Genomic DNA, 70719 nt, shown 5'->3' with positions numbered 1-70719 from the left:
AACACATAGAAATACAAACATAGAATAACAACATAGAATGCCCACGCCAACTCACGCCCTGACCAACTAAAATAAAGACATAAAAAGGAACTAAGGTCAGAACGTGACAGGGGTCTGTTTGTGTTTGTGAACAGAACCCCAGGACCAGCTTGCTTAGGGGACTCTTCTCCAGGCTCATCTCTCTGTAGTTGATGGCTTTGTTATGGAAGGTTATTGACCAAATACTTATTTTCCACCATAATTTGCAAATAAATTAATTAAAAATCCTACAATGTGATTTTCTGGATTTTTTTTCTCATTTTGTCTGTCATAGTTGAAGTGTACCTATGATGAAAATTACAGGCCTCTCTCATCTTTTTAAGTGGGAGAACTTGCACAATTGGTGGCTGAATAAATACTTTTTTGCCCCACTGTATGTAGAAGAGGGTGGGGCTCAAGCTGCATCCCTGTCTCACCCCACGGCTATCACGCCCTGATCTGTTTCACCTGTCCTTGTACTTGTCTCCACCCCCTCCAGGTGTCACTCCAGAACCCACTGGATTCTCCAATTACAGTGAATTAACTACAGGACAACCGAAAAAGGCCTGTTGTGTTGATGGTATCCTAAATAAAATAAAATATACAGACCACAATTTCCAATTGGCTATACTTAAACTCTTTAACATCATCCTTAGCTCTGGAATCTTCCCAATATTTGGAACCAAGGACTGATCATCTCAATCCACAAAAGTGGATACAATTTTGACCAATAACTACCGTGTGATATGGTCTACAGCGACCTTGGGAAAATCTTCTTCATTATCATTAACAGCAGACACGTACATTTCTTTAGTGAAAACAATGTACTGAGCAAATGTGAATTTGGCTTTTTACCAAATTACTGTACGACAGTCCACATATTCACCCTGCACACCCTGATTGACAAACAAACAAATCAAAACCAAAGCAAATTCTTCTCATGCTTTATAAATTTCAAAAAAGCCTTTGACTCAATTTGGCATGAGGGTCTGCTATACACATTGGTGGAAAGTGGTGTTGGGGGAAAAACAAATGACATAAAATCCATGTACACAAACAACACGTGTGCGGTTAAAATTGGCAAAAACACACACATTTCTTTCCACAGGGCCGTTATCAGGAATCAAGGTAAGACCCAAGTGCCGACTGTGTGAAGCAACAATGTTTATTGTAACAACAGGGGCAGGCAAACGACAGGTCAAGGCAGGCAGGGGTCGATAATCCAGAGTGGGAGCAAAGATACAGGACGGCAGGCAGGGTCAGGGTCAGGCAGAGTTCAGTAATCCAGAGTAGGAGCAAAGGTACAGGACGGCAGGCAGGGTCAGGGTCAGGCAGAGTTCAGTAATCCAGAGTAGGAGCAAAGGTACAGGACGGCAGACAGGGTCAGGGTCAGGCAGAGTTCAGTAATCCAGAGTAGGAGCAAAGGTACAGGACGGCAGGCAGGGTCAGGGTCAGGCAGAGTTCAGTAATCCAGAGTAGGAGCAAAGGTACAGGGCGGCAGGCAGGGTCAGGGTCAGGCAGAGTTCAGTAATCCAGAGTAGGAGCAAAGGTACAGGACGGCAGGCAGGGTCAGGGTCAGGCAGAGTAGGAGCAAAGGTACAGGACGGCAGGCAGGGTCAGGGTCAGGCAGAGTTCAGTAATCCAGAGTAGGAGCAAAGGTACAGGACGGCAGGCAGGGTCAGGGTCAGGCAGAGTTCAGTAATCCAGAGTAGGAGCAAAGGTACAGGACGGCAGGCAGGGTCAGGGTCAGGCAGAGTGGTCAGGCGGGTGGGGTCAGGACAGGCAAGGGTCAAAAACCAGGAGGGCGAGGAAAAGAGGCTGGGAAATAACAGGAGCTGACAGGACAAATGCTGGTAAACCTGACAAACAAGGAGAACTGAACCAGACAGACAGAAAACACAGGTATAAATACACAGAGGATTCAATCCAGTGGGTTCTGGTAGTCTTTCAGAGTTGATTCTAAGATTTGTATTTGATCATTAATATGTTTTTGCTGTTTGTTCTTTGATATAGGGCCAAAAAGATTGGAGAAGTGGTTTATCCATACATCTCCGTTTTGGATAGATAAGTCTTCGTGTTGGTCACGCCCTGACCTTAGAGAGAAGTCTTATTTCTCTATTCGGTTAGGTCAGGGTGTGATGTGGGATGGGCATTCTATGTTTTGTGTTCTATGTTTCTTTATTTCTATGTTTTGGCCGGGTATGGTTCTCAATCAGGGAGGGGGGTTGTTTGTCTCACACTGGCCTGTCTCTCTCTCTCTCTCTCTCTCACACACACACACACACACTGCACAGGAGGTCAGGAGTCACATGACGTAAGATGATGTCCCCATGGCCCAAAGCCAGCATGTGACTGAGCTTTGGCTACTTCCCTGTCATTAACAATGAAAATAATGTGTGAGTTGAGATAAATAAAAGAGATGATTTGGACAGCAAAATGTACATGATATTGTTATGAGACGCAGTGATAATTTATGAGATGGAACTGTTAAGCAGGCATAGTGTGCCTATAAAGGCCAATACAGCACGGCTAAGAACGCTGCCTGTCCAATCAGCATCGAGGATCCTAACAATCAGTTTTATAACAAGCGATTGCTAACAGTCAGTCACCACACACAGTTTAGCGTGTCACAGCACTTCAGAAACATTACATGTGTATGCATCTGCAAATGTGCATTTGCTTAGAAGTTCATTATTGGTCAGTGTAGCCAAGATATTTGAATTGCTAGAGCACTGGAGGTAGTGCTCCTGCCCTGCAACTGTGTGTCTGATTTCAGGAAGTAGTTGTTTTTGTGAACAGAGACGGAAGAGGAAGCGAGACATTCACTAAGCAGACCAGACCCAGCTGCCATTGCATTGGTGCCTATGGGAGAGCCACCCCATTAAGCAGACCGGAACTGCTTTTTATTCAATAGTAAACGGTCTGAGTGGGACATCTTAATTTATCCACAATCTTTGGCTGTACTGCTCCAACAGCTTTTTCTTATTTTTCAGGCCAATCCATCAGCACCATCATCCCAGACACACTGTACCCCTCCAATTCATATACCGCCCCAACAGATCCACAGATGACGCAATCTTTATTGCACTCTACACTGCCCTCTCCCACCTGGACAAGAGTTTGAGTTTATTTTATTTTTACAGGGACAGTGCACATTAATCAACGTTTCAGTAAACGTGCCGGTTTTAGCCAGCCGGCAATCATTGAGCAGTGAGCACATGCAGAGCAACATAGGACAAACAAGACATAGCATACAGACAGAACAACATAGGACAAGCAAGACGTAGCATACAGATAGAACAAAAAGCAACAAGACAAGTTGAAGAACTATGTGAGAATGCTGTTCATTGACTTCAGCTCAGCATTCAACACCATAGTGCCCTCCAAGCTCATCACTAAGCTAAGGACACTGGGACTGAACACCTCCCTCTGCAACAAGATTGTGGACTTCCTGACGGGCCACCCTCCAGATGGTGAGGGAAGGCAACAACAGATTCCGCAGGCTGACCCTCAACACGGGGGCCCCTCAAGGGTGTGTGCTTAGTCCCATACTGTACTCCCTGATCACACACGACTGCGTGGCCATGCACGACTCCAACACTATCATTAAGTTTGCTGATGTCACAATGGTGGTAGGCCTGATCAGAGACAACGATGATACAGCCTTCAGGGAGGATGTCAGAGACCTGGCAGTGTGGTGCCAGAACAACAACCTCTCCCTCAACGTCAGCACGACAAAGGAGCTGATCGTGGACTACAGGAAACAGAGTGCCAGGCACGCATCCATTCATAATAATAATAAATAATAATATATGCCATTTAGCAGACGCTTTTATCCAAAGCGACTTACAGTCATATCAACGGTGATGTAGTAGAGCAGGTCGAGAGCGTCAAATTCCTCAGTGTCTACATCACTAAGGATCTATCATGGTCCACACACACCAACACAGTCGTGAAGATGGCACAACAATACCTCTTCCCCCTCAGGAGACTGAAAATATTTGGCATGGTCCCTCAAATCCTCAAACGGTTCTACAGATGCATCATTGAGAGCATTTTGACTAGCTGCATCACAACTTGGCATGGGAATTGCTCAGCATCCGACCGCAAGGCACTACAGAGGGTAGTGTGTATGGCCAAGTACATCACTGGGGTCGAGCTCTCTGTCAACCTGGACCTCTATACCAGGCGGCGTCAGTGGAACGCCGTAAAAATGGTCAAAGACTCCAGCCACCCAAGTCATTAGACTGTTCTCTGTGCTACCTCACGTCAAGCAGTACCGATACACGTCTGGAACCAACAGGACCCTGAACATATTCTACACCCAAGCCATAAGACTGTTAAATAGTTAGTTAAATAATTAACCAAATAACTGCCTAGACTATCTGCATCGACCCTCATTGCAACTTTCTTGACTCATCACATATGCTGCTGCTACTGTTTATCATCTATCCTGTTTTCTAATCATTTTATTCCTAGTTATAAGTACAGTCGTGGCCAAAAGTTTTGAGAATGACACAAATATGAATTTTCACAAAGTTTGTTGCTTCAATGTCTTCAGATTATATTTGTCAGATGTTACTATGGAATACTGAAGTATAATTACAAGCATTTCATAAGTGTCAAAGGCTTTTATTGACAATTACATGAAGTTGATGCAAAGAGTCAATATTTGTAGTGTTGACCCCTCTTTTTCAAGACCTCTGCAATCTGCCCTGGCATGAAATCAATTAACTTCTGGGCCACATCCTGACTGATGACAGCACATTCTTGCATAATCAACACTTGGAGTTTGTCAGAATTTGTGGGGTTTTGTTTGCCCACCCGGCTCTTGAGGATTGACTACAAGTTCTCAATGGGATTAAGGTCCGGGGAGTTTCCTGGCCATGGACCCAAAATATTGATGTTTTGTTCCCCGAGCCACTTACTTATCACTTTTGCCATATGGCAAGGTGCTCCATCATGCTGGAAAAGGCATTGGTCGTCACCAAACTGTTCCTGGATGGTTGGGAGAAGTTGCTCTCAGAGGACGTGTTGGTACCATTCTTTATTCATGACTGTGTTCTTAGGCAAAATTGTGAGTGAGCCCACTGCCTTGGCTGAGAAGCAACCCCACACATGAATGGTCTCAGGATGCTTTACTGTTGGCATGAAACAGGACTGATGGTAGCGCTCACCTTGTCTTCTCCGGACAAGCATTTTTCCGGATGCCCCAAACAATTGGAAAGGGGATTCATCAGAGAAAATTACTTTACCCCAGTCCTCAGCAGTCCAATCCCTGTACCTTTGCAGAATATCAGTCTGTCCCTGATGTTTTTCCTGGAGAGAAGTGGCTTCTTTGCTGCCCTTCTTGACACCAGGCCATCCTCCAAAAGTCTTTGCCTCACCGTGCATGCAGATGCACTCACATCTGCTTGCTGCCATTCATGAACAAGCTCTGTACTGGTGGTGCCCCAATCCTGCAGCTGAATCAACATTAGGAGACGGTCCTGGCGCTTGATGGACTTTCTTGGGCACCCTGGAGCCTTCTTCACAACAATTGAACCGCTCTCCTTGCAGTTCTTGATGATCCGATAAATGGTTGATTTAGGTGCAATCTTACTGGTAGCAATATCCTTGCCTGCGAAGCCCTTTTTGTGCAAAGCAATGATGACGGCACGTGTTTCCTTGCAGGTAACCATGGTTGACAGAGGAAGAACAATGATTCCAAGCACCACCCTCCTTTTGAAGCTTCCAGTCTGTTATTTGAACTCAATCAGCATGACAGAGTGATCTCCAGCCTTGTCCTCGTCAACACTCACACCTATGTTAACGAGAGAATCACTGACATGATGTCAGCTGGTCCTTTTGTGGCAGGGCTGAAATGCAGTGGAAATGTTTTTGGGGGGATTCAGTTCATTTGTATGGCAAAGAGGGACTTTGCAATTAATTGCAATTCATCTGATCACTCTTCATACCATTCTGGAGTATATGCAAATTGCCATCATTGAAACTGAGGCAGCAGACTTTGTGAAAATTAATATTTGTGTCATTCTCAAAACCTTTGGCCACGACTGTACATATCTACCTCAATCACCTTGTACCCCTGCACATAGACTCAGTACTGGTACCCCGTGTATATAACCATGTTACCATTACTCATTGTGTATTTATTGTAACTTTTATTATTACGTTTTATAACTTTTCTAAAATTTCAAATTTGGCCCGCGGGGTAATTATATTTGGCCCGCGAGACAATACCAAATTACTACTAGAGCTGGCCCGCCGGTATTATACAGCGCATTCACCACTAATACTACGAATCCCATAATGCTCTGCTGTTTTCGCGCGCCAATCAGGACAGGACCCAGAAACGCTCTCTCCTCTGTGACAGTAGTCATAGCAACATAGACGCTACAACTGTCAGCGAGCTAACCCTTCCCAAAAATGGCGAAAAGAAAGGCAGAATACAGGAGCTTTCTGGACAAGTGGGAGGCAGAATATCTGTTTACATATGTAAAAGACAAACCTGTTTGTCTTGTTTGTGGAGTCAACGTGGCTGTAAGTAAGGAGTACAACATTAGACGACACTATGAAACGAAACACCATGACAAATACAAGGACCTGGACATGACTCAAAGGAGCCAGAAAGTAGAGGAGATGAAAAGAAGTTTGGTTTCACAACAGAATATGTTTAAAAAAGCCACATCACAAAGCGAGGCTGCTGTAAAGGCTAGTTATATAGTGGCAGCAGAGATCGCAAAATCAGCCCGGCCCTTTAATGAGGGAGAGTTCATGAAAAAGTGCATGATGAAGGTTTGTGACCTCGTATGCCCAGAGAAAAAACAAGCATTTTCAAACGTGAGCCTGAGCAGGAACACAGTAGCTGATCGCACATGTGATCTTGCCACCAATCTGTATGACCAGCTGATGGAAAAGGGAAAAGATTTTGTTGCGTTCTCCCTCACTGTGGATGAGAGCTGCGGTGCATCTGATACTGCTCAGCTGTCAGTCTTCATCCGTGGAGTGGACTCAAATCTGTGTGTTACGGAGGAGCTATTAGGATTCAAATCAATGCATGGCACAACCACAGGAAAGGAAATCTTTGAGGAGGTTTCCAAATGTGTAACTGAAATAAAGCTGCCGTGGGATAAACTCGTTGGATTAACGACAGATGGTGCTGTCATGTTTTGTCATATATTGTCTTGTCCTTGTGCTTTCCCTTCTGTTCGTTTCCCCCTGCTGGTCTTATTAGGTTCGTTCCCTCTTTCTATCCCTCTCTCTCCCCCTCCCTCTCTCTCTCTCTCTCTCTATCGTTCCGTTCCTGCTCCCAGCTGTTCCTCATTCTCCTAACTCACTCATTTACTCTTTTCACACCTGTCCCCTATTTTGCCCTCTGATTAGAGCCCCTATTTCTCCTCTTGTTTTCCGCTTCTGTCCTTGTCGGATCCTTGTATGATGTTCGCTGTTCTGTGTCCTTGTCTCGCCCTGTCGTGTTTTATCTTCTTCAGATGCTGCATATGAGCAGGTGTCTTAGTCTGCTACGGTCGGTGCCTTCCCGAAGCAACCTGCAGTCTATGGTCGAGTCTCCAGTCAGTCCTCGCAACTACGAGTGGATTTCAGTTTTTCCTGTTTTGTTTTCTCCTTGATATATCCAGGATTATTACTTTTGTCATATACTGGAATAAAGACTCTGTTTTCGTTAAGTCACTTTTGGGTCCTCATTCACCAGCATAACAGGTGCGCCAGCAATGTGCGGTAAAAAGAGTGGACTGGTGGGCATGGTTCGGGAGAAGATGCGGGAAGAGAACTGTGCAGGTGAGCTAACTGTTTACCACGGCATCATACATCAGTAAGCACTGTGTGCCAAAGCCCTAAAGATGGAACATGTTATGACCACAGTAACACAGGTAGTTAACTTTATAAGAGCCAAAGGTCTAAATCACCGCCAGTTTAAATCTTTTCTGGAGGAGTGTGGTTCGGGATACGCAGACGTGCCGTATCACACAGAGGTGAGATGGCTAAGCAGAGGAAAAGTACTGAACAGATGTTTCGAGCTGCGTGAGGAAATATGTCAATTCCTGGAAACCAAAGGGAAGGATACAGCAGAGCTCCGGGAGCAAAAGTTCCTGTGTGAGCTGGCCTTTCTCTGTGACATCTCGAGCCATCTCGATGCGCTGAACCTGCAGCTTCAGGGGCGGGGGCGCATCATCACAGACCTGTACGCTGCAGTGAGGGCCTTCAAAACTAAACTGTGCCTGTGGGAGAATCAGATGCTGCAAGGAAACCCTTGCCATTTTCCCTGCTGCCAATCCATACAAGCGCAGATCTCTACCGCCGTGTTCCCATGCGCACAGTTTGCTGAAAAACTCAGTGTTCTCGCCGCTGAGTTTAGCCGGCGATTTGCCGACTTCGATGCCCAGAAATGCAAGTTTGAACTGCTTAGTAATCCCTTCGCAGTTGATGTGGAATGCAACAACCAACATCCAAATGGAGCTGATTGAACTCCAGTGCAACGACACGCTGAAGTCAAAGTATGATGCTGTGGGCGCCGCACAGTTTCCACAGTTCATCCCTGACACAATGCCTCAGCTCCGCACCCAAGCTGCTCAGATGCTCTCCATGTTCGGCAGCACTTATCTATGCGAGCAACTTTTCTCCTCGATGAAGATGACCAAAACAACTCACAGGAGACGTCTGACTGATGAACATCTTCGCTCGATACTGAGGATTTCTTCAGCTCAGAGCTTGAGCCCAGACATTGATGAACTAGCATCCAAGAAGAGATGCCAGGTATCTGGCTTGGGCACATCAGATTGGACCAGTGTGCAATAATTAACGTTTTCTTTATGCACTTTTTCTTGCTACAAGGCATGGTCTTGAATGGTTGATTGATTTATTATCATTTTATTTTTAAAATTATTAGCCAGTGGAAAACGTTTATTTTGGTATTTAAATCAGAAGGCTGCAAATAGAAAAGAGGCATACAATTTTTATTTAAATTTGATTTATTTCATAAATGAATGCCGTTGATGTGTTTTTTCATTTGAAATTCGATTTTGCATGTCTCCACTATTAAATGATATATTGTATGGTAATAAGCGATGCTTGTTCCATATTCAATGTTAAAGCAAAACTTGTTTGGGTCCATATTAAAAGGTTAATTTGTTCAATTTTGGCCCGTGACTTTGTTCAGGTTTTACATTTTGGCCCACTGGGTATTTGAGTTTGACACCCCTGCTATAGGTGAAAGACTTCTGTCTTTTGGAAACCAACTAAACCAACTCTCAACATAGAAACAGATCTTAGTTTGACCCTGTTTCTGACAGCAGGACAATAATCATGCAGCAACAGGAAATGTGAATTCATGTGGATTATAATTCATGTACATTCATGTACATTTTTGTTGATAAATGTTTTGATAGGGGAAATCAAGTCTGACATTTAAAAGTGGAAATTGCTAACTTTACTAGCCTTTTTAAACCTTGAATACACTACAATTAGCATATCCTGCTGCACATTCAAATGTTCTGCTGATAACAGTGATCAAATTAAGATAGCAGATCTGTATGTGTCCATTACAATATGTTTACACACATCTGTTTCACACTAAATGATCAGCAGTCTGCTCCTGTGAGGTTGTAGTGTGTGAGGCCAGGCAGGAGTCAAGCTTCATTCTGTCCTGTGATGTTTTAGCATTTTCAGACCACTCCTACATTCACAGCTAAAAATGGTTTTCTGTTTGTATTTCATTTGCTTTTACTCTGTGTAATTCAACATGATCTTGGCCTACTTACTGCTCTTCAAATAATACTTTCACAACATTTTATTATCAAACATCTTAACCAAATTCAACAAAAACATTTGTACAGAGAGGTGTGTTTACTGAGTTCTTAGCTGCCTGGCTTTTGCTGTAGCAGTGTCCTCCAGAAGTGAACTCCTCTTCTGAACATGTCTGAGAACAACAACACAGCAGTTCACATTTACATACTAAAGCAGCCTGCAGGGATCAAAAAACGATGTATCATTTGATCGATCTACGAACGTTGGCCAGGCTGTCCCACAGGTCCTGGTTGCGAGCGTTGCTGTTGTAGCTGTACCTGCGAAGGTAACGCATGATTCCAATCTGGAACACTTGGTCAGTCAGGTAGTGTCTTAGCATGTGCAGGACACATGCCCCCTGGTGGAACAAACAACACAGTACATCAACACTGGGGGCCTGATCCAATACTTTAGACATGAATCCTTACTCCCTCATTTGAAGTAAAGACAGGGTTGATGAAAGCTATGAAATAGAAAACGTGTGCTTGTGTGTATGCGTGTTTTTCTACCTTATTGTAGGATACTGTGTCGAACATTTCTTTAATCTGTGTAGGGCTTTCAGCTACACTGGAGATGGGGCGGGAGGAGTTTAGAGAGTCTCGACCAATCGCAACGAAGCAGGTGTCCAGAAGATAGTCCTCCTAAGAGATTAAAAAAAGGCACAATTTCAACAAGAATTTCCCTCAGGGACATGTCTAGATCATTTGGAACATTCATATTATGAACTCGGGCCATGGATGTGTAAAACAAGTGAGTAACAGGATCATACCACTGAGTTAGGGGTATGTGGTGTCCACTGAGATGTACTCCATGTATGTGGCCAAGCCCTCGTTCAGCCAGATGTCATTCCACCACTTCATGGTCACCAGGTTCCCAAACCACAGACAGACAGACAGACAGACAGACAGACAGACAGACAGACAGACAGACAGACAGACAGACAGACAGACAGACAGACAGACAGACAGACAGACAGACAGGCAGGCAGGCAGGCAGGCAGGCAGGCAGGCAGGCAGGCAGGCAGGCAGGCAGGCAGGCAGGCAGGCAGGCAGGAGGACAGACAATGAGAGATGTCAAGAGAAGAGAGGAGTTCCATTTGTCTTCCAGTGCAGATAAACTTCCTGAAGAATTCAGAGGTTCATGGCATCACTTTAAAATCTCTCTTCATGTCATTGTAGTCATATCATATAAAATCAAAATCATTGCCATGACTGGCTACTTCCTGTTCTACACTGTGAACTTAACCTGTCTGACTCTTACCTGGTGGGCGAGCTCATGGGCGATCACCTTGGTAACCCAGAGCCTATCGGAGGCTGAGGAGGTGGTGGGGTCGTAGAGCAGGCTCGTGTCTCTGAAGGTGATCAGACCCCAGTTCTCCATTGCTCCGGCCTGAAAGTCTGGGATAGCCACCAGGTCTGGAGGGGGAGGCAGGCAGTAACTTTACAATGATTGTCTTGTTTAAGCAACTGGGTTGTTCTTGAATTACATTTAATATACCTCACACACACACACACACACATATACAGTGGGGCAAAAAAGTATTTAGTCAGCCACCAATTGTGCAAGTTCTCCCACTTAATGAGAGATGAGAGAGGCCTATAATTTTCATCATAGGTACACTGCAACTATGACAGACAAAATTAGAAAAAAATCCAGAAAATCACATTGTAGGATTTTTTATTAATTTATTTGCAAATTATGGTGGAAAACAAGTATTTGGTCACCTACAAACAAGCACGATTTCTGGCTCTCACAGACCTGTAACTTCTTCTTTAAGAGGCTCCTCTGTCCTCCACTCGTATTAATGGCACCTGTTTGAACTTGTTATCAGTATAAAAGACACCTGTCCACAACCTCAAACAGAAACACTCCAAACTCCACTATGGCCAAGACCAAAGAGCTATCAAAGGACACAAGAAACAAAATTGTAGACCTGCACCAGGCTGGGAAGACTGAATCTGCAATAGGTAAGCAGCTTGGTTTGAAGAAATCAACTGTGGGAGCAATTATTAGGAAATGGAAGACATACAAGACCACTGATAATCTCCCTCGATCTGGGGCTCCACGCAAGATCTCACCCCGTGGGGTCAAAATGATCACAAGAACGGTGAGCAAAAATCCCAGAACCACACGGGGGGACCTAGTGAATGACCTGCAGAGAGCTGGGACCAAAGTAACAAAGCCTACCATCAGTAACACACTACCCCGCCAGAGACTCAAATCCTGCAGTGCCAGACGTGTCCCCCTGCTTAAGCCAGTACATGTCCAGGCCCATCTGAAGTTTGCTAGAGAGCATTTGGATGATCCAGAAGAAGATTGGGAGAATGTCATATAGCCAGATGAAACCAAAATATAACTTTTTGGTAAAAACTCAACTCGTCTTGTTTGGAGGGTAAAGAATGCTGAGTTGCTTCCAAAGAACAGCATACCTACTGTGAAGCATGGGGGTGGAAGCATCATGCTTTGGGTCTGTTTTTCTACAAAGGGACCAGAACGACTGATCCGTGTAAAGGAAAGAATGAATGGGGCCATGTATCGTGAGATTTTGAGTGAAAACCTCCTTCCATCAGCAAGGGCATTGAAGATGAAACGTGGCTGACTCTTTCAGCATGACAATGATCCCAAACACACCGCCCGGGCAACGAAGGAGTGGCTTCGTAAGAAGCATTTCAAGGTCCTGGAGTGGCCTAGTCAGTCTCCAGATCTCAACCCCATAGAAAACCATAGAAAATCTTTGGAGGGAGTTGAAAGTCTGTGTTGCCCAGCAACAGCCCCAAAACATCACTGCTCTAGAGGAGATATGCATGGAGGAATGGGCCAAAATACCAGCAACAGTGTGTGAAAACCTTGTGAAGACTTACAGAAAACGTCTGACCTCTGTCATTGCCAACAAAGGGTATATAACAAAGTATTGAGAAACTTTTGTTATTGACCAAATACTTATTTTCCACCATAATTTGCAAATAAATTCATTAAAAATCCTACAATGTGATACAGGCCTCTCTCATCTTTTTAAGTGGGAGAACTTGCACAATTGGTGGCTGACTAAATACCCTTTTGCCCCACTGTATACACACACGCACACAAGTACACACATTCCGTACCGCGTCTCTCCGGTGCTGGTTCTGTAGGTGCTCCTGTAGAAGCCATAGAAGCCCTCTCCTAGCTCCGCCCCAAACTCCAGTAACAGGAAGTACTTCTGCCCACCAGTGAGCACTCTGGGAGAGAATATGGCAACCTGCTCATAGGTAGGGTTGTGGAGAACAGGGAGAACCTGAGGACACACACGTAGTCGTTAGACAGAGTTGTCAGAAGTGGGAATGTTGTTAGAAACTGGGCATGATAGTTTAGTGCTGAGGGAGTAGTTTACCTGGTCTGACAGGTGAGCAAGGTTCTGGTTCAGCACAGTTGCCGTAGTGATACGAAGCCCCTTGCTCTGCAGCACCACCCAGTTGGTATTGTTCTGAACCTGGAGCTCTATCATGACGGTACCGATGTAGCTGAGTATGGTGAGGTTAGGGTGGAGCAGGAGATGGTAGTGGAGCGGAACAATGTCCTCCGGAAGACGGAGGTGGCTCCAAGGGAATGAGAGGCTTCCCGAATTCAAGGGAGGCTGCTCCTCAGTGGGGTTAGGGGGCGCAGAGGCATGGGTTGGACTAGAGGAAGTCTGGGTCACACCAGCCTGAGACAGGAGGGCCAGAACCAAGAACCTGACCCAGAACATTATGGTGGAAAGGTTGTTGGCTGACTACTGTAAAGATAAGGATACTAAAGATCACTCGAGTGCAGTAAATGGTACACTGGCATTCCGTTTGATTTCAGAATGTAGATATCTGTCAATCATTAGACTTCAGGAGGAGTGTAGTCTAAGCTTACAGCAACAGGCCAGTAGAATTGACTTGAAATGTTCAGCAGCTCTTTCTCGAACCTGAAGACAGAAGAAGAAGCTATGTTATTGTTATTAAAAACAGCAACAGTTAATCTCATCTAGGATCTCACACAGTGAGGTGTTAATATGTTGTATTGATTCTGTCTGATTTTATAAATCCAAGAAGCTGAACAACTCACATTTTGGTCGGGTCGGTAAAGGTTATGATACACACGCTTACAGCCCAGACGGCAAGCCCAGTGTGTTACATGTCAAAAAATAACATAGTGAGTTGAAGAGATAGTTGGTTGAAGAGTTACACTATAGCTGTCCAGGGTTCAAAGTAGGATAGACACACAAATGCACACTCAACGATGGGCAAAAATGACAAAATACAATTACAAAATTAAAGCACAAAATACCATAAAGATGAATGTATCAAAATAAACGACAAAATAAAAGTACATTTTTAATGTATTTTATTCAAATACATGTATTTTGTATTTTAAAATACAGAAATACATTTGCAAGTAGCCGGCCTAAACAGCAACAACATTCTCAGTGAAGGTTACAGAAACGTTTTCTTGCTGTGACTGTGATATGTTGTTGTTTATCTACCTTAGTTAAATGCACTGACTGTAAATAGTAAGTCACTCTGGAATGGCCAAAATGTAAATGTATATGTGAAAATGAACATACCAAAATGAACTGCAAAATACACTAGGTATTAATTATTGGCTTTGTTCGGGGCGGAGCTCAGTCAAATAATACTCAGCATGCTTTGCAATTGTTCATTTTTAAATATATGTACATTTATAGTTAGTTCATTTATAGCGGATGCTCTCATCACACCATAGTGCCATCAGACTTCTGATACCAATGTAGGGTGAAAGGGGGCCACCAAATGGTGAACATAAATTGCATTTTGAAAATACAAAATACAGCTCTCGAAAGTATCTTGTAACAAAATACATTGGAGTGTAGTTCAGCCCAGTGTTATAAGAATTACAAAATTCTTAAAAGTAATTGAAATATATATTTCAAATACATGTAACAGAAATACTGCCCATCTCTGTGCACACTCACTCCACACACAGAATCATGCCCTGCAAAACAGCAAAATAACTTTTAACATTGGTAAGTTCAGCACTACCACGATAGAGCAGTAATCATGTTTCCCTAGCACCCCAGCTGTTTCCTGAGTTGGGGGAGGTCTAAATGAAGGTTAATTCCACGTTTGTATTTGTTTACCTCATGTTAGCTTCATCATCATTGCCTTGCTCTTTGTCTCTGCTTTCATTTTCTCTTTCATGCTCCTGCCCCCATATTCTATCCCGAGTACAGAAGCTGTGTGTGTGTGTGTGTGTGTGTGTGTGTGTGTGTGTGTGTGTGTGTGTGTGTGTGTGTGTGTGTGTGTGTGTGTGTGTGTGTGTGTGTGTGTGTGTGTGTGTGTGTGTGTGTGTGTGTGTGTGTGTGTGTGTGTGTGTGTGTGTGTGTGTGTGTGTGTGTGTGTGTACATGTGAATGTGTGCAAATATACAAGGGCTTTGAGCATTCTCTCCAGTGGCAAACTGTTATTGGGGGAGGGATATTTAAAAAATAGGATAGTAAAACAAGGAACATTTGGACAAGTGGGGACATTTTGCCGGTCCCCACAAAGAAAAAGGCTATTTTAGGTTTAGGGTTACAATTAGGGTTAGGGATTATGTTTAGGAGTTAGGTTTAGGTTAGGGTTAGGGATTATGTGTAGGAGTTAGGTTAGGGATTATGTTTAGGAGTTAGGTTTAGGTTAGGGATTATGTTTAGGAGTTAGGTTTAGGTTAGGGAAATATGATTTTGAATGGGAATCCCAGCAAGGATAGTAAAACAAACTTGTGTGTGTATTTCTTCGTATTTTTCAGGCTGATGTTAGGACTGTTTAGACAGACAGACAGACAGACAGACAGACAGACAGACAGACAGACAGACAGACAGACAGACAGACAGACAGACAGACAGACAGACAGACAGACAGACAGACAGACAGACAGACAGACAGACAGACAGACAGACAGACAGACACACACACACACACACACACACACACACACACACACACACACACACACACACACACACACACACACACACACACACACACACACACACACACACACACACACACACACACACACACACTACCATTCAAAAGTTTGGGGTGACTTGTTTTGGATAGAAGAGATACAGTGTAGACATTGTTAATGTTGTAAATGACTATTGTAGCTGGAAACGGCAGATTTTTTATGGAATATCTACATAGGCGTACAGAGGCCCATTATCAACACCCATCACTCCTGTGTTCCAATGGCACATTGTGACGATGTGCGCTGAGAGTCGGGAAGCAAGTTCAGGGAGTGAGTGTTTTAATAAATAAACACAACATAAAACAAGAAACACAAACAAAGCACAGACATAACACTGGAACAGAAACAACAACGCCCGGGGAAGGAACCAAAGGGGGTGACATATACAGTGGGGCCAAAAGGTATTTAGTCAGCCACCAATTGTGCAAGTTCTCCAACTTAAAAAGATGAGAGGCCTGTAATTATTTTCCACCGTAATTTGCAAATAAATTCATAAAAAATCATACAATGTGATTTTCTGGAAAAAAATTCTTCTCATTTTGTCTGTCATAGTTGAAGTGTACATATGATGAAAATTACAGGCCTCTCTCATCTTTTTAAGTGGGAGAACTTGCCCAATTGGTGGCGGACTAAAAACCTTTTTGCCCTGTGCCCGCATTTAGCCTGTCAGCAGGGGAAACCAGGTGGTTAATCCACATGGCCTGCACAAGAACTCACACTACATACTGGAGACTAACATACTATATCCAACCCCACCATCGCTCATGTATACACACTGCAAGAAAACATACTTTCCATGTATCTCATCCACAGTGATAAACTAGCCTCCTGACAGTACCATGGGGTTCATGAAGTGATGCTCTTTTGTTCCAGAACACCAGGCTTCTGTAGAGCATGAGATGTGTGTTTGTGTGTGTGTGTGCAGGTGTACTCTGGGGATGATTGATATGATCAGCCTCTTACCTCAGATCTAACAGCCCAGAGCTCCAGGTGTCCTCTGTGGTTACCTGTTTACTACTGCTCTACTACTGGTAGACTACTGGCCTACTCACACAGTTGAAGACACAACCAGCGAACTCCCTGTTGTACACTACATTAAGATCCTATGGACCTCGGAACTATAGACACTTCATCAGACACACTACTTGATACAGTTAAAACGACACTGTGAAAGAGCAGAGGTGAAATGGTCGCTCTCCTTCTCTCGTTGTCTTCTCTCAATCTCCCTCTCAATCTGTGGGGAGATTCCGTGGCGGGTGAGATCACATGACTATGGTCTGATAATCCCCCCCCATGCACTGCTGTAAAAGGTCTCCACCCTGTAGAACGCTACTGACAAACAGAAGAACACGCTCACTCACTCAAACACTCTCCCAACTCATGCACTCTCTCACACACTTTCACACGCATGCATAACGGCTCCATAGAGCAGGATGCTCATCAGTAACATAGACATACAACAGACATGAAAGAACGACATAGGATTCTCCTCCGCCTCACTATTCTCTACCTTTGGATTGGTGAGTAAAAACTGACTAACTAAAAAACTGCCTGACTACCTAACTAACTAATAGTCTTTAACCATTTACTGCAGTGGGCTAAATTGGGGTCACGCAGAGTGATTCTTGTTAGTCTTGAACAAATCTACTTTGAAACAATACACCTCACACACATGGTTATGGGCTTTAAAAAAGATGATACCTGTACCATGTCAGATATAGAGTTGTAATGTATTACATTTTGAGGTTGCATCCCAATTTTACACTTTATATACATCACAGAAGACTGAAATATATCGAAACTGTTTGACAAAGAAACACTGGATTTTCGGCATTTAAAGAGAAATATGAAATTATGAAAAATATGAATAATATTCCATCCATGAGGCCACTAGGTCATTTGCCAGCACACCTTTTGCTGCTCTCAAGAGTGATCTTTAGTATCCTCATGCATAATCAACTACTGTTTTTTGTTCTCAATAACTTAAATGATGTATATATATTGAGTAACAAACTACAGGAATGACTGGTAGAGCCTGAGACCATTAGAGACTGTGTTACAGCTCACTCTCACTCTCTTCATCCTTCTCTTTTTATCATGCCCATACCCACAGTGACTTACAGTTGTTTTCTCCTCTCCTTCTCCCCCTCCACCCGACCACAGTCCTAGTACATGGTGATGTGTTGGCCTCCCTGGCCCCACCAGTGCACCTGGCAGGTGAGAGGGTGGGCTGGACGCTGCTGGTGTGTGTCATCACTGACCTGGGGAGGGGTCATTTGGAGGTCACCTGGAGGTCACCTGGAGATGGTAGGCACATCAGCACACACGCTAGACTAGATGTTACATTTGAGAAATTCTTGCTGTTTTTGCCCTTTCCAGTATGACAGTCTGGAGAATTGACACCTCTGTTCTCTCTGACATGGTAATCTAGTGAGTCCTGCCAGTGCTCCCTACAGTGTGGCCGGGGAAGAACAGGACAGTGGCCGCAGCGCCGTGGCCATAGTAACCGTGGCGACCAGCGAATGGGCATCATTCAGCTGCTTTGTCAGTCACCGCCGCCACGCCAGAGTCATTAGGACACACCATGCCACCTTCACAGGTAAGGTGTGTGTGTGTGTGTGTGTGTGTGTGTGTGTGTGTGTGTGTGTGTGTGTGTGTGTGTGTGTGTGTGTGTGTGTGTGTGTGTGTGTGTGTGTGTGTGTGTGTGTGTGTGTGTGTGTGTGTGTGTGTGTGTGTGTGTGTGTGTGTGTGTGTTTTCTTTCAAATAACCTGGTATACAATACTCTAGTTCTGTTGAAAGAGTGCGATGGTGAACAACTTTTTTCTACAGATGAAGACGAAGAAAGTTGCTATGAACATAACAACAGTGTGTTTCAAGGTACGTGTAAGCATTGTCAATAACTAAACTGCCATTGAGGAAGTGAGTTTAGTTAGAACATTCATTTGAAACCAACACACATTTATTACAGCTGTGTTCCTCTCTCTCTGCAGCCAATGGCTTATGGACTGATCATGTGACTCTACAGGCCTTGAGGCTTCTCCTCCTAAAGACCACCATCTTTAATGCTCTGATCACAGCATGTGCTGTTAGAAAGTGGTGAGACCGTAACCCTGACCTCCAACCCTGACCTCTAACCCCTGATCTCCAACCTTTACCTCTAACCCCTGATCTCAAATGACCTGATATTTTAGTTCTGGGTTAACCAGGATTGACTTTTTTAAATTTAAAACTCTTTGACCCTTTGGGAGCATAGTGTGTCCACCATGACTCAACCGAGATTACTTGACCCTTAAATCTGCTCTTGACTCCTAACTCTAACCCCTGACTATTGATTATCAGACATCACGATTTACAGTTAAAGTCAGAAGATTACATACAATTAGTTTGGTGTTATTAAAACTAGTTTTTCAACCACTCCACAAATTTCTTGTTAACAAGCTATAGTTTTGGCAAGTCGGTTAGGACATCTACTTTGTGCATGACACAAGTCATTTTTTCCAACAATTGTTTACAGACAGATTATTTCACTGTATCACAGTAGGTCAGAAGTTTACATTCACTAAGTTGACTGTGCCTTTAAACATCTTGGAAAATTCCAGAAAATGATGTCATGGCTTTACAAGCTGATAGGCTAATTGACATAATTTGAGTCAATTGGAGCTGTACCTGTGGATGTATTTCAAGGCCTACCTTCAAACTCAGTGCCTCTTTGCTTGACTTCATGGGAAAATGAAAAGAAATCAGCCAAGACCTCAGAAACATTTTGTAGACCTCCACAAGTCTGGTTCATCCTTGGGAGCAATTTCCAAACGCCTGAAGGTACCACGTTCATCTGTACAAACAATAGTATGCAAGTATAAACACTATGGGACCACGCAGCCGTCATACCACTCAGGAAGGAGACCCATTCTCCTAGAGATGAATGTACTTTGGTGTGAAAAGTGCAAATCAATCCCAGAAGAACAGCAAGGGACCTTGTGAAGATGCTGGAGGAAACAGATAAAACAAGTCCCATATCGACATAACCTGAAAGGCCGCTCAGCAAGGAAGAAGCCACTGCTCAAAAACCTCCATAAAAAAGCCAGACTACGGTTTCCAACTGCACATGGGGACAAAGATCGTACTTTTTGGAGAAATGTCCTCTGGCCTGATGAAACAAAAATAGAACTGTTTGGGCATAATGACCATTGTTATGTTTGGAGGAAAAAGGGGGAGGCTTGCAAGCCAAAGAACACCATCCCAACCGGGAAGCATCATGTTGTGGGGGTGCTTTGCTGCAGGAGGGACTGGTGCACTTCACAAAATAGATGACATCATGAGGGAGGAATGATGTGGATATATTGAAGCAAAATCTCAAGACATCAGGCAGGACGTTTGGTCGCAAATGGGTCTTCCAAATGGACAATGACCCGTGGCAAAATGGCTTATATATTGGAGTGGACATCACAAAGCCCTGACCTCAATCCTATAGAACATTTGAGGGCAGAACTGAAAAAGCGTGTGTGAGCAAGGAGACCTACAGACCTGACTCAGTTACACCAGCTCTGTCAGGAGGAATGGGACAAAATTCACCCAATTTATTGTGGGAAGCTTGTAGAAGTTTACCCAAAACGTTTAACCCAAGTTAATCAATTTAAAGGCAATGCTACCAAATACGAATTGAGTGTATGTAAACTTCTGACTCACTGGGAATGTGATGAAAGAAATAAAAGCTTAAATAAAATCACTACTATTATTCTGATATTTCACATTCTTAAAATAAAGTGGTGATCCTAAATGTATTTGGCAAAGGTGTATATAAACTTCTGACTTCAACTGTATAACATTAACTGTTGGCTGTAATAGTAACGTTAGTATTTCCCTTTTTCAGATGGCCAGGAGTAGATGAAAAGAGATGACTTCTATATGGTCTTCATAGAGGAGAGCGAGACCATGGTCCACAGAAAGGATGACTTCTCACGTCTACCATGATGACCACCACAGAGGACATTGCCCAGTAATGTCTAGGCTCTGCAGAGGGCATCTCCTGGAGTAGCTGTCATGTGTGTGTTCATGAGTTTGGGCATGCTTCTCAGGAACATGGAGGTTGCAGGTGTCCCTGTGAATGTTAGGGTGACAGTTATTGTGTGTCTGTCTTTGTGTGTGTGCGTGTGTGTGTCTCTGTGTGTGTGTATGTGTGTGTCTCTCTGTGTGTGTGTATGTGTGTGTGTATGTGTGTGTCTCTGTGTGTGTGTGTATGTGTGTGTCTCTGTATGTGTGTATGTGTGTGTCTCTGTATGTGTGTATGTGTGTGTCTCTGTGTGTGTGTGTCTCTGTATGTGTGTGTCTCTGTATGTGTGTGTCTCTGTGTGTGTGTGTGTCTCTGTATGTGTGTGTCTCTGTATGTGTGTGTCTGTGTCTGTGTGTCTGTGTGTGTGTGTGTGTGTCTCTGTGTGTGTCTCTGTGTGTGTGTGGTGTGTGGTGTGTGTGTGTGTGTGTGTGTCTCTGTGTGTGTGTGTGTGTGGTGTGTGGTGTGTGTGTGTGTCTCTGTGTGTGTGTGTCTCTCTCTGTGTGTGTGTGTGAAAACAAACCTGTAGTATCTGATCACCTCAGACACACAGAGGCTTCCACTCTGACATAATTCTCTGTCAGTTAGAAACACTAAGACCAGAGACAATGTGAAATAACATAAGATATGTAAATAAAATGTAAATAAGTTTGAGAACAAAATGATTTGGTCTGATTGATTTCCCTTTTGCCATTGTTTACAACAACAACACATAATCTGAAAAACAATGGGTCTCTTTTTCATTTATTGTTTTTTAACTAAAACACTTGTTCACATGACATTTTTCCCCCAAGTTCTCTTTAGTGCATCCATTAAGAGTAAAACACTGACATAGCAACGAAGCGCCACTAGGTGGCAGTACAATCCCATCTGAAACAGCCAGAATATGAAGCGTACCTTCCTCTAACAGACACTATGTTTATAAATAAGTTACATATTTCAACATTGAGCAGTCACTCTTCACCACGGACACAACTTAATAATTCACAATTCCAGAGGCAGACTGAGCATTCATTTACCATCAGATACGGCTTTGTAATTGTACATGAGCGCAATAGGCATGTATAGTATATCCCATCAGACACTGCATTGTAGATTTATCTGTAAGTGAGTGACGTCGTCTCGGCCTGTAGGAGTCCCAGTGCTCCATCTACAGCCTGTAGGCAACACTATTACTGTAGGGAATTGTGTTCCGACCTCTATTCCAGCGCAGCTAGAACTTACTTGTCTTTGAAAGCAAACTGAACACTCATAAAAAGAGAAAACCACGACATAGAAAAGCTGAGAGTCAAAGCTGTTTGGTAAATGGATTGTTGCCACCAGCTGAAATTTGTGGAAGTAAAAATAAACGTAGTCAGAGCATGTTAGTCATTACACCAGTGTGAACAAACAGGGAATATGTTCATAAAAAGAGTTGCTGAGGGTGACTGACTTTTCAGTCCTCAGACGACAAGTCAGGTAAACACACGCAAACACACACACACACACACACAGTATTTGCAGAAATACTGTAAAATGTAAATAACCAAACATTAAATGGTGATGGTGTGTGAAACTGTTCTTAACATCTACTATGGTACCATACAGAATACATTCAACAGAAAAATGTATTTACAATAGAACAGAGGATAAATCAACTCAACTGCCTTTGGAATGTCGGCTTTAAAACAGAGGTCCCATCTCACTGTGTTAGTGAGCTGGTTAATTGTCTCAAATGGCTCCCTATTCTCTATATAATGCACTACATTTGGCCAGAGCCCTATGTTTCCCTGTGTCCCTCTGGTGAAATGTGCATATTGAGGAAATCAGGAGTCATTTGAGATTTGCACTGTGAGTGAAGAAAATGGCAGATGAAATCCACAGCTTGGGCTGTTGGTGGTGGGGGGTGTCATGTAGTGGGAAAGGTTGAGGGGTGGGGTAGAGAGGGGAGAGGGGAAAGGTTGGGGAAGTGTCATGTAGGGGGAAAGATTGAGGGGGTAGGGTAGAGAGGGTAGAGGGGAAAGGTTGAGGGGGTGGGGTAGAGAGGAAAGGTTGAGGGGGTGGGGTAGAGAGAGGGGTGGGAAGTGTCATGTAGGGGGAAAGATTGAGGGGGTGGGGTAGAGAGGATAGAGGGGGGTTGGGGTAGAGAGGGAGAGAGGGGGTGGGGTAGAGAGGGGAAAAGTTGAGGGGTGGGGGTGGGGTAGAGAGGGTAGAGGGGAGGTGGAGTAGAGAGGGGTGGGGTAGAGAGGAGAGGGGGGGGGTAGAGAGGAAAAGTTGAGGGAGTGAGGTAGAGAGGGTAGAGGGGGTGGGGTAGAGAGGGGAGAGGGAAAAGGTTGAGGGGGTGGGGTAGAGAGGGTAGAGGGGAAAGGTTGAGGGGGTGGGGTGGAGAGGGGAGAGGGGAGAGGGGAAAGGTTGAGGGGGTGGGATAGAGAGGGAAAGGTTGAGGGGTGGGGTAGAGAATGGAGAGGGGAAAGGTTGAGGGGGTGGGGTAGAGAGGGAGAGGGGAAAGGTTGAGGGGTGGGGTAGAGAGGGTAGAGGAGAAAGGTAGAGGGGGTGGGGTGGAGAGGAGAGGGGAAAGATTGAGGGGTGGGGTGGAGGAGGGGAGAGGGGAAAGGTTGAGGGGTGGGATAGAGAGGGGAAAGGTTGGGGGTGGGGTAGAGAAGGGAGAGGGGAAAGGTTGAGGGGGTGGGGTAGAGAAGGGAGAGGGGAAAGGTTGAGGGGTGGGGTAGAGAGGGTAGAGGAGAAAGGTTGAGGGGTGGGGTAGAGAGGGTAGAGGGGGGTGGGGTAGAGAGGGTAGAGGGGGTGGGGTAGAGAGGGGGGTGGGGTAGAGAGGGGAGAGGGGAAAGGTTGAGGGGGTGGGGTAGAGAGGGGAGGGGAAAGGTTGAGGGGGTGGGGTAGAGAGGGTAGAGGGGAAAGGTTGAGGGGGTGGGGTGGAGAGGAGAGGGAGAGGGGAAAGGTTGAGGGGGTGGGATAGAGAGAGGAAAGGTTGAGGGGTGGGGTAGAGAAGGGAGAGGGAAAGGTTGAGGGGGTGGGGTAGAGAAGGGAGAGGGGAAAGGTTGAAGGGGTGGGGTAGAGAGGGTAGAGGGGAAAGGTTGAAGGGGTGGGGTAGAGAGGGTAGAGGGGGCGTGGGGTAGAGAGGGGGTGGGGTAGAGAGAGGGTGGGAAGTGTCATGTAGGGGGAAAGGTTGAGGGGGTGGGGTAGAGAGGATAGAGGGGGGTTGGGGTAGAGAGGGAAGAGGGGGTGGGGTAGAGAGGGGAAAGGTTGAGGGGGTGGGGTGGAGAGGGGGAACACTGGTGTGGATTTAGCAACAAAAAATAAATAAAGTGCTTTGGTTAAATCAACTTCCTGTCTGAGGTATAAAAAAACTATCACAACAAAATCAAGCCAAAATAACAACAAAAACTCGACGCCATTCAGAGTTCCTGGATACAATACTCACACACACTATTTACAGTCTGGGGTGTGTTTATACAATATACACACAAGTTGGGAGTGTTTATTGGGGTCTTTATGTGTTATCCTCACATATAGATAGGTCATAATCTCCACAAGGCTTGCCCACATATAGATAGGCCATAATCTCCACAAGGCTTGCTCACATATAGATAGGTCATAATCTCCACAAGGCTTGCTCACATATAGATAGGTCATAATCTCCACAAGGTTTGCTAGATCCCACATAGCAAAGTTGGGAATAGTACAAGACTGTCATGGAATCTGTTCAGAATCCACCTGTGGGCTCGGACCTGTGGGCTCGGACCTGTGGGCTCGGAGCTCATTTGTGGTAGTAATATGCCTCAGGGTGTTCAGTCAAGAAGAAGAAAAGGGTAAATCTCCAGAGGGGCTCTGGTTAGAAGTTTCTCCTAGACACAGATCTAGGATCAGCTTAGGTAACCCTCCCCAATCATAACCATTAGAGCGAAAAACACAATACTGAACTTAGATCTGCATCAAGAGGGAACTTTATCCTACAGCTCAGCTAGGAGCTCTATATTAACACACACATACACAAACACACACACACACACAAATACACAAACACACACTCACGCTATACCAGTGCCATACCCGAGCGCACAGAGCGTAAGCAGTAGGAACCATGTGATAGGCTGAGAGGTGTGGGCTGAGCTGGGTGGGTAGATCGTCCAGCGCTCGCGGTGGGGGTGGAGACTCTCCATGTCCTTCAGGGCGCTGAACGCCGTTGCCGTGAAGTTAGCGTCCCCGGTGGTCAGGAGGTCAAACACACACGAGTGGAAATAAATATCCTGCACCTCAAGCTGCTCCCTGCAGCGTGCCCGCGCACCCTCCATACTGAATCCATGGGGGGTGCTGTAGGGACCCGTGTGGGAGTGTGTGTGTGAGGACTGGTCCTGGCCATGTGGCTGTTGGAGCTGTAAGCCCAGGGCAGGATGTGGTAGAGGGAGAGGCAGGGGCAGGTGACCCCCCCGGTCGATGCGTTCCGAGGTGGGACATCCATTCAGGCAGAGCTGCAGGTCCTGCGTAGCGTCGTAGGCATGGGCCATCTCCTCCGGGATGCGCACCGCCAGGGTCAGGTAGCGGCCCAGCTGCCGTATGATAACTGTCACGCCGATGTACCTGGCATGCAGCTCCACGTGGCGACCGGGGCTATGCTCCGAGATCCACAGCGCTTGTACCTTCCCGGTATTTCCGTTAAGGTTGTGGTCAGGGGCCCCACTGCTCACGGTACCGTCTACGAAGGCAGTGGGCAGGTCATCTGTTACTGCCTGGTAAACACGCTGGTCTGTACACTCCTCAAAGGGCTTGAATATGACGGTGATCTATGGACACACAAACGTCATAAAGTGACCAGGCACACAATAACTTTGATCTTTGTATGAAACAGGTTAAAACAGGTTTGCCAGACACTTTATAATATCTTATGAAGTTTATCTTGCAATCCAAACACAGCAAGGATACTGGCCTCCCAACTTGTTTAATTCTAACCCCTCATTCTAGGCAGCAAAGAGAACACTGACTGCACACTGACATTCAATACTAATGTGGAAGAAAAAGGATGTGAACCCTTTGGAATTACCTGGACTTTTGCATAAATTGGTCATCAAATTTGATCTGATCTTCATCTATGTCACAACAATAGACAAGTGCTTTAACTAATAACACACTAATTATTGTATTTTTCTTGTCTATATTGAATACATAATTTAAACATTCACAGTGTAGGTGGGAAAAGTATGTGAACCCCGAGGCTAATGACTTCTCCAAAAGCTCATTGGAGTCAGGAGTCAGTCAGCTAACCTGGAGTCCAATCAATGAGACGAGATTGGAGATGTTGGTTAGAGCTGCCCTGCCCTATAAAAAAACTCACAAAATTTGAGTTTGCTATTCACAAAAAGCACTGCCTGATGTGAACCATGCCTCAAACAAAAGAGATCTCAGAAGACCTAAGATTAAGAATTGTTGACTTGCATAATGTAACGGCTCTCTTCTATCTCCTCCTCTGATGAAGAGGTAGAACAAGGATCGGACCAAAATGCAGCGTGATGATGATTCATGATATTTTAATGAAGGAAAAACTTACATACAGAAACTACAAAAATAACTAAATGAAATAACGAAAACCGAAACAGCCCTATCTGGTGCAAACACAAAGACAGGAACAATCACCCACAAAACACTCACAGAATATGGCTGCCTAAATATGGTTCCCAATCAGAGACAACGATACTCACCTGACTCTGATTGAGAACCGCCTCAGGCAGCCATAGACTACGTAGCCACCCCACAAAACCCGAAGACAAAAAACACACCACAATAACCCATGTCACACCCTGGCCTGACCAAATAAATAAAGAAAACACAAAATACTAAGACCAACGCGTGACACATAAAGCTGGAAAGGGTTACACAAGTATCTCTAAAAGCCTTGATGTTCATCAGTCCACGGTAAGATAAATGGTCTATAAATGGAGAAAGTTCAGCACTGTTGCTACTCTCTCTAGGAGTGGCCATCCTGCAAAGATGACTGCAAGATCACAGCACAGAATGCTCAATGAGGTTAAGAAGAATGCTAGAGTGTCAGCTAAAGATTTACAGAAATCTCTGGAACATGTTAACATCTCTGTTGATGAGTCTACGATACGTAAAACACTAAACAAGAATGGTGTTCATGGGAGGACACCACGGAAGAAGCCACTGCTGTCAAAAACAAAACATTGCTGCGTGTCTGAAGTTTGAAAAAGTGCACCTGGATGTTCCACAGTGCTATTGGACACATATTCTCTGGACAGATGAAACTACAGTTGAGTTGGTTGGAAGGAACACACAACACTATGTGTGGAGATAAAAAGGCACAGCACACCAACATCAACCTCATCCCCACTGTAAAGTAGGGTGGAGGGAGCATCATGCTTTAGGGCTGCTTCAGGGCCTGGACAGCTTGCTCTCATCCACGGAAAAATTAATTCCCAAGTTTATCAAGACATTTTGCAAGAGAATGTTAGGCTGTCCGCCAATTGATGACCAATTTATGCAAAAATACAGGTATATCCAAAGGGTTCACATACTTTTTCTTGCCACTGTACACTGTGTACAAACATTAAGGACACCTGCTCTTTCAATGACGTAGACTGACCAGGTGAATCCAGGTGAAAGCTATGATCCCTTATTGATGTCACTTGTTAAATCCACTTCAATCAATGTAGATGAAAGGGAGGAGACAGATTAAAGAAGCATTTTAAACCTTTAGATAATTGAGACCTGGATTGTATATGTGTGTCATTAAGAGGGTGAATGGGGCAAGACAAAATATTTAACTGCCTTTGAACAGGGTATGGTAGTAGGTGCCAGGTGCACCGGTTTGTGTCAAGAACTGCAACACTGCTGGGTTTTTCACGCTCAACAGTTTCCGTGTGGAGGTGATAGAGGAAAATATAGTTTAGATGATCAATTATGTATTCGTTAATGATTAGAAACCATTTATTCTAATACTATTATGTTATGATATGAAAAGTAAAAGTTATTGGTTAAGCTGTTACTGAAAATGTATGCAGAACTAATTTGATTGTCTGCGCCTCTTGGGAAGGTCAAGGGGGAGAAAAAGCTTTTCAGACAAGATAAGAATGTTTGGGTTTTGTTCCATTGGTGAGAGAAATCTGTATCTTTTAGACAGGTTGTAATGTCTGGTTTATGAGGGGAGTAGAAAGCATCTCCGGACCTAAACAAAAAAACAACGGGGCTATCGTGGGAAACTGATGATGTCATTTTGAGGTTATAACCTGTGGAAATCTGTGTATGAGTTAGTACTCTCTGGAATTAAACGCTCTTTAACCTGGCTTTTAAGACTGGTCTCGATCTACTTCATGCATAATTAATGAACTTACAACTCATTAAATGAATTAGAAATGAGTGCTAATTGGTTTTGGCAATTAAAACATTAAAGGAATTTAGAATTCCTCTATCAGGAGGCCAACATGGGCCAGCATCCCTGTAGAATGCTTTCTACACCTTGTAGAGTCCCTACCCCGACGAATTGAGGCTATTCTGAGGGCAAAAAGGGGGTGTGCAACTTAATATTAGGAAGGTGTCCTTAATGTTTTGAACACTCCTTGTAAAATACTACAATATTCCCCAACTTTCGGCCTGCGAGACGAATTTGGACTGAGGGTGATTTTATTTGGCCCCCAAGTTCTCAGCAAAAAATATAGAACATATACAGTACCATTCCAAAGTTTAGACACACCGACTCATTCAAGGGTTTTTCTTTATTTTGACTATTTTATACACTGTAGAATAACAGTGAAGACATCAGAACTAGTAACCAAAAAGTGTAAAACAAATATATTTTATATTTGATATTCCTCAAAGTAACCACCCTTTGCATTGATGACAGCTTTGCAGACTGTTGACATTCTCTGAAATCATATTTGTCAGATGGCTCAGTCCAACTCTATTTTACACAAACACACACATGCGTGAGCACACGCAAACTCATTTAAAAATATATATATTTTACCTTTATTTAACTAGGCAAGTTAGTTTAAGAACACATTCTTATTTCCATTGACAGCCTAGGAACAGTGGGTTAACTGCCTTGTTCAGGGGCAGAACAACACATTTTTACCTGGTCAGCTCAGGGATTCATTCTTGCAACCTTTCGGTTACTAGTCCAACGCTCCAACCACTAGGCCACCTGTCGCTACACTCATGCCATTAACTCTCCACAGAATACATTTTAGCGATGACCAAATGACATTTGAACCAGTCGTGATTAGCAGACACAGCTAAGCAAACACACCCAGGATGAGGGATGGCAGACGCAGTGGCATGGTGGTTTTTATTTTTTAAGGGGTGGATCAGCTTAATATTGTGGATAGAATGTTGCTTCCATCAATGTAATTGTCTGCATCATTTCCAATCCCCCATATATTTTTTTGGGTAAATATATATATCCATATACATACACGCATGCATATATACATATACACATATACACATACCTATATAGACATACATATGTTTTTCTTTTTTAAATATACCTTTATTATTCCCTGAAAAATCCTACCACTCTTCTCCCAATTGGAGTAAATCAATAAACACTTTAAGCTTCTACCTTCAGTTTATATATCTTATACACATTTTACAGACACAATCTATTTTACAAGTTATATTTTGTTTGTTTTTAGTCCTTCCTCTATTTCTGATGTCCATCCAGTTTGATTTCTATTTGTAACTGTGCCATTTCACAAAAGTTCTGAACCTGTATACATTTTACAGACTCTGTATGTTTTCATTGGTTATCTTGTTATTAAGTCCCACCCTTCAGCTCCATTCAACCTCTCCCATCTGTCTCTCAACATCATCCAGTCCCACCCTTCAGCTCCATTCAACCATCTCCCATCTGTCTCTCAACATCATCCAGTCCCACCCTTCAGCTCCATTCAACCCTTCTCCCATCTGTCTCTCAACATCATCCAGTCCCACCCTTCAGCTCCATTCAACCCCTCCCATCTGTCTCTCAACATCATCCAGTCCCACCCTTCAGCTCCATTCAACCCCTCCCATCTGTCTCTCAACATCATCCAGTCCCACCCTTCAGCTCCATTCAACCCCTCCCATCTGTCTCTCAACATCATCCAGTCCCACCCTTCAGCTCCATTCAACCCCTCCCATCTGTCTCTCAACATCATCCAGTCCCACCCTTCAGCTCCATTCAACCCCTCCCATCTGTCTCTCAACATCATCCAGTCCCACCCTTCAGCTCCATTCAACCCCTCCCATCTGTCTCTCAACATCATCCAGTCCCACCCTTCAGCTCCATTCAACCCCAGTCCCACCCTCCCATCTGTCTCTCAACATCATCCAGTCCCAGTCCTCCATTCAACCCTCCCATCTGTCTTCATCCAGTCCCACCCTTCAGCTCCATTCAACCCCTCCCATCTGCTCCATTCAACCCCTCCCATCTGTCTCTCAACATCATCCAGTCCCACCCTTCAGCTCCATTCAACCCTCCCATCTGTCTCTCATCTGTCTCCATTCAACACCATCCAGTCCCTTCAGCTCCATTCAACCCCTCCATCTGTCTCAGCTCAAACATCATCCAGTCCCACCCTTCAGCTCCATTCAACCCCTCCCATCTGTCACTCAACATCATTCAACCCATCTGTCCCACACCATCCAGTCCCTTCAGCTCCATTCAACCCCTCCCATCTGTCTCTCAACACCATCCAGTCCCTTCAGCTCCATTCAACCCCTCCCATCTGTCTCTCAACATCATCCAGTCCCACCCTTCAGCTCCATTCAACCCCTCCCATCTGTCACTCAACACCATCCAGTCCCTTCAGCTCCATTCAACCCCTCCCATCTGTCTCTCAACACCATCCAGTCCCTTCAGCTCCATTCAACCCCTCCCATCTGTCTCTCAACATCATCCAGTCCCACCCTTCAGCTCCATTCAACCCCTCCCATCTGTCTCTCAACACCATCCCATCTGTCACTCAACATCATCCAGTCCCACCCTTCAGCTCCATTCAACCCCTCCCATCTGTCTCTCAACACCATCCAGTCCCTTCAGCTCCATTCAACCCCTCCCATCTGTCACTCAACATCATCCAGTCCCACCCTTCAGCTCCATTCAACCCCTCCCATCTGTCTCTCAACATCATCCATTTTGGATTTCTATTTGCCATATTTTTTTCAACTGTGCAGTGATCCTTTCTATTCTCATAGCTCCTACAGATTGTAAATTAAAAATATATTTTTTTGCTAAAATATTAATTAGATTACTGATTGATTAACTATGGCATTTCAAATCACCCAGTATTGCTATCTGCAGCGTTAGTTCTAGGCAAATGTTGCAATTCTTCAGCCATTCCTGGACCTGTGACCCAAAACGAGCTACAAATGCGACATTACCAATATAAATGATCTAATGACTCTGCCTCCTCACAGCAAAATCTGCAGAGCTGGGAAGGTTGTATCCCCCATAAATATAACATTCTATTGGTTGCAAGAATTTTGTGTCGTAATTTAAATTGAAAAAGTTTTGAATCCGGCGTTGTTTTGCGTATCAATTCATAAACCATGTGCCATGGAATGGGTACATCGAACATCTCTTCCCAACTATGTAACAATTTATATGTTTTTTGGTCCTTACATGAAATTAGTATATGTTTTTATTTATTAGACTTTTCTTCAATCATTTATGTTCTTTAATACAGGGCTCCTTTAATACAAGTTCCTTACGTTTTCCCCTTCTATATGGCCTCTTCCATTTTTGTGGTAATGCTGCAATTAGTTGGTTGTAATGTTGGGTAGAGCAGACATTTCCATATGTCTGTTAGCTGCTTGTGTGACATAATTCCACCAGTCCTATTTATCATATCATTCACTAAAATTATACCTTTTTTAAAAATGTATTTGAAAAATATGTTTTTTCAATTAGTATATTTGAGTTTAACCACAATATTTGTTGTATTATTTGTTCTGTCTTTTCAGGTGGATTAAACTGAAATTGCAACCAACTCTCTCAGGCTTGTTTAAAAAATAACTATATTTTGGAGATGATTTCCTTTTCAAACAACCGAAAGTGAGCAGTTATCTGAACAAAGGGAAAAGGCCATTCTTGAACATAGGATGAGACATTCCTACCAATTTACTAGAGAACCAATTTGGATTTAAGTGGCATGGTGTTAGCCAGGTCCTTCTATCTAGGCCAAAGCCACACAGTCATAGGGTTAGCATTAGCATGAATGACTGCTTTGTCCAGTTGTCAGAGATGAGGTCTGGGCAGCCATTAGGCCTGTTGCAGGCACAGTCACACATCAATGGGTGTGTGTGTGTCTGTGTGCTAATAATTCTGACTAATAGCGAGCCCTGACACAGGGTCAGAGCAGCAGCAGTATAACTATCACCTGGATGGGCGGGGGGGACTGCATGGCCGCTTGGCCACCACAGAGATGCCTTTGTGAGGCACAAAACGGATTTACTGACATCTAAAAACACTCTCAGCCTGTTTGTGTGTGTGTGTGTGTGTGTGTGTGTGTGTGTGTGTGTGTGTGTGTGTGTGTGTGTGTGTGTGTGTGTGTGTGTGTGTGTGTGTGTGTGTGTGTGTGTGTGTGTGTGTGTGTGTGTGTGTGTGTGTGTGCGTGTGTGTGCGTGTGCGTGTGCGTGTGTGTGTGTGCGTATTTTGTCATTTAAGGTATGGTGCCCTTCACTCTCGACAGTAACCTGCTTCAGGCCATATGTGTGTGAAAGTTCTTGAGCCCACTGCAGACACACACATATATACACAGTGGTTTCTTTCACGCGCCGCCCATTCCAGGGTATTAGGGGTCATGCTATAAGCAGCTATTAGTTAAGTTGGGATTCCAACACCACGTTAGTCACGTGTTGGTCACAAGACTCAACTGTTTGCTCTGCTCTCCTCGCACCTGTGAGTGAGACTGTGTGTGTGTGTGTTTTCTGCCTCAATGAGAACAGCTCTGGCTTCAGCTGCAGAGCTCTTCATACCAAACAGCTTGTTTATTCTGTACGCCAAACTCAACCTCTTTTCTTCTGTCCCAGCCTTCACTGTATCCTACATCCTCACAACACTGCTGCTTCAGTGGAGAGCTGGGTCAGAACATCCATCTATCAGAGGTCTTACAGAGGGAATCCCTCCGTCCTCTAGAGCAGGGTCTGTTCTGTGAGTTTCATACCTTTACTCTACTACAAGATGGAACATGCTCCACATAATACTTTTAGTACATGTATTTTTGTTTTATATTAAAACAAAACAATCTTCCTGTATCTATAAGTGTATTGCTGTCTACTTTGTTGGACGGTCACCCTTTCTGAAGTATGTAGGAAGGAGTTTTTATATATACATACAGTAATGATCTCCCCTCACCTTATTGGTCGCTGTGGCGCTGGATCCCGTTACCACTGGAACGTTGGTCACCTGCACAGACAAGTAGTCGTTGTCAATAAGCGGCCACGCCCCCTCCACCTTGCAGGTCTGGAAGCTGTCCTTAAACGTCCGCAGGTGGGGGTCCCCGAACAGCCCGCAGAACAGGTACCCTGGCAGCGTGTGAGTGTGTGTGTGAGGGTGTGTGTGAGCATGCTGGGTGCGGCTGTGGTAGTTGCAGGGCTCTGATTGCATCTCGGGGTGTGTGGAGGAGGTGGGCCCGTCACGGGAGCAGTTTCTCTGGGTCATGAGGTCTGAGATGCCCAGGACAGCAGAGTGGAAGACCAGGTTGCCCCTGCAGGACTTGGCTGTCCTCTGGGTGCAGGCGCTGTAGGACCTCAGAGCCTTACAGAACTCTACGTCAAAGCCATCCAGCGCTGGGGTCAGGTGAGACGTCAGGGACACAAAGTCTGTGGTGCACTTCTGGATACGACACTGAGGGGTGGCCACCTGGCAATGACCTGGAGAAACACACACACACTAACTTTCAGTACTATAGTACAACTACAAGAGTATTACAGTTCTATTATGACAGCACTAATACAATACCAGAGCCCTGGCAGGGTAGCAATACCATATCTATGGAGGAGGCTTTGATCTCTATGGCACAAATAAACACACACAACACTACTGGCCTGTTCAGATTAGACCAATAAAGCAGAGAAAGAACAGGCTACAGTGTGTGTGTGTGTGTGTGTGTGTGTGTGTGTGTGTGTGTGTGTGTGTGTGTGTGTGTGTGTGTGTGTGTGTGTGTGTGTGTGTGTGTGTGTGTGTGTGTGTGTGTGTGTGTGTGTGTGTGTGTGTGTGTGTGTGTGTGTGTGTGTGTGTGTGTGTGTGTACAGAAACACCACTTTATGACTTTTATAAACCAGAACAAAGAGCAGCGCTGAGAGACTGACACAGAGACTTGCAGACCTTCCCACAGAGCCAGAGATAAGACTGAGCTAGAGAGTGAAAGAATAACAGATCACACACATCCACATCTGATAACTGTTACATAATATTCTATGCTGCCTAATGAAGCTTGTCATTCTCCAGACTGCCATGTTTATGATATTGCCTCAAAATAATGCCCTCACATGGGAAAGAAAACTCCAGAGTGCATCTTTAAGAGCTCAGAGACACCATCATGAAGAAGTACTAAAAGCTGCGGGTGGCCGCAGACCGCAGTGTGTTAGCCAACTCTATGATCTAGAAGTTATTCCGAGCTCTCAGTGCCAGGCTGGAGTCTGCAGTGACCTCTGCAGTGACCTAGCCAATGGAGGAAAATAAATCACGTTGGAATGATTCACTGATTACATCTATACAGCAGTAAAGGCCGTCTAGAGATGGTTCAGCCAGCGATAATGTTTTCCTATGTAGTGCAGCATCTTGGTCAATGTACTGCAGCAGTAGTTCATATAGGCTTGGAAAAGAGAGGCCTGTTAAGGCTTAGAGAAGAGGGAGAGAGAAAGAAGAGATAAAAGGAGAAGATGCCAGGCCTAATGCATCAGCCACAGTGAGCTCCTATTAGATTAGGCCAGAGGCTCTCTAATGCGTACACACACACACACTTACTTATAACTATTTCTGAGAGAATACTGGCTCTGCTTCCGCTGCCAACAACACACACTGTCAGAGCTCACCTGATTATGGCATGATTTACTAACAGACACCAGTACACCAGGGGTTGGAATCATTCCGTTCTGAGTAGAACCCCTATTTATTTTGTACTGTTCCAGTGTTCCAACCAGCATTACAAAGTTCTGAACCGTTTCCAACCAAACAAAAGTTACTGTTCATTGTATCCCAGGAAATCAACATAGTTTCTACATTTAGCTCATTCATTTACCACCCACCAATTAGCATGGATAGAGCATCTTGCTATGGAACGGGTAAGCTAGTTGTTTACATGTATGATGGCCAGATAAGTGCAGGCACGAGATGTGATTGAAATTCCACGGGTGGGGAGAGAGCAGGAGAAAGCGGTGGACATGGAGGGGGTTTGTGTTGAAGCACTGAGCATGATGATGGGTAGGAATGTGTTTAGGCTATTACTATCATCATAACTCCAGTCATCTACATAATGATATACACACACCAGGAATATTGTTTGGAACAAAAAATACAATTATTTACCGTTTCTCAAGATTTGAAAAGTTCTGTTCTGAACCACTCGAGATCACTTTCTATGTTCTGTTCTGGTTAAAACCCCTGCAGCAAACACACACACACACAATATAGGCCTATTCACACACACGTCATACAGAACTTATGCTAACAATAGGCCTAGCTCCCATGGTGCAAACAGTGGTAATGCAAACACACCCATGGTTATCCTGGTATGAATGCCCTGAACCATAAGATGAAGGGATAACAGAAAGAAGAAGAATGTTGCATAAAACCAACGCTCTCACTCTCTCAGGACTGTGTGGTGAGGGTTGTGTGTGTTAGTACCCGGGCCAACCAGGTGGTGGCAGCAGTGTGCTGAGTATTAGAGGGGGGTACACAACATAACACGTCCAACTCACACTCCGGATCAGAATCTCCCTTCATTGTGTTAAATACTAACACTAGTCCTCAACAAACACACACACAGATACAGTGAACAACTAAAAAGTTTAATTCTCAGGCTGAATCTTGAGATTAAACCTCGATGCCAAACACATGTACTGTAAGTCTCAAGTGCTTCCTGATCACACAGGTCTTTCTGATCATACAGGTCTTTTGCAGTGAGTCTAGTCTGAACATACTGATAACTGTGGCACAATATACAGCTGCTCTGGCCTCCGCTTCAGAGACACTCACTTACGTTTCAACACACACACACACACACACACACACACACACACACACACACACACACACACACACACACACACACACACACACACACACACACACACACACACACACACACACACACACACACACAACACACACAGGGCTGAATAACGGTAAATAGTGTGGACGGCTGGTGGTAATGACGCTGCAAGATAATATCAGGATCAGAAGTGATAGATCCCTGGCTGGTCTGGTGCATCTGGCGGTGATGAGCACCATGAGACAGCTGTGGAGCCTTGTTACCAGTAAGCAAGACACACACCACACTAGCAACACAATAACACACAGACCAGCTAGCTACACACACCATCAACACACAGACCAGTAAGCAACACACCACACCATCAACACACAGACCAGTAACACACAGTCACAGACACCACACCATCAGCTGAATAACCCACGGACCAAGTTTTGTTACGAGCTAGCTACACACACCATCAACACTATAAAACACACCAAGTCGATGTTTATTCTCAATAATTGTTGTTTTGTTTTTGTATATATCTCCTCGTTGCAACATCTGACATCCCCAATGAGACAGGACATGCAGATGAATTAAAAGTGTGAATCAGTTAAATGGAATTATACTGTCAATGGTGTTTTATGTTGTCATGAACAAACTGACAAAAGTCAAATAGAACCTTCTAAATGGATTAGATGATTTTAAATTGTAATTCTTATTGTCATGGAGCATCAGAGTGTTTTTCATGCTTATCAACCAGTCCTCATCCTCCTACTGCAGAGAACTGTACACAGACAGTGTCATGTCCAGCTGTCTGGGACCGTGTTAAACTAATTACCTGCTGCACGCACTCACACCACACACAGTCATTGAGCACGAGTTGCACAGCAGGTCTGGGGGACATCCAGATTGGTGATGGGCTGTCGCAGTGCCAGCCCAGAACATGGCTCTCTGTATGGGCACAACTGCCAGCTAGCACCGCGTTACTGAGGCCAACCCAGAGTCTATATGACGACTTCAAGTAGCCTAGCCTACTAGCACCCAAAGTGCTTTCCTCTGGTATTTAAGTCTATTCTACTTTATTACATCATTTTGATTATATTATATTTCTCTATATCCTAGAGTTTCTGTATGATTGTATTCTGTTATATTCTATTCTAGATTATATAGTTATATTTATTTCTATTTTTACCTTTACTGATAAGTAATTAAATGAACAACAAATTATTATTTGCACTGTCACAATATGGTTCTGTTCTGTTCTATTCCATTCTATTCTAGAGTCTCCATGTGGTCCTATTATATTCTACTATTTCCTTTGTGTATTAAAAGTACAAGTAAAGCTATAATTTTGTAACATAATTGTACACATTTATAATTTTCATTCCAAATATTATTATAAACCTCTATTATTTTAAAAATGTGTCAACAATAATCTGTTAGCCTGTCTGCCGAGGACCTGCCACTAAGATATCTGCATAGCCAGCCTTCCCTTTCTCTATCAGCCATTAGCGTCCCACGGCAGAGACACCGCGGGAGAAACTCTGGAGAAACACTGGAGAGACCTTTTAACTGCTGCGTCCGCAGGAGAGAGAAAGAGAGGCACAATCAAACAATAACACGAAGAGGACAGATACACTCCCATAGGCACAGGCCTATAGGATATACACACTATTAGACTCCCCTCAACCCACATGGAAGACTCATTCCAATCCCACCCCACTAGGCACACACTGGTTGAATCAACGTGGTTTGAACCAACGTGGAATAGACGATGAATTGACGTTTATGCCCAGTGGGATATTCTAAGTTGTGTCATTATTAACTGGTTATTAATTCTTCATTAGCCTATAATTGTTATGGCACATTCGCAGCGCTCGAGCTGAAGCGAACGGCGTACAGGGTACTAGGTCCCGATTTAGGCTACCGAGAATGAACAACATCCGAAGTAATATAGTTACCACCTCTGTGAGCCCCGTAGCAGAGAGCGAGGAGCAGCACCAGCAACGGCCGCAGGCGGGGCACCCTTGGTGGGGATGCGAGGCGCTCGGCCCCGCGGTAACAACATCCGGCTCTCCCCATCCCCGTCCATACAGGGCCAGGAGGGAAGAGGGGACAGACAGCCACGGGGGAGAGGCGTGAGGGGCGGCGGAGCGGTTTCCGAGAAGTCAGGCCTCTGCTCTCCTTCTCCCTCCCTCTGTTCTCCTTCTCCTCCTCGAGTGCGCAGGGGCATTAAAGCGCAGCTGCTCCGCGGAATGCGATCCGTTAGGGCGGTGGAAAGGAAAAGAGAGGAAAAGGGAAAAACTAAGTTGCGATATAAAAATACAAGTCCATCCAGCAACATAAACACTTTCACTCCTTCTTCGTCCCCTGTGACAGATTTCCTTCCCAGACCCCTCAGTGTGTCTCTAGCAGCTTATTCCGTCCTGACTGAGTTGAGTGTTGTAGCGATCAACCTCGGCTCCCCTGTCTCTGTCTCTCTCTACCTCACCTCAGAATCCTGCCCCTCTCCTCTCTGTTCCTCAGATCTATGGGAGAGACCTAAGGACACTGCTGACCTGCAAACGACTAACTAAAATATAAAACGAACCCTTACTTTAACCAAACCCGTAACCCTTACCGTAACCTAATTTTAACCGATTCTGAAATTAAATATCAATTTGCAGGTCAGGAGTGTCCATATAGCCTTTTCCCAGATGGATACCACAGATGATCCATTGTTGACCAGATACTCAAGTGGCCACTCTAACAATGAAAATAAATGTATTTAAAAAGGCAGTCGGGAGGAGGCAAGATCAGTTGGAACCATTCTAGCCAATGAGAGGACAGATACGCGTGTGAAAACGGGCACGACTCCGATATAAAGTGTTTTTTTTTTTAATCAAAGTTGCCGGGATGTCACGTGTTCTACTTATATCAGTAAACTCGTAATAAGGTAAGTATTACGACATTTCTATTATTTTAAATAAGCCTCACGTATCAAATAAGCCATTCAAATTTTCGTTAACCCTATTCGACACTCTCATGACCTCCCATACACAAACTCTTCGCTTGGTGAGCGAAAAAATCAAATAAAAATCGCCACCTGCTGGAGAAACAGATTTTGGGCCCACTTATCCCTCTCGCATTGCTTCTTCCTCTGTTTGCTTAGCGAATGAACCACACCATTGGCGAAAAATCTGCCTCTGATAGAGGCCTCCTTGGCTTCCCTGGAGAAAGAGAAAGAGGGAGGAATAGTGCATGTTATTTTAAAAACATCAGAAGTAAGACAAAGACCTAGAGACAAAATTAAGTTTTACAAGCCCTAATGGTAATGAATATGATGACACTATTAAACATGCTCAAACCAATTATTGCCACACACAGGTGTACGATGTCTTTCATCTCCTGACAGGTGAGACAGAGGCATCGTGGGTGTTGGAGTCCCACTGAGACCCAAATATATTTGTTACTGAGACTAGCTCAGAGGAGAATATTACACCCCAACCATTATTTTTACACACCTTCACAGCATCTCATTTCCATTGTTGATGTCTGGAATGCTGAGCCTGCATATGATTTTTTTTTTTTTAAATCTAATTCCCTCCAACTGTTTTTTCTCTCTCCCTCTCACTCTCTCTCTTCTAGGGTGTGTGTGTGTGTGTGTGTGTTTGCATGTGTGGCTGTTAATCCTCTCCCGTAGTCCAGACAGAATGTGTCAGGTGTTAGGACAGTTAGACACCAGTGGGAATCTCTGTTCACATTAACATCACTGCTGCTATGTGTGGTCACGCTGTGTGTGTGTTTATATACAGTGCCTTGCGAAAGTATTCGGCCCCCTTGAACTTTGCGACCTTTTGCCACATTTCAGGCTTCAAACATAAAGACATAAAACTGTATTTTTTGTGAAGAATCAACAACAAGTGGGACACAATCATGAAGTGGAACGACATTTATTGGATATTTCAAACTTTTTTAACAAATCAAAAACTGAAAAATTAGCCAATGTGAGTAAAACTTTGAAACAGGTTAAAACTTATTTGGTATAGGGGGCGATATTTTGACATCCGGATGAAAAGGGTTCCCAAAGTAAACTGCCTGCTACTGAGCCCCAGAAGCAAAGATATGCATATAATTGGTAGATTTGGATAGAAAACACCCTAAAGTTTCTAAAACAGTTAAAAATAATGTCTTTGAGTATAACAGAATTGAAATGGCAGACGAGACCCCGAGGACAAACCACCCCCCCCCCAAATGTTTTTTTTTCCTACCTCTGATTTCAATGGCTGGCACTTTTATAATAGTGCTAAATCGTGCCCGATTGCAGTTCCTAGGGCTTCCACTAGATGTCAACAGTCTTTAGGAAGAGTTTCAGGCTGGTTTTTGGAAAAATGGGGGAGAATAAGTAGTTTTTCTAAGGGCTTCCATTTTGGCTGTAGTGTTTCCATGCGCATGGCCGAGACAGCGCGTTCTTTTTGTTTATCTCCGGTAAAGACAATAACGATTCTCTATATTAAATTTGATTGTTTATTTGCGTATTAGGGTACCTAAGGATTGATTATAAACATTGATTGACTTGTTTGGAGAAGTTTATTGGTAACGTTTGGGATTCATTTTGTATGCATTTTGACCGATGGAAACAGAGTGGATTATTGACTGAAGCCGCCATCTAAACGGATTTTTTATGGAAATAAAGAAGAAATGTATCCAACAAAAGGACCATTTCTATGTAACTGAGACCTTTTGGAGTGCCAACAGAAGAAGATCTTCAAAAGTAAGGCATATATTATATCGCTATTTCTGACTTTCGTGTCTCAACTCCCTGGTTGAAAATGATTTGTTATGCATTTGTGTGCTGGATGCTGTCCTTAGATAATCGCATGGTTTGCTTTCACCGTAAATCCTTTTTTAAATCTGACACTTTGGCTGAATTAACAACAAGTTACGCTTTATTTTGATGTATTGCACTTGTGATTTCATGAAAGTTTAATATTTATAGTAATTTAATTTGAATTTGGCGCTCTGCCATTTCACCAGATGCTACCGTCCCACCTATCCCAAAGATGTTTAACATTCACAAGGCTGCAGATGGATTACCAGGACGCGTACTGGTACTTACCAGTTGGCAAGTGTCTTCACTGACATTTTCAAACACTCCCTGACTCAGTCTGTAATACCTACATGTTTCAAGGAGACCAGCATAGTCCCAAGAATGCCAATGTAACCTGTTTAAATGACTATCACCCTGTAGCACTCACATCTCTAATTTGCATACAGCCTCAGATTTACAGATGATGCAATCTCTATTGCAATCCACACAGCCCTTTCCCACCAGGACATGTTATGCAGGTGAATGAGGACCCAAAAGCGACTTGGCGAAAACAGAGTTTTTAATCCAGTAAAGTTACTTTACAAACAAAAGGCATAATACTACTCGTAATGACGAGAACAGACTGGAGACTTGATCAAGAACTGCAGGTTGCCTCGGGAAGGCACTTGAACGTAGCAGACTCAGACACCTGCTCACCACGCAGCATCTGAGGGAAACACGACACGACAGGGCAATACATAGACACAGCACGGTGAACAATAGACAAGGATCCGACAGGACAGGAACGGAAAACAAGGGAAGAAATAGGGACTCTAATCAGGGGAAAAGATAAGGAACAGGTGTGGGAAGACTAAATGATGATTAGGGGAATAGGAACAGCTGGGAGCAGGAACGGAACGATAGAGAGAGGAGAGAGGGGAGGGGGAGAGAGAGGGATAGAAAAAGGGAACGAACCTAATAAGACCAGCAGGGGGAAACGAACAGAAGGGAAAGCATAATGACAAGACAATCTAAGACAAAACATGACAGTACCCCCCACTCACCGAGCGCCTCCTGGCGCACTCGAGGAGGAATCCTGGCGGCAACGGAGGAAATCATCAATAAGTGAACGGTCCAGCACGTCCCGAGACGGAACCCAACTCCTCTCCTCAGGACCGTAACCCTCCCAATCCACTAAGTATTGGTGACCCCGTCCCCGAGAACGCATGTCCATGATCTTACGTACCTTGTAAATAGGTGCGCTCTCGACAAGGACGGGAGGGGGGAGGGAAGACGAACGGGGGTGCGAAGAAAGGGCTTGACACAGGAGACATGGAAGACAGGATGGACGCGACGAAGATGTCGCGGAAGAAGCAGTCGCACAGCGACAGGATTGACGACCTGGGAGACACGGAACGGACCAATGAACCGCGGAGTCAACTTACGAGAAGCTGTCGTAAGAGGAAGGTTGCGAGTGGAAAGCCACACTCTCTGGCCGCAACAATACCTTGGACTCTTAATCCTGCGTTTATTGGCGGCTCTCACAGTCTGTGCCCTGTAACGGCAAAGTGCAGACCTCACCCTCCTCCAGGTGCGCTCACAACGTTGGACAAACGCTTGAGCGGAGGGAACGCTGGACTCGGCAAGCTGGGATGAGAACAGAGGAGGCTGGTAACCCAGACTACTCTGAAACGGAGATAACCCGGTAGCAGACGAAGGAAGCGAGTTGTGAGCGTATTCTGCCCAGGGGAGCTGTTCTGCCCAAGACGCAGGGTTTCTGAATGAAAGGCTGCGTAGTATGCGACCAATCGTCTGATTGGCCCTCTCTGCTTGACCGTTAGACTGGGGATGAAACCCGGAAGAGAGACTGACGGACGCACCAATCAAACGACAGAACTCCCTCCAAAACTGTGACGTGAATTGCGGGCCTCTGTCTGAAACGGCGTCTAACGGGAGGCCATGAATTCTGAACACATTCTCGATGATGATTTGTGCCGTCTCCTTAGCGGAAGGAAGTTTAGCGAGGGGAATGAAATGTGCCGCCTTAGAGAACCTATCGACAACCGTAAGAATCACAGTCTTCCCCGCAGACAAAGGCAGACCGGTAATGAAGTCTAGGGCGATGTGAGACCATGGTCGAGAAGGAATGGGGAGCGGTCTGAGACGACCGGCAGGAGGAGAGTTACCCGACTTAGTCTGCGCGCAGTCCGAACAAGCAGCCACGAAACGGCGCGTGTCACGCTCCTGAGTCGGCCACCAAAAGCGCTGGCGAATAGACACAAGAGTGCCTCGAACACCGGGATGACCAGCTAACTTGGCAGAGTGAGCCCACTGAAGAACAGCCAGACGAGTGGAAACAGGAACGAAAAGGAGGTTACTAGGACAAGCGCGCGGCGACGCAGTGTGCGTGAGTGCTTGCTTAACCTGTCTTTCAATTCCCCAGACTGTCAACCCGACAACACGCCCATAAGGAAGAATCCCCTCGGGATCAGTAGAAGCCACAGAAGAACTAAACAGACGGGATAAGGCATCAGGCTTGGTGTTTTTGCTACCCGGACGGTAAGAAATCACAAACTCGAAACGAGCGAAAAACAACGCCCAACGAGCTTGACGGGCATTAAGTCGTTTGGCAGAACGGATGTACTCAAGGTTCTTATGGTCTGTCCAAACGACAAAAGGAACGGTCGCCCCCTCCAACCACTGTCGCCATTCGCCTAGGGCTAAGCGGATGGCGAGCAGTTCACGGTTACCCACATCATAGTTGCGCTCAGATGGCGACAGGCGATGAGAAAAATAAGCGCAAGGATGAACCTTATCGTCAGACTGGAAGCGCTGGGATAGAATGGCTCCCACGCCTACCTCTGAAGCGTCAACCTCGACAATGAATTGTCTAGTGACGTCAGGAGTAACGAGGATAGGAGCGGACGTAAAACGTTCTTTTAGAAGATCAAAAGCTCCCTGGGCGGAACCGGACCACTTAAAACACGTCTTGACAGAAGTAAGAGCTGTGAGAGGGGCAGCAACTTGACCGAAATTACGAATGAAACGCCGATAGAAATTAGCGAAACCTAAAAAGCGCTGCAACTCGACACGTGACCTTGGAACGGGCCAATCACTGACAGCTTGGACCTTAGCGGAATCCATCTGAATGCCTTCAGCGGAAATAACGGAACCGAGAAAAGTAACGGAGGAGACATGAAAAGAGCACTTCTCAGCCTTTACGTAGAGACAATTCTCTAAAAGGCGCTGTAGAACACGTCGAACGTGCTGAACATGAATCTCGAGTGACGGTGAAAAAATCAGGATATCGTCAAGATAGACAAAAACAAAGATGTTCAGCATGTCTCTCAGAACATCATTAACTAATGCCTGAAAAACAGCTGGCGCATTGGCGAGACCAAACGGCAGAACCCGGTACTCAAAATGCCCTAACGGAGTGTTAAACGCCGTTTTCCACTCGTCCCCCTCTCTGATGCGCACGAGATGGTAAGCGTTACGAAGGTCCAACTGAGTAAAGCACCTGGCTCCCTGCAGAATCTCGAAGGCTGATGACATAAGGGGAAGCGGATAACGATTCTTAACCGTTATGTCATTCAGCCCTCGATAATCCACGCAGGGGCGCAGAGTACCGTCCTTCTTCTTAACAAAAAGAACCCCGCCCGGCCGGAGAGGAAGAAGGCACTATGGTACCGGCGTCAAGAGACACAGATAAATAATCCTCGAGAGCCTTACGTTCGGGAGCCGACAGAGAGTATAGTCTACCCCGAGGAGGAGTGGACCCCGGAAGGAGATCAATACTACAATCATACGACCGGTGAGGAGGAAGGGAGTTGGCTCGGGACCGACTGAAGACCGTGCGCAGATCATGATATTCCTCCGGCACTCCTGTCAAATCGCCAGGTTCCTCCTGAGAAGTGGGGACAGAAGAAATGGGAGGGATGGCAGACATTAAACACTTCACATGACAAGAAACGTTCCAGGATAGGATAGAATTACTAGACCAATTAATAGAAGGATTATGACATACTAGCCAGGGATGACCCAAAACAACAGGTGTAAAAGGTGAACGAAAAATCAAAAAATAAATAGTCTCACTGTGGTTACCAGATACTGTGAGAGTTAAAGGTAGTGTCTCAAATCTGATACTGGGAAGATGACTACCATCTAAGGCAAACATGGGCGTAGGCTTGTCTAACTGTCTGAAAGGAATGTCATGTTTCCGAGCCCATGCTTCGTCCATGAAACAACCCTCAGCCCCAGAGTCAATCAAGGCACTGCATGTAGCACCCGAACCGGTCCAGCGTAGATGGACCGACATAGTAGTACAGGATCTAGATGAAGAGACCTGAGTAGTAGCGCTCACCAGTAGCCCTCCGTTTACTGATGAGCTCTGGCCTTTTACTGGACATGAATTGACAAAATGTCCATCAAATCCGTAATAGAGGCACAGGCGGTTGGTGATCCTCCGTTCCCTCTCCTTGGTCGAGATGCGAATACCTCCCAGCTGCATGGGCTCAGTCTCTGAGCCAGAGGAGGGAGATGGTTGCGATGCGGAGCAGGGAAACACCGTTGACGCGAGCTCTCTTCCACGAGCTTGGTGACGAAGATCTACCCGTCGTTCTATGCGGATGGCGAGAGCAATCAAAGAGTCCACACTGGAAGGAACCTCCCGAGAGAGAATCTCATCTTTGACCACTGCGTGAGTCCCTCCAGAAAACGAGCGAGCAGCGCCGGCTCGTTCCAGTCACTAGAGGCAGCAAGAGTGCGAAACTCTATAGAGTAATCCGTTATGGATCGATCACCTTGGCATAGGGAAGCCAGGGCCCTAGAAGCCTCCCTACCAAAAACTGAACGGTCAAAAACCCGAATCATCTCCTCTTTAAAGTTCTGGTAATTGTTAGAACAATCAGCCCTTGCCTCCCAGATAGCTGTGCCCCACTCTCGAGCCCGGCCAGTAAGGAGTGAAATGACGTAAGCAACCCGAGCTCTCTCGCTAGAGTATGTGTTGGGTTGGAGAGAGAACACAATATCACACTGGGTGAGAAAGGAGCGGCACTCCGTGGGCTGCCCGGAGTAGCAAGGTGGGTTATTAACCCTAGGTTCCGGAGGCTCGGCAGGCCAGGAAGTAACAGGTGGCACGAGACGAAGACTCTGGAACTGTCCAGAGAGGTCGGAAACCTGAGCGGCCAGGTTCTCCACGGCATGGCGAGCAGCAGACAATTCCTGCTCGTGTCTGCCGAGCATGGCTCCTTGGATCTCGACGGCAGTGTTACGAGCATCTGTAGTCGCTGGGTCCATTCCTTGGTCGGATCCTTCTGTTATGCAGGTGAATGAGGACCCAAAAGCGACTTGGCGAAAACAGAGTTTTTTAATCCAGTAAAGTTACTTTACAAACAAAAGGCATAATACTACTCGTAATGACGAGAACAGACTGGAGACTTGATCAAGAACTGCAGGTTGCCTCGGGAAGGCACTTGAACGTAGCAGACTCAGACACCTGCTCACCACGCAGCATCTGAGGGAAACACGACACGACAGGGCAATACATAGACACAGCACGGTGAACAATAGACAAGGATCCGACAGGACAGGAACGGAAAACAAGGGAAGAAATAGGGACTCTAATCAGGGGAAAAGATAAGGAACAGGTGTGGGAAGACTAAATGATGATTAGGGGAATAGGAACAGCTGGGAGCAGGAACGGAACGATAGAGAGAGGAGAGAGAGGGAGGGGGAGAGAGAGGGATAGAAAAAGGGAACGAACCTAATAAGACCAGCAGGGGGAAACGAACAGAAGGGAAAGCATAATGACAAGACAATCTAAGACAAAACATGACAGACTCAGTATCGGTACTTCTTGTATATAGCCTCGTTATTGTTATTTTATTGTGTTACTATTTCCTTTTGCAAATGTTTCTTACTTTTTAAACTCTGCATTGTTGGGAAAGGGCTTGTTCGTTAGCACGTCACGGTGAAGTTTACACCTATTGTATTCAGCGCGTGTGACCAATAAAATTGGATTTGATACACACACTCCTTCCAATACCATACACACATACACACACTCCCTACAATACTATACACACATCACACATACACACACACCCTACAATACCATACACACATTACACATATACACACTCCCTACAATACCATACACACATCCAATACCACACACACACACACTCCCTACAATACCAGGCAGTACCAGGAAACGCTACGAGAGCGCTAGCCATTTCACATCAGTTACACATGCACTTACACACACACACACACACACTACTAAAATCCTCAGACGTAGCCAGAACAAATGATCCTCATTAACCAAACACTGATATTAGGTTCAGTGGAGGCTGCTGGGGGGAGGACTGCTCATAATAATGGCTGGAACGACGCAAATGGATGATACCATTTCACTGATTCCGCTCTAGCCATTACCATGAGCCTGTCCTCCCCAATTAAGGTGCCACCAACCTCCTGTGATTAGATTATATCTGCCGTTTCCTGTTAACTCTGCTCTGATGACTATCTCTTCACTTCTTCTGGGAATGAGGTGCATAACTGGATCTATGCAACGTGACGGGATGGGGATAATCATCTTGACATTTGTCTATTTCTGAGGTGTAAAAAGAGAACTGTAATTTGGGAGTAAGCAGGGAAAGAGTCTTGAGCTCTGGGGCTTGACTGTCATGGCAGAAACAGATACAAATGTTACTTGGTTCAATTACAGCTCTCATGTGCTAACATATGGTGCTAGTCATCAATACTCATTTCATATCTTGTACTTAATGCGCAAGTATGCACACACACACACACACACACACACACACACACACACACACACACACACACACACACACACACACACACACACACACACACACACACACACACACACACACACACACACACACACACACACACACACACACACACACACACACACACACACACACACACACACACACACACACACACACGATCTTATTCATCATGCTAATTTCATACTAATTAATTTAATCAATTACATTCACAGCTGAGACTGGGGAGGCTGAAACTGACAGAAACATACACATAGAGTGTGATCAGAATGCACTGGAGACGTACAGTTGAAGTCGGAAGTACTTTTATTTATTTATTTATTATTTCCTCTTTATTTAACCAGGTAGGCTAGTTGAGAACAAGTTCTCCTTTACAACTGCGACCTGACCAAGATAAAGCAAAGCAGTTCGACACATACAACAACACAGAGTTACACATGGAATCAACAAACATACAGTCAATAATACAGTAGAAAAAGTCTATATACAGTGTGTGCAAAAGAGGTAGGATAAGGGAGGTAAGGCAATAAACAGGCCATGGTGGGGAAGTAATTACAATATAGCAATTAAACACTGGAATGGCAGATGTGCAGAAGATGAATGTGCAAGTAGAAATACTGGGGTGCAAAGGAGCAAGATAAATACATAAATACAGTATGGGGATGAGTCAGTTGGATGGGCTATTTACAGGTACACCTCAGCCAAATATATTTAAACTCAGTTTTTCACAATTCCTGACATTTGATCCGAGTAAAAATTCCCTGTCTTAGGTCAGTTAGGATTACCACATTATTTTAAGAATGTGAAATGTCAGAATAAGAGTAGACAGAATGATTTATTTCAGCTTTTATTTCTTTCATCACATTCCCAGTGGGTCAGAAGTTTACATACACTCAATTAGTATTTGGTAGCATTGCCTTTAAATTGTTTAACTTGGGTCAAACGTTTCGGGTAGTCTTCCACAAGCTTCCCAAAATAAATTGGGTGAATGTTGGCCCATTCCTCCTGGCAGAGCTGGTGTAACTGAGTCAGGTTTGTAGGCCTCTTTGCTCACACACGCTTTTTCAGTTCTGCCCAAAAAAAATTATATAGGATTGAGGTCAGGGCTTTGTTATGGCCTCTCCAATACCTTGACTTTGTTGCCATTTTGCCACAACTTTGGAAGTATGCTTGGGGTCATTGTCCATTTGGAAGACCCATTTGCGACCAAGCTTTAACTTCCTGACTGATGTCTTAAGATGTTGCTTGAATATATCCACATCATTTTCTTTCTTCATGACGCCATCTATTTTGTGAAGTGCACCAGTCCCTCCTGCAGCAAAGCAGTGGCTTCAGTGGAGCAGTGGCTTCTTCCTTGCTGAGCGGCCGGTTATGTCGATATAGGGACTCGTTTTACTGTGGATATAGATTATTTTGTACCTGTTTCCTCCAGCATCTTCACAAGGTCCTTTGCTGTTGTTCTGATATTTATTTGCACTTTTCGCACCATAGTACGTTCATCTCTAGGAGACAGAACGTGTCTCCTTCCTGAGCGGTATGACGGCTGCGTGGTCTCATGGTGTTAATACTTGCATACTATTGTTTGTACAGATGAACGTGGTACCGTCAGGCCTTTGGAAATTGCTCCCAAGGATGAACCAGACTTGTGGAGGTCCACCATTTTTCTTCTGAGGTCTTGGCTGATTTCTTTTGATTTTCCCATGATGTCAAGCAAAGAGGCACTGATTTGGAAGGTAGGCTTTGAAATACATCCACAGGTACACCTCCAATTGACTCAAATTATGTCAAATAGCCTATCAGAAGCTTATAAAGCCATGACATCATTTTATGTAATTTTCCAAGTCTGTTTAAAGGCACAGTCAGCTTAGTGTATGTAAACTTCTGACCCACTGGAATTGTGATACAGTGAATTATAAGTGAAATAATCTGTCTGTAAACAATTGTTGGAAAAATTACTTACCTAACCGACTTGCCAGAACTATAGTTTGTTAACAAGACATTTGTGGAGTGGTTGAAAAACGAGTGTTAATGACTCCAACCTAAGTGTATGTAAACTTCTGACTTCAACTGTACACACACTCGACCTGTTTTCAAATGTCCACCCTTTCTTCACCTTCTCACCTCTCGTTTCCACTCCTTTCCACACCTCAGTCCCTCTTTCTCTCCCTCTTTTCCTCCCTCTCTCTATTCCCTCAAAAAGTCTGTCACTACATGGCTCACACCTCTCTCTGTGTCTGTCTATCTGTGTCTGTGTCGGTTTTTAAAAGCAGGCCAGGGGAACACCTGTTTATCTAGCTAGTGTTGGTCCAGTATGACCGAGAATTTTCCAGACCAGGGGTCACAGAGACACAGTGAGTCAGCCATTAGTCAGGCTCTTCCTGGGTAAACACAGCCTCACAGACAGCTTCCTTTGTCTACTGGTGCATGGACGATAAGATATACAAACAGTTTGAACTTCATTTCATTCACCTGGCTAAGTGGGATTTCGACAGAATTAGATCATAGTCTCAGTAGTCCTAACCCTGATAGCAGCTATTATTGTGCTAACCAGCAAAGAACCCCACACAAGGCACACACACATACGTGTGCATGAAACATACAATGAATATAATATTCCTTAAGAGAGAGAGAGGAAGAGATCGGGAGAGAGGAAGAGGGAGATGAAGAGAGAGAGGGAGATGAAGAGAGAGAGGGAGAGGAAGAGAGAGAGAGAGGGAGAGACTTGACTTTGTCTTTCTTTAATGAAACATTCTCATTTCATTAAAATTCACCAACCCCCCCTTAAAAATAAAACACCTAAATATATCCTGTACTTCATACATGTACCATACTCATCTTTCCCTGTACCACACAATACAAAACAACACCACACATCACAATAACCAAAAAATCTTACCACTTCTACAATCGTATATCCAAAACATCTTCCCCAGCTATACAAACAGCCCCCAACACACCATATCTCCTGAAACATCTCCACACTTTATCATTCTATTGACAGTTTCCCAAAGTTTGGCTTTGAACCTATTTAGCTATGTTTTGTGGAAAAATGTAGCTAGGATAGAACATCAACATTGAGTTGTGGTACAATCTTATTGGGGTAAAATTGGCTTACTTACTTGCTAGTTCGGTAGTAAACAATGCATATCATTGGTTGTAGCTAGCAATGCAAACTAACATGAGCACCATGGCAGTTTGTCAAATGCTGGTCTTTTTAAACTTAACATAGCTAATGTTAGCTAGCTATGTTTTGAGTAATAACATATTATATATTGTGGTGCATGAACTGGCCATAAGCGTTAGCTAATGTTAGTCTTACCTAGCTAATGTTAACTGGCTATCAAAGAAACCATGTTCACTAGCTTATTTGTTCATGTTCGTTTGTGCTCTGATTACACGCAAGTGTCTAGGTCAGCAGTTTACACATGACTTTAGCCTTATATGAAAAACCTTACTTGGCAAAATATAGCTAGCTTTCCTCGCTTGTTGTTTAGCTACCTAGTCAACATTAGCTCTCATCTGACTGGTGTAACGTTATGTTAGATAGCTAGCTACCCAGCTAATTAAAACAAAATGACATTAATTGGCTAGCTACCGTTATTTGCCTGTTCGTTAGCAAGCTTCCAGCAGACTGGCGTTAGCTAACTACACAGGCTAGCTGTTGGACTTGGACAAGCAACAAAGCGTTAGCTAGAGAGCTAGCTAGCTACCGAGTAAATCTAAATATCTGTTTGCACGTATTGATTAACCTCAGCTTGAATATCACCATAAAGCTAGCTATGTACAGTAGCCTAGGTTTGTTCGCGTTCGCATACACCTTATGATTGGCAGCCTGGTGCAAGCAGATGTGTTGTTGCCGAGCAACCAACCTGGTGTTAGATCGCTGAGCGTTGGCTGAAAAAGATGTTAGCATTGTCAGAAATGCTACAAAAGGTAGCATATCATTGGTTCATAATGGACAGAAATGAGAAATGTTACAAATCTGGTATGTGGTTCTCTGTAACGACTGGACGGCTCATGGCGAGAAGCGGGGTGTTTTGAATTTAACATTGATTGAAGTGCAATCTCTACTATTGTCGAGCCGACCAGAATGATTATACTATCCCATTTTAGCATGGACATTGCCATTGAGGGATTCCGCCATTTTAAAGTAGTTAAAGTAGTCAACTATTTGGGGATTCCTACGGGTTGTAGCCTCAATTGTGCTGCCGATACTGTTACATATGCTATAATGGCTCATATATAAAGATGAGTCCTCCATCTATCTTTGACTGGCACACACATACAATTATGCACAGTAATGCAGACACACAATCTCAGCACAGGAGTATGTACTTCACAAGAGACTGCAATGATATATTCACGAAAGCATCCATGCATCTCATTTCCATCTATGAATTCATTATGCTATTATGTTTTCTTGTTTGTGTTGTTCTACCCCTCTTAGTTTCTACCAGGAAGCTAAGGCAGGTTATGGTTACGTACCCCCTCAAATCCTGAGATTAATGGACAGAAGTCACCAGCACCAAATAAAGGCAATTGCTCCGTTAATGTATGTGTTTGTGTCTGTGTATCAGCACAAAAGGTGTTAGGGTTGGCTTCGGTGAGTGTTTGAGTGGGTGCATGGATGTGGCCCAGAGCCAAGTCAATGTTCTACTTCATCAGGTTCAAAATGTGTCAACTTATCTCTTGAGCGCTGTGTGTCAGATGTTTTCAAAAACAGAAGTGTAAAGTACATTTGTCTAAATATTTAAATATTACTTGTCTATTATATATTTGAACATTGTAGTGAGTAGGTTATATGTGTCTTTAAGGCAGCAACTAGACTACTTTCTCATTTTAGACCAACAGTGTCAATTTTTCAGTTTAGTTATCATGGAGCTAAAAATACTAGGGTGTGACGTCCTCTGACATCACTGTCAAGGGTGTTGTAATGTTTACGCTGTGAACTTTACTGGTTGATCAGACACCTGTGGGTCTAATGAAGACTTGTGTGCAAAATGTATTTTTTTCACAGTTACTGTGTTTTAATTTCCTTACACAGTATATGTACACCAATGGAAACACACATAGCACGTACACACACATCTTTACAGACTACAGACACAAACTATACAAATAACAGCCGATGTAATGAAGGAACATTAATAAAAACATCAAACCAACAACATCAACAAGACAACAACATCCAGAAAACACCATCAACATCTTGGAATGTTGATACAGTACAGTAGCTTTGGCACATTCTTTTTTACCAGAGAATTCCATTTTCACCTTGATAAGAAAAATTGTAGTGAGTGGTTTGATAAACTGAATGGGTGAGTGTCCATTCTCCACTACTGGGCTTTTCTCTTAGAATACTGTAGGCTGGTGAGGACAGCCATCCCTAGCCCCCGGGTCTGTTATCCTCCCACCCTTGACCCTGTTCGTCCTTGTTAGCCAAATAGCCAACTTCGCCTGGGCAAACAGAAAATTCAAAACACATTTGGCCTTCTCCTATTTTGAATATCTGTACCCCATTATAAACATCCCAACAGTAAAAACCACCCCCAACCTCTCACACAGACATTCCAACAGAGGCATTAATGGCATTAACCTTGAGCACACAGAAAACACATGAATCACAGTTTCTTTCATAACACAGAAAGGACACCCCTGCCCGATTCCCGGTTCAACCCGTACCAACCATCTGTTAGTGGCCAGGGCTCCATGAAGAACCTTCCACTGGAGGTCCCCTGACCTCTTTGGTACTGGGGGTTTGTAAAGCCCCCTCCATCTAAAACCCACCGTACTCTCCACCCCACATACCTACTGCCACTGATGTGCCTTCACTCCTGTTAGGCTCCTAATGTTCTTTACCTTAACGCAGAGGTTGTAGAGGGCTTTACCTCCCACCCCTTCAAACTCCCCCAGGCTCGGAGTGTTAAAATCTAACAAGTTCTCCAGAGCCTCTTGCCAGTCTCTGCAGTCACCTGCATTGGCAAAAACATTGGTAGCCCCGCCCCTTTTGGCCGCTCAAACACCCCCCTTACCGGCTCAGACAGTGCCTCCTGGACCTCCTCCGAAGTGTTCCACCCCTCCTCTCCCAGCAGTCGCAGGTCACCCAGCCTTTGTAAACCCGCTGCCATCAGTTGCCCCTATAGGATGGCCGACTGAACCAATCTCAAAGGGATGGCTGGGTTGTGGAAGATAGGCTCCTCCCATACCCACAGCCCAGGCTCCACACCCCCTTCTCGTGTGGGCCTTAGCAGCTGCCAGGCCCTCAGCACCGCGGAGTAAAAGTCTGAGAGACCTGCTGTACTCATCCTCTCCAGCTTCATGAGGAACAGCTGCCGGTCCAACCCTAATCCGCCAGCTCTCCTCAGCAGTGCGCATGCTGGTTCTCTCCAGCCGACATCAGTATGGTACAGCAGTCTCTGTGCCACCTTTAGTCGGAAAGCAGCCACCCTGCTCTCCAGTTCCACCAGGCCCTGTCCTACATTTACATTTACATTTAAGTCATTTAGCAGACGCTCTTATCCAGAGCGACTTACAAATTGGTGCATTCACCTTATGACATCCAGTGGGACAGTCACTTAACAATAGTGCATCTAAAACTTAGGGGGGGGGTGGGGTGAGAGGGATTACTTAACCTATCCTAGGTATTCCTTAAAGAGGTGGGGTTTCAGGTGTCTCCGGAAGGTGGTGATTGACTCCGCTGTCCTGGCGTCGTGAGGGAGTTTGTTCCACCATTGGGGGGGCCAGGGCAGCGAACAGTTTTGACTGGGCTGAGCGGGAGCTGTACTTCCTCAGTGGTAGGGAGGCGAGCAGGCCAGAGGTGGATGAACGCAGTGCCCTTGTTTGGGTATAGGGCCTGATCAGAGCCTGGAGGTACTGAGGTGCCGTTCCCCTCACAGCTCCGTAGGCAAGCACCATGGTCTTGTAGCGGATGCGAGCTTCAACTGGAAGCCAGTGGAGAGAACGGAGGAGCGGGGTGACGTGAGAGAACTTGGGAAGGTTGAACACCAGACGGGCTGCGGCGTTCTGGATGAGTTGAAGGGGTTTAATGGCACAGGCAGGGAGCCCAGCCAACAGCGAGTTGCAGTAATCCAGACGGGAGATGACAAGTGCCTGGATTAGGACCTGCGCCGCTTCCTGTGTGAGGCAGGGTCGTACTCTGCGGATGTTGTAGAGCATGAACCTACAGGAACGGGCCACCGCCTTGATGTTAGTTGAGAACGACAGGGTGTTGTCCAGGATCACGCCAAGGTTCTTGGCGCTCTGGGAGGAGGACACAATGGAGTTGTCAACCGTGATGGCGAGATCATGGAACGGGCAGTCCTTCCCCAGGAGGAAGAGCAGCTCCGTCTTGCCGAGGTTCAGCTTGAGGTGGTGATCCGTCATCCACACTGATATGTCTGCCAGACATGCAGAGATGCGATTCGCCACCTGGTCATCAGAAGGGGGAAAGGAGAAGATTAATTGTGTGTCGTCTGCATAGCAATGATAAGAGAGACCATGTGAGGTTATGACAGAGCCAAGTGACTTGGTGTATAGCGAGAATAGGAGAGGGCCAAGAACAGAGCCCTGGGGGACACCAGTGGTGAGAGCGCGTGGTGAGGAGACAGATTCTCGCCACGCCACCTGGTAGGAGCGACCTGTCAGGTAGGACGCAATCCAAGCGTGGGCCGCGCCGGAGATGCCCAACTCGGAGAGGGTGGAGAGGAGGATCTGATGGTTCACAGTATCGAAGGCAGCCGATAGATCTAGAAGGATGAGAGCAGAGGAGAGAGAGTTAGCTTTAGCAGTGCGGAGCGCCTCCGTGATACAGAGGAGAGCAGTCTCAGTTGAATGACTAGTCTTGAAACCTGACTGATTTGGATCAAGAAGGTCATTCAGAGAGAGATAGCGGGAGAGCTGGCCAAGGACGGCACGTTCAAGAGTTTTGGAGAGAAAAGAAAGAAGGGATACTGGTCTGTAATTGTTGACATCGGAGGGATCGAGTGTAGGTTTTTTCAGAAGGGGTGCAACTCTCGCTCTCTTGAAGACGGAAGGGACGTAGCCAACGGTCAGGGATGAGTTGATGAGCGAGGTGAGGTAAGGGAGAAGGTCTCCGGAAATGGTCTGGAGAAGAGAGGAGGGGATAGGGTCAAGCGGGCAGGTTGTTGGGCGGCCGGCCGTCACAAGACGCGAGATTTCATCTGGAGAGAGAGGGGAGAAAGAGGTCAGAGCACAGGGTAGGGCAGTGTGAGCAGAACCAGCGGTGTCGTTTGACTTAGCAAACGAGGATCGGATGTCGTCGACCTTCTTTTCAAAATGGTTGACGAAGTCATCTGCAGAGAGGGAGGAGGGGGGGAGGGGGCGGAGGATTCAGGAGGGAGGAGAAGGTGGCAAAGAGCTTCCTAGGGTTAGAGGCAGATGCTTGGAATTTAGCGTGGTAGAAAGTGGCTTTAGCAGCAGAGACAGAGGAGGAAAATGTAGAGAGGAGGGAGTGAAAGGATGCCAGGTCCGCAGGGAGGCGAGTTTTCCTCCATTTCCGCTCGGCTGCCCGGAGCCCTGTTCTGTGAGCTCGCAATGAGTCATCGAGCCACGGAGCGGGAGGGGAGGACCGAGCCGGCCTGGAGGATAGGGGACATAGAGAGTCAAGGGATGCAGAGAGGGAGGAGAGGAGGGTTGAGGAGGCAGAATCAGGAGATAGGTGGGAGAAGGTTTGAGCGGAGGGAAGAGATGATAGGATGGAAGAGGAGAGAGTAGCGGGGGAGAGAGAGCGAAGGTTGGGACGGCGCGATACCATCTGAGTAGGGGCAGTGTGGGAGGTGTTGGATGAGAGCGAGAGGGAAAAGGATACAAGGCAGTGGTCGGAGACTTGGAGGGGAGTTGCAATGAGGTTAGTGGAAGAACAGCATCTAGTAAAGATGAGGTCGAGCGTATTGCCTGCCTTGTGAGTAGGGGGGAAGGTGAGAGGGTGAGGTCAAAAGAGGAGAGGAGTGGAAAGAAGGAGGCAGAGAGGAAAGAGTCAAAGGTAGACGTGGGGAGGTTAAAGTCGCCCAGAACTGTGAGAGGTGAGCCGTCCTCAGGAAAGGAGCTTATCAAGGCATCAAGCTCATTGATGAACTCTCCGAGGGAACCTGGAGGGCGATAAATGATAAGGATGTTAAGCTTGAAAGGGCTAGTAACTGTGACAGCATGGAATTCAAAGGAGGCGATAGACAGATGGGTAAGGGGAGAAAGAGAGAATGACCACTTGGGAGAGATGAGGATCCCGGTGCCACCACCCCGCTGACCAGACGCTCTCGGGTGTGCGAGAACACGTGGGCGGACGAAGAGAGAGCAGTAGGAGTAGCAATGTTGTCTGTGGTGATCCATGTTTCCGTCAGTGCCAAGAAGTCGAGGGACTGGAGGGAGGCATAGGCTGAGATGAACTCTGCCTTGTTGACCGCAGATTGGCAGTTCCAGAGGCTACCGGAGACCTGGAACTCCACGTGGGTCGTGCGCGCTGGGACCACCAGAGTAGGGTGGCCGCGGCCACGCGGTGAGGAGCGTTTGTATGGTCTGTGCAGAGAGGAGAGAACAGGGATAAACAGACACATAGTTGACAGGCTACAGAAGAGGCTACGCTAATGCAAAGGAGATTGGAATGACAAGTGGACTACACGTCTCGAATGTTCAGAAAGTTAAGCTACGTAGCAAGAATCTTATTGACTAAAATGATTAAATGATTAAAATGATACAGTACTGCTGAAGTAGGCCAGCTGGCAGTGGGTGCGTTGTTGACACTACACTAATCAAGTCGTTCCGTTGAGTGTAATAGTTTCTGCAGTGTTGCTATTCGGGGGCTAGCAGGCTAGCTAGCAGTGATGTTTACGTTACGTTGCGTTAAAAGAACGACAATAGATGGCTAGCGAACCTAGAAAATCGCTCTAGACTACGGTCATGTACAACACTGCCGCTCTCAGCCAGTGGTGGCCCGACCAGAAAAAACACTTTAAGCCCTTCACAACCCCACTGCAAAGCAGGGGAGGGGCCCTATCCCCCCATGCCCCACAAAGACCTTTGCTCTTGCCCCAGTTTATCTTAGCTGACAAAGCTCCAGACTGGTCTCTAGTGCCTGTATATCCTGACCATCCCTGATCATCACAGAAACATTATCTGCATATGCTGACACTGCTATGCCTGTCACCACACCCATGCCTGTCCAGCACACTCCCTGCAGTCTCCGACATAGCAGACCCCAAAAAAGGCTCAATGGCTAGTGTATATAACTGCCCCGATAGAGGGCATCCTTGTCTAATGCCCCGTCTCACCCAGACTGGCCTACTGAGCCCCCCTCCCACCTTGACTATACATGATGCCCCAGCATACAACAGCTTCACACAGGTCAAAAGAATCTTCCCAAACCCAAACACAGACATCACATTAAACACATACTCATGGTCCACTCTATCAAAAGCCTTCTCTTGATCTAAAAAGACCAGTCCAAAGTTCACATTAGAACCTCTCAACAAGTCCAACATGTCCCTGATTAAGAACAAGTTGTCCGTGATTGAGCGTCCCAGTACACAATATGTTTGGTCCTTATGTACTGTCGAGTCCAGATGGGACTTCAATCTGCTCGGCGGCAGCTCATCGGCTACTCTCCTACCCCAACGCATTCACGCAACACGCAAAAGAAGTCCTATCCAATTATTCCCCAGAATTTTTTATTGAACCGGGGGACTTCTGGGTTAGGACCTCTGCCAGTTCATGGGACAACAGAGGAATGTCCATTTCATCCCTCTGTGCCAGAGAGAGCTTCGGGAGTCCTGCGAACAAGACCTGAGCACACATAGGATCACACATTTCTGCCCTATACAACTCAGTATAAAACTCCACAGTCCGCTCCCGCATCTCCCCCACCACAGAGGTCACCCGCCCATCAGACAGCCGTAGACAATGGATACCCTTGGCTTCACCGCTCTGTCTTTCCAAACCAAAGAAGAAGGAGCTGGGAGCATCCATCTCCTTGAGCATGGAGAACCTAGCTCTTACAAGTGCTCCCTTTGCTTTAACCTAAAATAAACTACCCAGGTCAACTACGTAATTCAGCTAAATTAGCCTAGAGGCCTACGTTGCCTTGCCCCATCATCTCTACCTCCATCTCACTAATACAACGCTCTAGTTCCCCCAATACTCTCCTAGCCTTTGAGGAGGAGAGAGATGTATACTGTTGACAGAAAAGCCTAATTTTGAATTCCCCCAGATCCTACATGTAACGGCTTTCTTGTGGTGAAGGAGAGTCGGACCAAAATGCAGCGTGATGATGATTCATGATATTTTAATGAAGGAAAAAAACTATACATGAAGAAACTACAAAATAATGAAATGTGAAAACCGAAACAGCCCTATCTGGTGCAAACACAAAGACAGGAACAATCACCCACGAAACACTCAAAGAATATGGCTGCCTAAATATGGATCCCAATCAGAGACAACGAAAATCACCTGCCTCTGATTAAGAACCACCTCAAGGCAACCATAGACTTTCCTAGACAACCCTACTCAGCCACAATCCCAATACCTACTAAAACCCCAATAGAAAACACACCACAAAATAAACCCATGTCACACCCTGGCCTGACCAAATAAATGAAGACAAACATACATACTTCGACCAGGGCGTGACAGAACCCCCCCCCCCCCAAGGTGCGGACTCCCGGACGCACATCAAAACAATAGGGAGGGTCCGGGTGGGCGTCTGTCCATGGTGGCGGCTCCAGCTCGGGACGTGGACCCCACTCCATCAATGTCTTAATTCCTCCCCCTCGCGTCCTAGGATAGTCCACCCTCGCCGCCGACTATGGCCTAGTAGTTCTCACCCAGAACCCCACTGGACTGAGGGGCAGCTCGGGACTGAGGGGCAGCTCGGGACTGAGAGGAAGCCCAGCACTGCGAGGATGCCCAGCACTGAGAGGAAGCTCAGCACTGAGAGGAAGCTCAGCACTGAGAGGAAGCTCAGGCAGGTAGTTGGCTCCGGCAGATCCTGGCTGGCTGGCGGATCTGGAAGTGTCTGGTTAACTGGCAGATCTGGAAGTGTCTGGTTGACTGGCAGATCTGGAAGAGTCTGGTTGACTGGCAGATCATGGCTGACTGGCAGATCTGGAAGATCATGGCTGACTGGCAGATCTGGAAGATCATGGCTGACTGGCGGATCTGGAAGATCATGGCTGACTGGCGGATCTGGAAGATCATGGCTGACTGGCAGATCTGGAAGATCCTGGCTGACTGGCGGATCTAGCTGCTCTGGCTGCTCCATGCATACTGGCAGCTCTGGCTGCTCCATGCAGACTGGCATCTCTGCTGCTCCATGCAGACTGGCAGCTCTATGCAGACTGGCAGCTCTGGCTGCTCCATGCAAACTGGCAGCTCTGGCTGCTCCATGCAAACTGGCAGCTCTGGCTGCTCCATGCAGACTGACAGCTCTGGCTGCTCCATGCAGACTGACAGCTCTGGCTGCTCCATGCAGACTGACAGCTCTGGCTGCTCCATGCAGACTGACAGCTCTGGCTGCTCCATGCAGACTGACAGCTCAGGCTGCTCCATGCAGACTGACAGCTCTGGCTGCTCCATGCAGACTGACAGCTCTGGCTGCTCCATGCAGACTGACAGCTCTGGCTGCTCCGTGCAGACTGACAGCTCTGGCTGCTCCATGCAGGCTGACAGCTCTGGCTGCTCCATGCAGACTGACAGCTCAGGCTGCTCCATGCAGGCTGGCAGCTCAAGCTGCTCCATGCAGGCTGGCAGCTCTGACTGCGCTATACAGGCAGGAGACTCCAGCAGCGCTGTAGAGGAGGAAGGCTCTGGCTGCGCTGAACAGGCGGGAGACTCCGGCAGCGCTGGAGAGGAGGAAGGCTCTGATAGCGCTAGACAGGCGAGGCGCACTGAAGGCCTGGTGCGTGGTGCTGGCACTGGTGGTACTGGACTCGAGGACATGCACAGGAAGCCTGGTGCGGGGAGCTGCCACCGGAGGACTGGTGTGTGCAGGTGGCTCTGGATAGACCGGACCGTGCAGGCGCACTGGAGCTCTTGAGCACCAAGCCTGCCCAACCTTCCCTGGCTCGATGCCCACTCTAGCCCGGCCAATACAAAGAGCTGGTATGTACCGCACCGGGCTATGCACCCGCACTGGAGACACCGTGCGCTCCATAGCATAACACGGTGCCTGCCCGGTCTCTCTAGCCCCCCGGTAAGCACAGGGAGTTTGCGCAGGTCTCCTACCTGGCATAGCCATACTCCCTGTGAGCCACCCCCCAATACATTTTTGGGGCTGACTCTCAGGCTTCCATCCGCGTCGCCTCCTCATACCAGCGCCTCTCCGCTTTCATCGCCTCCAGTTCTTCCTTGGGGCGGCGATATTCTCCAGGCTGAGCCCAGGGTCCTTCACCGTCCAGTTCGTCCTCCCATGTCCAGTCCTTCTCTCGCTGCACCTTGGTGCGGCTACACTCCCCTGGTTTAGTCCAGGATCCTCTCCAGTCGAGGATTTCCTCCCAAGTCCAGAAATTCTTGTCGCGCTGCTACTGCTGCTGCTGTTGCCTGTTACCACGCCACTTGGTCCTGTTGTGGTGGGTGATTCTGTAACGGCTTTCTTGTGGTGAAGGAGAGTCGGACCAAAATGCAGCGTGATGATGATTCATGATATTTTAATGAAGGAAAAAAAACTATACATGAAGAAACTACAAAATAATGAAATGTGAAAACCGAAACAGCCCTATCTGGTGCAAACACAAAGATAGGAACAATCACCCACGACACACTCAAAGAATATGGCTGCCTAAATATGGTTCCCAATCAGAGACAACGAAAATCACCTGCCTCTGATTAAGAACCGCCTCAAGGCAACCATATACTTTCCTAGACAACCCTACTCAGCCACAATCCCAATACCTACTAAAACCCCAATAGAAAAACACACCACAAAATAAACCCATGTCACACCCTGGCCTGACCAAATAAATGAAGACAAACATACATACTTCGACCAGGGCGTGACACTACCATTGACTCAGAGACTCATACTCCTTTCTTAGCTGCCTCCACCTTTCCCAAAAGGTCTGGAAACCTGAGCAAAAAGTGGCATCTTGTAAGAGCTTTACATTAAACTTCCAAGAGGATGCCTGCCGAGGCCCTGGTGAAATAGACAGCCGAGCCATGGTTATGTGGTGATCTGAAAACCCCACTGGTAGAATGGTAGCGCCCAACAGCCTATTGCTCTGATTCCTGGACATGTAAAAACGTTCAAGTTGGGCTGCACTCACCCTAGCCCCAACAACCTTCACCCAGCCTCATCTACACCACCATCCATAGCATGACAAGACACACACACACACACACACACACACACACACACACACACACACACACACACACACACACACACACACACACACACACACACACACACACACACACACACACACACACACACACACACACACACACACACACACACACACACACACACACACACACACACACACACACACACACACACACAGCTGAGGAATGTGATAAGGCAGATGAGGATCATGCGGTTAGTGTTTGGACTTAATGAATGTCTCTCTCTCTCTCTCTCTCTCTCTCAAACACACACACACTTATACTGATAAAGTCAGAGGGAGGGTTGTTACACAGGGGGGGCAGGGATTCCTTCAGTGATGCCACACAGAATCTCATGACACTCATCATGTTTCTATGAGACAATGAGATACTCACTCACGCTGATGTTACACCAGACCAAACTAGAGGTCAGAGCACCCCCGCCACACACACCTCCCCTCACACTCCTCTCTCTTCTCCTTCCTTTCTCTCCCAGATGAGAGGTGTAGTGAGGCTCCAGATGGCTGGCTGGTTGGCTGGCAGGCAGACAGACAGACAGACAGACAGACAGACAGACAGACAGACAGACAGACAGACAGACAGACAGACAGACAGACAGACAGACAGACAGACAGACAGACAGACAGACAGACAGACAGACAGACAGACAGACAGACAGACAGACAAAGCAGGTGTGAGTGTAATGTAGAAATATGAGCAGAGAAGAACACAAATACAGAGAGAACGAGAGGGAGAGCGAGAGAGAGAGAAGGGGAGAGAGAGGGGTTGGTAGAGTGGTGTGAAGGTACATGATAGAGAGAGGGGGGTTGGTAGAGTGGTGTGGAGGTATATGAGAGAGAGGGGGGTTGGTAGAGTGGTGTGGAGGTACATGTGAGAGAGAGGGGTTGGTAGAGTGGTGTGGAGGTACATGAGGGAGAGAGAGGGGCTGGCAGAGTGGTGTGGAGGTACATGAGAGAGAGAGGGGTTGATAGAGTGGTGTGGAGGTACAGGACAGAGAGAGGGGGGCTGGTAGAGTGGTGTGGAGGTACATGAGAGAGATAGGGGGGTTGGTAGAGTGGTGTGGATGTACATGAGAGAGGGGTTGATACAGTGGTGTGGAGGTACATGAGAGAGAGAGAGAGAGGTTGGTAGAGTGGTGTGGAGGTACAGGAGAGAGAGAGGGGTTGGTAGAGTGGTGTGGAGGTACATGAGAGAGAGGGGTTGGTAGAGTGGTGTGGAGGTACAGGAGAGAGAGAGGGGTTGGTAGAGTGGCGTGGAGGTACATGAGAGAGAGAGGGGTTGGTAGAGTGGTGTGGAGGTATAGGAGAGAGAGAGGGGTTGGTAGAGTGGTGTGGAGGTACGGGAGAGAGAGAGAGGGAGGGGTTGGTAGAGTGGTATGGAGGTACATGAGAGAGAGGGGCTGGTAGAGTGGTGTGGAGGTATAGGAGAGAGAGGGGTTGGTAGAGTGGCGTGGAGGTACATGAGAGAGAGAGGGGCTGGTAGAGTGGTGTGGAGGTACAGGAGAGAGAGAGAGGGAGGGGTTGGTAGAGTGGTATGGAGGTACATGAGAGAGAGAGGGGCTGGTAGAGTGGTGTGGAGGTACATGAGAGAGAGAGGGGCTGGTAGAGTGGTGTGGAGGTATAGGAGAGAGAGAGGGGTTGGTAGAGTGGTGTGGAGGTACAGGAGAGAGAGATGGGTTGGTAGAGTGGTGTGGAGGTACAGGAGAGAGAGATGGGTTGGTAGAGTGGTGTGGAGGTACACAATTTGTAAGTCGCTCTGATAAGAGCGTCTGCTAAATGACTTAAATGTAAATGTAAATGTAAACATGAGAGAGAGAGAGAGAGAGAGAGAGAGAGAGAGAGAGAGAGAGAGAGAGAGAGAGAGAGAGAGAGAGGAGCTGGTAGAGTGGTGTGGAGGTACATGAGAGAGAGAGGGGTTGGTAGAGTGGTGTGGAGGTACAGGAGAGAGAGAGGGGTTGGTAGAGTGGTGTGGAGGTACAGGAGAGAGAGAGGGGTTGGTAGAGTGGTGTGGAGGTATAGGAGAGAGAGAGGGGTTGGTAGAGTGGTGTGGAGGTATAGGAGAGAGAGAGGGGTTGGTAGAGTGGTGTGGAGGTATAGGAGAGAGAGAGGGGTTGGTAGAGTGGTGTGGAGGTATAGGAGAGAGAGAGGGGTTGGTAGAGTGGTGTGGAGGTATAGGAGAGAGGGGGGTTGTTAGAGTGGTGTGGAGGTATAGGAGAGAGAGGGAGGGGTTGGTAGAGTGGTATGGAGGTATAGGAGAGAGAGAGGGGTTGGTAGAGTGGTGTGGAGGTATAGGAGAGAGAGAGGGGTTGGTAGAGTGGTGTGGAGGTATAGGAGAGAGAGGGAGGGGTTGTTAGAATGGTATGGAGATATAGGAGAGAGAGAGGGGTTGGTAGAGTGGTGTGGAGGTATAGGAGAGAGAGAGGTGTTGGTAGAGTGGTGTGAATGTACATGATAGAGAGAGGGGTTGGTAGAGTGGTGTGAATGTACATGAGAGAGAGAGAGGAGCTGGTAGAGTGGTGTGGAGGTACATGAGAGAGAGAGGGGCTGGTAGAGTTGTGTGGAGGTACAGGAGAGAGAGAGGGGTTGGTAGAGTGGTGTGGAGGTACAGGAGAGAGAGAGGGCTTGGTAGAGTGGTGTGGAGGTATAGGAGAGAGAGAGGGGTTGGTAGAGTGGTGTGGAGGTACAGGAGAGAGAGAGGGGTTGGTAGATTGGTGTGGAGGTATAGGAGAGAGAGAGGGGTTGGTAGAGTGGTGTGGAGGTATAGGAGAGAGAGAGAGGAGTTGGTAGAGTGGTGTGGAGGTATAGGAGAGAGAGAGGGGTTGGTAGAGTGGTGTGGAGGTATAGGAGAGAGAGATGGGTTGGTAGAGTGGTGTGGAGGTATAGGAGAGAGAGAGGGGTTGTTAGAGTGGTGTGGAGGTATAGGAGAGAGAGGGAGGGGTTGGTAGAGTGGTATGGAGGTATAGGAGAGAGAGAGGGGTTGGTAAAATGGTGTGGAGGTATAGGAGAGAGAGGGGTTGGTAGAGTAGTGTGGAGGTATAGGAGAGAGAGAGAGGGGTTGGTAGAGTGGTGTGGAGGTATAGGAGAGAGAGAGGGGTTGTTAGAGTGGTATGGAGGTATAGGAGAGAGAGAGGGGTTGTTAGAGTGGTATGGAGGTATAGGAGAGAGAGAGGGGTTGGTAGAGTGGTGTGGAGGTATAGGAGAGAGAGAGGGGTTTTTGTAAAAAATCCCTCAGAGCAGAGCCATTTTTCTGCGTGTTTCTTAATGAGACTCAAACACAGGTGAAGGCGTCACATTCCACCAGCCATGCTCTTCGCATATATACAGAGGAAGAGGGGGGAGTAATGGAGTGGGAGAGAGAGGGGGAGAGGGGGTAGAGAGAAAGGGGGGATGGGGTTTAGAGACTGGTTGAGAAAGAGAGGGGTGAAAAGGAGAGGTGCGACAGAGAGAGAGACAGAGAAAGGGGGGAAAGAAGGGGGATAGAGGGAGAGACAGAGAGATGAAGGAGAGTTGGGTTGGGGGAGAAAGCCAACCCTTCCCTCCTTTTTCCAGCTGTTAAAAACAGAGCCCCTCTTTTCCCCCTCTCCTACTCTGCTCCCCTACGGAATAGAGAGCTCAGAGTGGCAGATGTGTGGAATGTATAATGCATCGACTGAACAGTGGGGGAGGGGTGTGTGTGTGTGTGTGTGTGTGTGTGTGTGTGTGTGTGTGTGTGTGTGTGTGTGTGTGTGTGTGTGTGTGTGTGTGTGTGTGTGTGTGTGTGTGTGTGTGTGTGTGTGTGTGTGTGTGTGTGTGTGTGGTTCCAGAGGGAGTAGGCAGTAGTCATTATAGATCTAATAGTTGTGTTTTAGACTTAGCGCCTTGCAGAAGCCAAACGAGCTGTGAAGTGTTTCATTACTCAGTGTGTGTGTTAGTGTGTTGTCGCACTAGGCAACAGATCAGCGTGTCAGTAATATATAGTATAATAAAAAATATATGCCATTTTGCAGACGCTTTTATCCAAAGCAACTTACAGTCATGTGTGTATACTTTTTACGTATGGGTGGCCCCGGGAATCAAAATCAAATCAAATGAAAAGGTATTTGTCACATGCGCCCAATACAACAGCTGCAACAGCTGCCCTTACCGTGAAATGCTTCCTTACATGCCCTTAACTCATATTTTCCTTGAAACTGTATTGTTGGTTAAGGAAGTGTTTACTAAATAAACTAAAGTTTAAAAAATTCAAATAACAATGAAATAACAATAACGAGGCTATATACAGGGGGTACCGGTACCGAGTCAATGTGCAGGGGTACAGGTTATTTGAGGTAAATGAGTTAGTATGTACAGTGCCTTGCGAAAGTATTCGGCCCCCTTGAACTTTGCAACCTTTTGCCACATTTCAGGCTTCAAACATAAAGATATAAAACTGTATTTTTTTGTGAAGAATCAAAAACAAGTGGGACACAATCATGAAGTGGAACGACATTTATTGGATATTTCAAACTTTTTTAACAAATCAAAAACTGAAAAATTGGGCCTGCAAAATTATTCAGCCCCCTTAAGTTAATACTCTGTAGTGCCACCTTTTGCTGCGATTACAGCTGTAAGTCCCTTGGGGTATGTCTCTATCAGTTTTGCACATCGAGAGACTGAAATTTTTTCCCATTCCTCCTTGCAAAACAGCTCGAGCTCAGTGAGGTTGGATGGAGAGCATTTGTGAACAGCAGTTTTCAGTACTTTCCACAGATTCTCGATTGGATTCAGGTCTGGACTTTGACTTGGCCATTCTAAAACCTGGATGTGTTTATTTTTTAACCATTCCATTGTAGATTTTGCTTTATGTTTTGGATCATTGTTCTTGTTGGAAGACAAATCTCCGTCCCAGTCTCAGGTCTTTTGCAGACTCCATCAGGTTTTCTTCCAGAATGGTCCTGTATTTGGCTCCATCCATCTTCCCATCAATTTTAACCATCTTCCCTGTCCCTGCTGAAGAAAAGCAGGCCCAAACCATGATGCTGCCACCACCATGTTTGACAGGGGGGATGTTGTGTTCAGGGTGATTAGCTGTGTTGCTTTTACGCCAAACATAACGTTTTGCATTGTTGCCAAAAAGTTAAATTTTGGTTTCATCTGACCAGAGCACCTTCTTCCATATGTTTGGTGTGTCTCCCAGGTGGCTTGTGGCAAACTTTAAACAACACTTTTTATGGATATCTTTAAGAAATGGCTTTCTTCTTGCCACTCTTCCATAAAGGCCAGATTTGTGCAATATACGATTGATTGTTGTCCTATGGACAGAGTCTCCCACCTCACGTGTAGATCTCTGCAGTTCATCCAGAGTGATCATGGGCCTCTTGGCTGCATCTCTGATCAGTCTTCTCCTTGTATGAGCTGAAAGTTTAGAGGGACGGCCAGGTCTTGGTAGATTTGCAGTGGTCTGATACTCCTTCCATTTCAATATTATCGCTTGCACAGTGCTCCTTGGGATGTTTAAAGCTTGGGAAATCTTTTTGTATCCAAATCCGGCTTTAAACTTCTTCACAACAGTATCTCTGTCACGTTCTTTCAACAAGGAGAGTAAGAATAAGGTGACTCAGGAAACGGGATTCGTGGCAGTACCCCCCTCCGACGAACACCACCGGGCGGACTACACGGAGCGCCAGCGTGAAGGCAGTAAAAGTCACGAAGCAGGTCATCGTCAAGGATCTGACGCCGAGGAATCCAACTCCTCTCCTCAGGACCATATCCTTCCCAATCCACTAAATACTGGAACCCTCGACCCCGCCGTCTGGAGTCCATGATGCGGCGCACCGTGTAGACAGGACCACCTCCGATCATCCGAGGAGGACGAGGACGAGGGGGCAACAGAGGACTGAGGAGAACCGGCTTGAGGCAGGAGACATGAAAGGTGGGATGTACTCTTAGTGTAGCAGGCAACTTGAGTCGGACCACAACAGGATTAATGATCTTCTCCACTACAAACGGACCAATGAACTTCGGTGACAGTTTCCTCGACTCAGTCCGTAGAGGAAGATCCCGTGTAGCCAACCAAACCCTATCTCTGACGGTATAAGCGGGGGCAGGAATACGGCGACGATTCACCTGGATCTGATACCGGTCAGAAACCTTAAGGAGGGCCTTCCTGGCCCGATGCCAGGTGCGGTGGCAACGACGAATGTGGGTCTGGACAGAAGGAACCGAGAGATCCCGCTCCTGAGAAGGAAACAAGGGAGGTTGGTAACCGTACAGGCACTGGAAGGGAGACATCCCAGTGGCAGATGAAGGGAGAGTATTATGAGCATACTCGACCCAGGGTAATTGAGAGGACCAAGAGGTGGGATCAGAAAAAACAAGACAGCGCAGCGTGGACTCCATCTTCTGGTTGGCTCTCTCCACCTGACCATTAGATTGGGGGTGAAATCCAGATGTGAGACTGACTGTAGCTCCAATGGCCAAACAGAAGGATTTCCAGACAGCAGAGATAAACTGAGGACCACGGTCAGAAACAATGTCACAGGGCAACCCGTGGACCCTGAACACCTCCCTAACAAGGATCTCGGAAGTCTCAGTGGCAGAAGGCAGCTTGGAGAGGGGAACAAAGTGGGCAAACTTGCTGAATCTATCCAAGTTTGCCCACCAAGGTTGCCGGGGAATAGGTAGGGGGTGAAGAAGCCCAGAGCTGGCCCGATTGGTAGTCTTATTCTGTACTCTCAATGGGGAAGAATCGTCTCAGTCTTGGCCCCACTCTCCTCCGTCTTGGAGAACATCCGGGACAGGCCGTCCGCCTTCCCGTTCTTCGACCCAGGTCGGAACGTCAGGGAAAAATTGAAGCGTCCAAAAAACAAAGCCCACCGGGCCTGACGGGAGTTGAGACGTTTAGCCGATTGCACGTAAGCCAGATTCTTGTGGTCAGTCCAGACCACAAACGGTTGCTCCGCTCCCTCCAACCAGTGACGCCACTCCTCCAAGGCAAGCTTCACAGCGAGAAGCTCCCGGTTACCCACATCGTAGTTTCTTTCAGCTGGAGAAAGACGACAAGAGTAGAAGGCGCAGGGATGGAGTTTACCGTCAGTGGAGCTACGCTGGGACAGGATGGCGCCCACCCCCACATCAGACGCATCCACCTCCACAACGAACTGACGGGAAGTGTCAGGTTGAGAGAGAATCGGGGCGTTGGTGAATCGGCTCTTCAGATCTAGAAATGCTCGGTCTGCCTCAGGAGACCAACACAACACTCTGGTGCAAGACGTCAGTACAGTTAAAGGGGCGGCCACCCGGCTGTAATCACGGATAAACCTCCGATAAAAATTTGCAAACCCCAGGAATCTCTGGAGCTGCAATCTCGTACCGGGCTGGACCCAATCCCGAACCGCCGGAACCTTCTCTTGGTCCATTTTGATCTCTCTCCTGGAGATGATGTACCCGAGGAAGGACGTCGTGTGGGCGTGAAAATCACACTTCTCAGCCTTCACGAACAGATGGTTCTCCAATAACCGCTGCAGGACAAGCTTGACATGCTGAACTTGGCTAAAAAAGCTCCTTCGAGAAGATGAGGATATCATCCAGGTAAACGAACACAAAAATACCAATCATATCTCTCAGAACGTCATTCACCATACTTTGGAACACAGCAGGAGCTTTGGTCAGTCCAAGCGGCATCACCTGGTACTCGAAATGTCCCATCGGAGTATTGAACCCAGTCAACCACTCGTCCCCCTCTTTGATCCGAACCAAATGATAAGCATTACGTAAATCAAGCTTTGTAAAAACCGTAGCACCCTGTAAAGAATCAAAAGCCGAGCTCATCAAGGGCAGGGGATACTTGTTCTTGACCGTAATATCATTCAAACCCCGATAATCAATACACGGTCGAAGAGAGCCATCCTTCTTGCTCACAAAAAAATCCTGCTCCCAGAGGTGATGACGAGGGCCGAATGAGACCTGCAGCTAGAGACTCCTTGATGTAGGTCTCCAAGGCCTCACGTTCAGGTCGAGAGATACTGTATAATCGTCCCTTGGGAAAGGCAGCTCCAGGAAACAGATTAATCGCACAATCATAAGGTCGGTGGGGAGGAAGGGACAGAGCCTTCTGTTTACTGAATACTTCACCCAACTCGTGATATGTTTCTGGAACCAGGGACAAATCAGGAGGAGCAGAGTCACTGACCTGACTGGAAACGGCAGGAGAACAGGCAGTCCTAAGGTAGTTAGCATGACAATCAATGCTCCAACTAGTTACCTTACCCGTCACCCAATCAAACGAGGGATTATGTTCCTTCAGCCAGGGGTAACCAAGTACGAGAGGAACATGGGGCGAGAACAGAATGATGAAGGAGATAAACTCTGAATGATTCCCCGACAACAACATCTTAACCGGTTCAGTCCTCATAGTGATCCGTGCCAGACTACTGCGGTTCAGAGTGGTTGCTTCAATGGCTTCCGGCAATTGCTCCTTGGAAAGCCCCAGACTGTTCCACCAAGTCGGCATCAATAAAGCTGCCATCGGCACCTGAATCGATAAAAGCGTTCATCTCTAAGCTCTGATCCTTATTCATAAGGGTCGCAGGAAAACGGGGTCTGACAGGATCTTTGAGAGGTTGAAACTGGCTCGCTAAAATTCATCCCAAAACTAGCGAGCCGGGCAGTTTAACGGGCGCTGTGGACAAGCGGAGATGTAATGTCCCGAGCTACCACAGTAGAGACAGCTGTTGGTCTCACGTCTACGTTG

The 70719-nt window shown here is 46.2% G+C and overlaps 2 protein-coding genes across 5 annotated transcripts; both read right to left on the bottom strand.

The window, feature by feature from the left end:
• Positions 1-8995: 8995 nt before the first annotated feature.
• On the bottom strand, positions 8996-14985 carry LOC124036413 (endoplasmic reticulum aminopeptidase 2-like). 3 transcript variants are annotated; one of them, XR_006838910.1, is made up of 6 exons: positions 13190-14985; positions 12924-13093; positions 11080-11234; positions 10589-10673; positions 10329-10460; positions 8996-10177 (listed from the first exon to the last, which is right to left on the bottom strand). XR_006838910.1 is itself a non-coding variant. In XM_046350977.1 (4 exons), the coding sequence occupies exons 1-3, from the start codon at positions 13541-13543 to the stop codon at positions 11123-11125; spliced, it is 636 nt and encodes a 211-aa protein (XP_046206933.1). In that variant the 5' UTR covers positions 13544-14985; the 3' UTR covers positions 10485-10673; positions 11080-11122. The 3 variants fall into 3 exon arrangements, 2 of the variants coding, with proteins under 2 accessions (XP_046206933.1, XP_046206932.1); XM_046350977.1 differs by lacking the exons at positions 8996-10177; positions 10329-10460 and having other exon boundaries at positions 10485-10673; XM_046350976.1 differs by lacking the exons at positions 8996-10177; positions 10329-10460; positions 10589-10673 and adding an exon at positions 10809-10940.
• A 9069-nt stretch (positions 14986-24054) lies between these two features.
• On the bottom strand, positions 24055-38840 carry LOC124036410 (repulsive guidance molecule B-like). Of its 2 annotated transcripts, none has more exons than XM_046350971.1 (3): positions 38010-38840; positions 33204-33721; positions 24055-25635 (listed from the first exon to the last, which is right to left on the bottom strand). In XM_046350971.1, exons 1-3 carry the CDS (start codon positions 38128-38130, stop codon positions 24883-24885), a joined length of 1392 nt encoding a protein of 463 aa, XP_046206927.1. In that variant the 5' UTR covers positions 38131-38840; the 3' UTR covers positions 24055-24882. The 2 variants fall into 2 exon arrangements, with proteins under 2 accessions (XP_046206927.1, XP_046206928.1); XM_046350972.1 differs by having other exon boundaries at positions 38013-38837.
• Between the last annotated feature and the right edge of the window lie 31879 nt (positions 38841-70719).

The sequence above is a fragment of the Oncorhynchus gorbuscha genome, linkage group LG05 (assembly GCF_021184085.1).
Source record: "Oncorhynchus gorbuscha isolate QuinsamMale2020 ecotype Even-year linkage group LG05, OgorEven_v1.0, whole genome shotgun sequence".
Taxonomy (NCBI): Eukaryota; Metazoa; Chordata; class Actinopteri; order Salmoniformes; family Salmonidae; genus Oncorhynchus; species Oncorhynchus gorbuscha.
This window is presented reverse-complemented; position numbering and strand designations above follow the sequence as displayed.

Bases quoted from the DNA above. Each gene is read 5' to 3' on its own strand.
- LOC124036413 (XM_046350977.1), bottom strand. From the start codon at position 13,543: ATGTTCTGGGTCAGGTTCTTGGTTCTGGCCCTCCTGTCTCAGGCTGGT. The intron at 13,094-13,189 runs GTAAACTACTCC...GTGTGTCCTCAG, and splicing joins TTGCTCACCTGTCAGACCAG to GTTCTCCCTGTTCTCCACAA. The intron at 11,235-12,923 runs GTACGGAATGTG...CTCCCCCTCCAG, and splicing joins ACCAGCACCGGAGAGACGCG to ACCTGGTGGCTATCCCAGAC.
- LOC124036410 (XM_046350971.1), bottom strand. From the start codon at position 38,130: ATGGGGAGAGCCGGATGTTGTTACCGCGGGGCCGAGCGCCTCGCATCC. The intron at 33,722-38,009 runs GTAACTATATTA...GTGTTTCTCCAG, and splicing joins CTACGGGGCTCACAGAGGTG to GTCATTGCCAGGTGGCCACC. The intron at 25,636-33,203 runs GTGAGGGGAGAT...GTGTGTCCATAG, and splicing joins GCGCCACAGCGACCAATAAG to ATCACCGTCATATTCAAGCC.